Source organism: Mauremys mutica, unplaced genomic scaffold (assembly GCF_020497125.1).
Source record: "Mauremys mutica isolate MM-2020 ecotype Southern unplaced genomic scaffold, ASM2049712v1 000516F_np12_subseq_1:120448_obj, whole genome shotgun sequence".
Taxonomy (NCBI): domain Eukaryota; kingdom Metazoa; phylum Chordata; order Testudines; family Geoemydidae; genus Mauremys; species Mauremys mutica.
Genome location: NW_025422988.1, coordinates 1 through 71262, shown reverse-complemented (window position 1 = coordinate 71262; position 71262 = coordinate 1). Strand labels below are relative to the sequence as shown.

The 71262-nt window shown below is 50.7% G+C and overlaps 3 non-coding genes across 3 annotated transcripts; 1 reads left to right on the top strand and 2 right to left on the bottom strand.

Annotated features, from left to right (window-relative positions):
• The first annotated feature begins 38393 nt into the window (after positions 1 to 38393).
• Positions 38394 to 38466, top strand: TRNAV-AAC. The gene has a single exon. It is a non-coding gene; the product is annotated as a tRNA-Val (tRNA).
• A 425-nt stretch (positions 38467 to 38891) lies between these two features.
• TRNAG-UCC lies at positions 38892 to 38963 on the bottom strand. Its single transcript has one exon. It is a non-coding gene; the product is annotated as a tRNA-Gly (tRNA).
• A 14132-nt stretch (positions 38964 to 53095) lies between these two features.
• Positions 53096 to 53177, bottom strand: TRNAS-GCU. The gene has a single exon. It is a non-coding gene; the product is annotated as a tRNA-Ser (tRNA).
• Positions 53178 to 71262: the final 18085 nt, after the last annotated feature.

Genomic DNA, 71262 nt, shown 5'->3' with positions numbered 1-71262 from the left:
AAAAGACTCCCCAGAACTGCTCATGAGGGACACGTGCCTTCCCTTTGCTTCCCCATCAGAAAGTCAGAAAGCCTGAGCAGCTGGCCCTGGGCAATTTGAAAGGACCCGGGGGCTCCTGCCACCACTACCGGCAGCACAGCAGGACTAAAGTGGATTCCTGCCCACCCTTGCTCCGCATGGCGCACCACTCCCAGAAGCATCTGGCACATCCCTGCAGCCCCCGTGGGGTGTGTCTCTCGCACGCTGCCCCCACCCCAAGTGCCAACTCTGCCATTGGAACTGCGGCAATGGGAGCTGCAGGGTGGTGCCAGTGGGCAGTGGTGCCAGGAGACCCACGCCCCCCGGGCCTCCTCCATGTAGGAGTTGCTGCCAGATGGGGGTGTGGGTCACTTTCGGGAGCTGCCCAAGATAGGTGCCACACCCCAACCCTCTGCCACAGCCCAGATCCCACACCCCGCCCACACCCAAACTCCCTCCCAGAGCCCACCACTGCCCCCCTGCCCCCCAACTCCCTGCCCCAGCCCAGAGCCCACATCCAAACTCCCTCCCAGGGTCCACCCCCTGCCTGCCCTGCACCCCAACCCCCTGCCCAGCCCAGAGCCTGCACCTCATGTACCCAAACTCCCTCCCACAGCGCTTTGGGGGCAGGGGCGAGGAAGGACGGGCAAGACTTGGACCAGTTCTGGCCATCACCAAAAGTTATATAAACCTGGTGACGCTGAGCTGGAGCCCCAGTCACTGCACATCTCTCTCCTTACACAGGGGGACTCTGTGGGGCAGGGCGCTGCTGGGAGTTTATTACTTCCTTTAATGGCTGTGGAAGGGGGAACAGGGAGAGAATTTGCCCCTCTGGTCTCTGCGGAACACGTGCAGGCAGCGGGATTATCTCCAGGGCTGTAACAAAACACAAGCTAGCAGAGCGGGGGAAGGGATTTCCTGCAGGATGGATTCCCAGTGCAGCTCCCAAGCTGTGCTCTGGCGAGCTGTGCCCAGGGGATTTAGACGCTTTAGAGGCAGGTGATTGACACGTGCTGGGTCCCATCTCCAGCGCTGACCTGACACGTGCTCGCTGCATTCTCAGCCGGGGGCGCCTGAGTCTGATGGTTCAGCAGCACCAGCCCCGCCCCCGCTTTTCCCCTGGGGAGCCCCGGCCCCCTCCTGCCCCCTCCGGGCTGAGGCGGGTCCCCGCGTGTCCCACCCCCCTGCGTGGGGCCCGGGGGCGGGGCCAGGCCCGGGGAGGAGCCGCCCCTTCCTCCCCCCCCCCCCGGGCCCCCGCCCCTTTGTGCGGCAGCGGGGCCATGGCCGGGACCGGGAGCGCGGCGCGGGGCAGCGCGGTGGGGCCGGGGACACGCGTGGGGCGGACACGCTCCTGCCGGGGCGGGCCCGGCTGCTTGGTTCGCCCCCTGCCCGGGGGGGTCCCCGAGCTCCGCGCGGCCGGAGCGGGGCTGCCCGGGACGACGGAGCCCGGGAGCGGCTGGGCCGGGAGCTGCAGGAGGGGCCGGAGCGCGGCTCGGCTGCAGAGCTCGGAGCCCAGGCTGGGCCCGGGGTGGGGATCTGGGGTGTCAGAGCCTGGCTGGGGATGGGGCTGTGGGGGAGCTGGGAGTTTGGGGTGGGCTGGGGGGAGCGGATGGGGGCTGTGGGGGAGCTGGGAATGCGCTGGGGGGGGTCAGGGCCGGGGGGCAGTGGCTGGGGATGGGGGCTGTGGGGGAGCTGGGAGTTTGGGGTGCGCTGTGGGGGGTCAGGGCCCGGGGGGCAGCGGCTGTGGAGGGGGCTGTGGGGGAGCTGGGAGTTTGGGGTGTGCTGGGGGGGGTCAGGACCGGGGGGGCAGCGGCTGGGGATGAGGCTGTGGGGGAGCTGGGAGTTTGGGGTCTGCTGGGGGGGGTCAGGACCGGGGGGGCAGCGTCTGGGGATGGGGCTGTGGGGGAGCTGGGAGTTTGGGGTGTGCTGGGGCGGGTCAGGACCGGGGGGGCAGCGGCTGGGGATGGGGCTGTGGGGGAGCTGGGAGTTTGGAGTGCACTGGGGGGGTCAGGGCTGGGGGATGTTTGGGGGGCTCCATGTTCAGATCTGGCCCTGCGGGAGCTTTGGGGGCTGGCGCTGGGGAAAGTGGGGGACTGTCTGAAGTTGGCTGCTTGGGATGTGGGTGAGGCCCCGGGGAGCTGGGGGTTGGGCTGCACCCCTGTCACTGCAGCCTGGGGCCCTGCGTTTCCTCTGGAAAAGCTGCTCCCTGTTTCACCAGCTCCTCTCAGTCTGAGTCCCAGGGACCCTGCACAGGCGTCTGCAGGGCAGGACGGGCCCTGAAATCTGGCAGCTGGGAGGTTTGCAGCAGTTTCTAACCCTCCCTCCCCTGCTTCTTCCAGGAGGCCCCACAAAAGCATCTGGCCCCTCTGGGAAAAGAGAGAGAAGCAGCCAAAGCCGAGGAGGAGCGGCAGAGCGAGGAGCTGCTGGTAGGTGCCCAGAGCCCCCCGCCACTTAGGTTTGCCTGGCATAAGAATGACCTGGTGAGTGCAGGGCCCACCCTGCCAGCCTCAGCCAGGGACCCATCCCCGCTGGAGCCCAGGGAGCCTGCAGGGTCAGACACGGGGGTAACATGATGCCCTTAGGATGCAGGAGGCTGCTGGGCAGGAGAGGGTCAGTCTGTGTTAGCCCGGAGCCCCTGCCCACAGGCTGCCTGGATGTCACAGTGACCAGGGATCCTTTCTAGCTCCTGGGAGGATGGGGAGGAAGGAGATGAAATGTGGGCTGCAGAGATGGAGGATTTGGCTCCGTGCACGTTGATGAGGTTTTGGGGAGAAGTGTCCCTCCTGTAGGTGATGTACAGCTCACTCCGGTCCTGATCCCTCCTCCCTTCCCGGGATAAATGAACTTCCCATCCCCCACCACCAGAGATCTTGTGTTCTGGTAAATAACTCTGCCACCCGCTCCCAGGTGCATTTATGATTTTCCCCTGTTATGGAGCAGATGAATTTCAATGTTGATAAATGCAAAATAGGGCACATTGGAAAAGATAATATCAAAAGCACATAAAATGATGAGGTCTAAATTAGCTGTTACCGCTCAAGAAAGAGATTTTGGAGTCACTGTGGATAGTTCTGTGGAAACATCCACTGAATCTGCAGCAGCAGTCAAAAAAGCAAACAGAATGTGAGGAATCATTAGGAAAGGGATAGACAGTAAAACAGAAATTATCCTATTGCCTCTATATAAATCCATGGTATGTCCACATCTTGAATACTGTGTACAGATCTGGTCGCCCCATCTCAAAAAAGATATATTGGAATTGGAAAAGGTTCAGAGAAGGTCAGCAAAAATGATGAAGGATATGGAACAGCTTCTGCATGAGGCGAGATTAATAAGACTGAGGCTATGGCTACACACTGCAGCTTTTAGCCACACGACTGTGCCGCTACAGCTGTTCTGCTGCCAGGCGCGCAGTGTAGCTGCTCTTTGTTGGCAGGAGAGAAGTCCCAGTGTAGACAAAGCCTGAGACTGTTCACCTTGGAGAAGAGACGACTAAGGGGGGATATGGTAGAGGTCTATAAAATCATGACTTGTGTGGCGAAAGTAAATAAGGAAGTGTTATTTCCTCCTCATAACACAAGAACTAGGGGTCATCCACTGAAATGAATAGGCAGCAGGTTTAAAACAAACAAAAGGAAGTATTTCTTCACCCAACACACAGTCAACCTGTGGAACCCCTTGCCAGGGGATGCTGTGAAGGCCAAGACACTAACAGGGTTCTAAAAAGAACTAGAGAAGTGCATGGAGGACAGGTCCCTTAGGGGCTATTAGCCAGGATGAGCGGGATGGTGTCCCTAGCCTCTGTTTGCCAGAAGCTGGGAATGGGCGACAGGGGATGGGTCACTTGATGATTCTCTGTTCTGTTCATTCCCTCTGAGGCACCTGGCATTGGCCACTGTCAGAAGACAGGATACCGGGCTAGATGGGCCTTTGGTCTGATCCAGTCTGGCCATTCTTATGTTCTATGTTCCCCTGTTACTGAGCCGCCCTCTCCCTGATGCAGAAACAGACGGCAGCCGAGAGGCAGAAGATCGTCTGGGAGTGGCAGGAGCTGCGAGGGTTTCTGGAGGAGCAGGAGCAGCGGCTGCTGTCCCGGCTGGAGGAGCTAGAGAGAGCCATTGTCCAGAGAAGGGATGAGGGCGTCTGCAGCCTGTCCTGGCAGATTTCCCTGCTCAGCGAGAGGGGAGGAGAGAAGGGGCAGCAGCCGCTGAGCGAACCCCTGCAGGTCAGGCTGTCATTGCAATGATCATACGCAGCGTTTCTCTAGGCGCTTCTGAGCCCTAGACCCCAAAGCTCTTTACAGAGTGGGGTCAGGGGCATTATCCCTATGGGACAAATGGGGAAAGTGAGGCAGAGGGAGGGGCAGAGTGAGTCTGGCAGCAGCGCCAGGGATGGGCCCTGGGAGTCCTGGATGCTGCAGCCCCAAGACCTTCTCTCCTGGAAATGTCTCCAAGTGCATTTGCACTTGGAGGGTGAAATCCCCTCCCCCACCATGCTGAGGTCCCGAGCCAGGCCCAAGGCCCCTGTCACTGCAGGTTAATGGGTTTAGTGGGACCAGGGGCCTTCTGGGTCTCTCAGCCCTGGGGGGAATTTGATTCTCAATGCAGAGAAATATCTTCTGCCTGTAAAGTGCCCGGGGAGAAGATTTCCACAGTGGGACCTGCCCACAGGGTTTGCTGGGGCTGCGTAGGGGAAAGTCCCTGGTAGGGGGGCAGCAGCTCTGGGAATGTAAACCTGAAATTCCCCTACTGCCCGAGGCCTCAATGGTGACCCCTGCAGAGCAGGAGGCCTCCCCACCCAGGGACACTCCCCCTGACGGCCTCCTCTTTCTCTCCTTTGTAGGGTGCTGGGAGCACTGGGGGCAGGTAGGTTCTGGGCTTCATTTCGCTCCCCCTTATGGGCCGCTAGGTTTGATAACTGCACTGAATAGGAAGCTGCCCCCTGCCCTGGGAGCGTGTGATTCTGTCTCCACTAGTGGCTGACTCGGGTAGGAGACGAGCCGGTTACTGTCTGGTCGCTCATGAGGTCACAGCAGGGCTGCTAGACCCAGGGCCGATGGGACAGACCAGGCCTGTCTCCTGGACTGACGTGGCCGCGTCACGTACTCAGAGGGCGCAGAATCTCAGCTTTTGCATTTGTTAAAGTGAGTTGCCGGCCCTCAGCACCTCCCCAGTGTAAACGGAGACAGTGTTGCCTTGCTGGGGCTGCCAGCAGCCTGAAGCCGTAGCTCTGAGAGCGTGAACTCTCCTGTCCCCTGTTAATGTCATTGGGGTGTCAGCTGAAATGGCAGGAGTGTTTCCTGGCTGATCACTCTAGCAGGTGGAACGGGGAGAGGGCGGGAGTGAAGCCTTTGTGGGGTGGGAATAGGGGGTTGCCGTAGAGAGGGAAGAACAGAGGAGAGACACAAGGACAAGGAAGCGAGAGAGAAATGGAGAAAGGAGGGTGGGAAAGGCAGGGAAACACAGGGAAGAACCAGCAGGGCCCTACAGGGGTGTCCAGGAGGGGGCTGTTTTCCTCCTGAGTGACACTGAGTGTGACAGACAAAGACTTGGCAAAATACTAAGAACTAAAATTGTATTTCCCATACGAAGGGCAGATTCCCCCCTTGTTCTTCGTACGTGGGTGTCCCATGGAGAGCAGTGGGTGTTCTGCTGTGACTGGAGCAGGGCAAAGAGTCCTAACCCGATGCCCTGGCCACTGGCCATAACGGACAGGGCAGTGTGGCCCTCTCTGCCAAATGAGCTGGATGCCCCAGGGTTACTGCTTCAGCTGAAGGGTTCGGGGGTTTTGGCATTAAAGGGCCCACGTTCATTCCCTGCTGGAGCCCTGGGCTCTGTCTGTGGCCACTGTCAGCATGTAGGACCTGCCCACTCTTTGGTCTGTGTCTCCTCCCTTTCCACACGATCCCCGTGCTGGTGCCCCTTGTTCCTGCCGTAAACCAGCGTAGGGGGCGGCTCTGCCCCCCACAGAACCAGAGCGTCCCTGAGAAAGCCCCTGAACAATGTCTCCGTTCCTTGCTCTAGTGTCTCCCCACTTCCCGTCTCTCTGGGGAGCACAGGGCTGAGGTGACTCACCCTGACATTGACTATCTCAGGCTACAAAGCTCAGATCCAGGTTTTGTGAAGTTTGGGGGTTGCTGGGCTCAGGGTCTCTGGCTCAGGCCTATTTCTCACCCCTTCTTTCCCCAGCAGGGAGGACGGGACATTTCGGAAGCCAGAGCCGTCGTTTGCGGAGCTGGAGAAGAGAGACAGCGATTTCTCTCTGCAAAGTGCCGTGCTGCAGGAGGTGCTGCTGGGATTCAAAGGTGAGTTGGAGTCTGGGGGTGGCGTCTCCTCTGGTTAGAGCGACCCGCGCCCTGGGGAGGAGTCGGGGACTCTAGTGATGTCACTGATCCTGGGCTCCATCTCACAGCCCAGCTCAGCGAGTCGCCCTTCCCCATGGAGCAGCCCTGTGGGTCTGGCTCTGTCTGCAGCGGCTGCGTTATCGGCCTCTGATCTCTGTCACCATCTCGTAGTTAACAGCAGTTCCATTAATAAGCAATGGGGGTTTCTCCATGAATGTGAGGGCCTGAATTCTCACCTCTCCTATCTTCTCCTTCCCCTAGAGACGCTGCAACGCGAGCTGGGGAGCGACACAGGTACGTGTCTGTCTCTGACTGGCCAAGGGGAGGTTTCAGCCCAATAACCATGTTAACGACAGGGGATTGCAACCTCCAGCAGCTGGAGGCTGTTTAACAATGGGAAGCGATGTTACTTTGTTCTTGCACCACTATATTTTCAACTGACTTGTCTCTTAAATATTTTAGCTCAGGGATCTAAGCAACCTTTGGCACGCGGCTCACCAGGGTAAGCACCCTGGCAGGCCGGGCTGGTTTGTTCACCTGCGATGTTGGCAGGTTTGGCCGATCGCAGCTCCCACGAGCCACAGTTTGTCACTCCAGGCCAATGGAGGCGGTGGGAAGTGGCAGGCAGCACATCCTTCAGCCTGCGCTGCTTCCTGCATCCCCCATTGGCCTGCGACGGCAGACCGCGGCCAGTGGGAGCTGCAATCAGCCGACCCGTGGACGTGGCAGGTAAAGAAACTGGCCCAGCCCACCAGGGTATGTGGATTGGAGTTTCTCCAAGGTCCTTTAAGTGTTTCTTGATTGGGCACTTGATTTGCAAATTCCTTTCTGAAGAAGCTGATCTAATGCTTTACTAAGGCTACTTCAGAATCAGAACACATTGATGTACAAAACGTAGCCAATATTCATAACTTTGACTGTAAAAATGATACACCCACACAGGTAGTATCATCATCATCAGCAAATTATAACCTTTTCATAGGCACCTTACACGACAACCGTTGTGCAACATTTGCTGCAAATATATGTGGTTGCACCAATGAACTATACAGTCACAGGTTATATTAATAACATCACAGCCAGGGCTGGTGTTAGGGGGTAGCAAACAGGGCAACTTCCTGGGGCCCCAGACCCCCACAAAGCTACTTTGCTTCAGCCCTGGGTGGTGGGGCTCAGGGGCCCAGACTTCAGGCCCATGCGCTGGGACTTCAGCTTTCTGCCCTGGGCCTCAGCGAGTCTAATGCCAGCCTTGCTTGGCAGCCCCCTGAAAGCTGCTCACGGCCCCGCAGGGGGCCCCAGACCCCTGGTTGAGAACCCCTGCCTTACCCCACGAGTCACAGCAACGTTCAGGTTACTGCCAGGCCCAAAGGACCAGTCACTTCCTTGGGTCAGCTGACTCTTAGATCTCCCAACAAAGACAACACTTGTAGCCAGTCCTGTCACAACCTGTATTAAGATTTATTTGAAAGGAAATGAGAGTTGTTTACAAAGTTAAAGCAGTGTGACAAAGCTCTGTCCTTGTCTCCATGGGCCCTGCATTTCCTGGTGGATTTCGCTAGCCTCAGAGGCTCACTGTGACCCTCCACGTAGCACTTCTCTCTAGGGACAAGGGTCACAGCCCACTGAGCCATTTTCATCGTAAGCCAGCGAGGGAGGGGAGGCAAAGCTCCCCTCCCTTGCACAGTCTCTGTTGTCTCCCAGTCTCAGTGATTAATCAGGGCAGCAAAGGGGGAGCCCAGGACCCCCCTCTACTCTAGGCTCCAGCCCAGGGACCCTAATAGTATCAGCTGTGGTATCTGACCTTTTAGAAACAGGACACATACAATTCCCTGTTCTACTTCACCACAGCAGCCCCACTTCCTCAGGCTCCACTTCACCCTTACCTCAGGGCTTCCTTCCTTGTGCCTGATCTGGTGTGTACTGCTCAGTCGCTCCCACAGCTCCTGTTCTGCACACCCACCTGCCTAACTGGGAGCTCTTTAACTAGTTTCAGCCAGCCCCTGATTGGCTTCAGGGGTCCCAATCAACCTAGCTGTCTCCAGGGCTTTCTGGAAGGATGTTAATTGGCCCCAGGTGTCTTGATTAACCTGGAGCAACTGTCCTTTGGTTACCATGGTAACAGGGATTTGTTTAGCCTGGGGCTAACATACCTGTTTCTCACTACTTTCCTATAGCCAGCTGGCCTTGCCCTGTCACAGCAGCTAATCATCCAGATGCAGACAAGTTACAGTCTTAAATTTCAAAAGGTGATAGAAGCTTCTATAATAAGCAAGCTCTGCATATTCTTTAGGACTAACCCCGGCTAAGCAGCTGGGAATCTCGTGCTTATGCCTAGAAACTTTGCCCCCCAGAGTCCAGGCAGCATACAGATTATCAGTTCCTTCTGTGTGGGGTTTTTCATCCCCTTCCTGCCATGTGCTCTGAGCTGCAAAGTCAGCTAATGGGAAGTCAAGAGCACAACAACAGCCTTGTGTCTTCTTTAACATCCCATAATAGTCTCTCTGGTGTGGATGGACCTTTCCTGCCAGGCAGGGTGTAATGCATTCGGCTGTCAATCAGCACTTCGACTAGGTAAAGTCTCTCTCCTGTCTGGTGATTTACAGAGCCACAGAGGCTCACAATGCAACTAGTCAGATATTAACCCAGGCAGCAACTCAGTAAAGCATTCAATAAAGTCTAAACATGTTCTTATAATCCTAATACCTGTTTTAACAATACTAACACAGGTGAGTCAGACCAATTCCACTGTGTGTTTGTCCCTGTTCAATTAAGACATAGAGGCTTGTGTAAGAGCTAACACCTCGTCTGCCAGTGTCACAGGCAGGCTGGGCAGGGATGGTGTCTCTAGCCTCTGTTTGCCAGAAGCTGGGAATGGGTGACGGGATGGATCGCTTGATGGTTACCTGTTCTGTTCATTCCCTCTGATGCACCTGGCATTGGCCACTGAGCTAGATGGACCATTGCTCTGATGCAGTGGGCAGCTCTTATGTTCTTATGTTCACAGTCTGCATGAGGAGTATCTACTCATTTGGACTCACTGGGGAGCCATAGAAAGAAACAAGATGTGCTGTGGCAAGAAGGCCCAGTCTCAGAGCCCCCGGGGTCACGCTTGCCAAAGGCTAAAACTAGGCCCTGCTGATGAAAGGGGCACTGCCAGGAGAGACTGTATAAAGGCTGGAGCATCAAACTGTTACCGAAATATTGGGTCCATCTAGCTGAGAGCCAATAACAGCCTGACAGGGATAAGGAAAGATTGCTTTATTCTGCAGAAGAAAGGAGAGCCCTGTAAATAGATACAGAAGACTCTGTCTGACACAAGTTTTACAGATCCTTTATACACATTCAGACAAAGACCAAGTCGTGTTAACGCTTCATTGGTGGTTGCCAGACCCCGTGAAACCGTTATCTGGTCATTGAAAACTGGCTTGGAGCAAGATTTCTCTGCTTTGAGGCAGAAGAGAAAAGAGAGTTCAGAAGTTTAGGTTACTGTGTACGTGAGGCTTCTGCTTCCCCCTACTGGCCGCTTGTAAGCTATTAAGAGGGGCCCCCAGTAACTTTCACAAACCACTTTGTAAACCTGAGAGAGCTGCCTTGGGGACAGTGACAGGGAGAATCCCCAGAGTGACTCCTTTGATTCTGTTCTTCACTGGCCTTTGGTTCTTAGAATCATAGAACTGGAAGGGACCTCGAGAGAACATGACTTATGAGGAGAGGCTGAGGGAACTGGGATTGTTTAGTCTGCAGAAGAGAAGAATGAGGGGGGATTTGATAGCTGCTTTCAACTACCTGAAAGGGGGTTCCAAAGAGGATGGATCTAGACTGTTCTCAGTGGTAGAAGATGATAGAACAAGGAGTAATGGTCTCAAGTTGCAGAGGGGGAGGTTTAGGTTGGATATTAGGAAAAACTTTTTCACTAGTAGGGTGGTGAGAACTGGAATGGGTTACCTAGGGAGGTAGTGGAATCTCCTTCCTTAGAGGTTTTTAAGGTCAGGCTTGACAAAGCCCTGGCTGAGATGATTTAGTTGGGTTTGGTCCTGCTTTGAGCAGGGGGTTGGACTAGATGACCTCCTGAGGTCCCTTCCAACCCTGAGATTCTATGATTCTATGATTCTAGGTCATCTATGCCAGTCCCCTGCACTCAAGGCAGGACTCTGTCTAAATAATACTATCTCTGACAGGTGTTTGTCTAACCCGCTCTTTAAAATCCCCAATGATGGAGATTCCACAGCCTCCCTAGGCAATTTATTCCAGTGCTTAACCACTCTGACAGTTAGGGAGTTGTTTTTCCTAATCTCATCCTAAACCGCCCTTGCTGCCATTTAAGTCCATTGCTTCTTGTCCTATCCTCAGAGGTTAAGAAGAACAATTTTTCTCCGGCATCTTTGTAACAACCTTTTATGTACTTGAAAACTGTGATCATCCCCTCTGAGTCTTACCCAGTTTTTTTCAATCTTCCCTCATAGGTCATGTTTTCTAGATCTTTAATCATTTTTAAAAGCAACAAAGAATCCTGTGGCACCTTATAGACTAACAGACGTTTTGCAGCATGAGCTTTCGTGGGTGAATACCCACTTCTTCAGATGCAAGTGGTGGAAATTTCCAGGGGCAGGTTTATATATGCAAGCAAGAAGCAAGCTAGAGATAACGAGGTTAGATCAATCAGGGAGGATGGGGCCCTGTTCTAGCAGTTGAGGTGTGAAAACCAAGGGAGGAGAAACTGGTTCTGTAATTGGTGCTGCAGGGCCTGAGCTGGACCGGGTCGGAGCCACTCGGCTGGGACCAGCCCGAGCCTGGGGTGCTTGGCCGGGACCCGGCTGGGACGCTCGGCCGGGGCCAGGGGGAACTATTAACTAAGGTTTGTAACCTGTCCTTTAAATCGGCTTCGGTAGCCAGTGACTGGAAGTTAGCTAATGTAATGCCAATATTTAAAAAGGGCTCTAGGGGTGATCCCGGCAACATCGGTACCGGGCAAATTAGTCGAAACAATAGTTGAGAATAAAATTGTCAGACACATAGAAAAACAAACTGTTGAGCAATAGTCAATATGGTTTCTGTAAAGGTAAATCGTGTCTTACTAATCTCTTAGAGTTCTTTGAAGGGGTCAACAAACATGTGGACAAGGGGGATCCAGTGGACATAGTGTACTTAGATTTCCAGAAAGCCTTTGACAAGGTCCCTCACCAAAGGCTCTTACGTAAATTAAGCTGTCATGGCATAAAAGGGAAGGTCCTTTCATGGACTGAGAACTGGTTAAAAGACAGGGAACAAAGGGTAGGAATTAATGGTAAATTCTCAGAATGGAGAGGGGTAACTAGTGGTGTTCCCCAAGGGTCAGTTCTCGGACCAATCCTATTCAATTTATTCAGAAATGATCTGGAGAAAGGGGTTAACAGTGAGGTGGCAAAGTTTGCAGGTGATACTAAACTGCTCAAGATAGTTAAGACCAAAGCAGATTGTGTAGAACTTCAAAAAGATCTCACAAAACTAAGTGATTGGGCAACAAAATGGCAAATGAAATTTAAAGTGGATAAATGTAAAGTAATGCACATCGGAAAAAATAACCCCAACTATACATACAATATGATGGGGACTAATTTAGCTACAATGAGTCAGGAAAAAGATCTTGGAGTCATTGTGGATAGTTCTCTGAAGATGTCCACTCAGTGTGCAGAGGCGGTCAAAAAAGCAAACAGGATGTTAGGAATCATTAAAAAGGGGATAGTGAATAAGACTGAGAGTATATTATTGCCCTTATATAAATCCATGGTACGCCCACATCTCGAATACTGTGTACAGATGTGGTCTCCTCACCTCAAAAAAGATATTCTAGCACTATAAAAGGTTTAGAAAAGGGCAACTAAAATGATTAGGGGGTTGGAGAGGGTCCCATATGAGGAAAGATTAAAGAGGCTAGGTCTCTTCAGCTTGGAAAAGAGAAGACTAAGGGGGGATATGATAGAGGTATATAAGATCATGAGTGATGTTGAGAAAGTGGATAAGGAAAAGATATTTACTTATTCCCGTAATACAAGAACTAGGGGTTACCAAATGAAATTAATAGGCAGCAGGTTTAAAACAAATAAAAGGAAGTAGTTCTTCACGCAGCGCACAGTCAACTTGTGGAACTCCTTGCCTGAGGAGGTTGTGAAGGCTAGGACTATAACAATGTTTAAAAGGGAACTGGATAAAATGGCTAAGTCCATAAATGGCTATTAGCTAGGATGGGTAAGGAATGGTGTCCCTAGCCTCCGTTTGTCAGAGGATGGAGATGGATGGCAGGAGAGAGATCACTTGATCATTGCCTGTTAGGTTCACTCCCTCTGGGGCACCTGGCATTGGCCACTGTCGGTAGAGAGATACTGGGCTGGATGGACCTTTGGTCTGACCCGGTACGGCCGTTCTTATGTTCTAGCCGCTCAGGTGGAACCGGACTGGGCTGCGGGCGCCGTCCCCCCCCCCCCCCAGCCCGGCTTACCTGCCAGCTGCTTGTTTCAGGCTTCCCGCAAACATTTGATTCGTGGAAAGCAGGGGAGGGGGAGGAGAAGGAGGGTGGAGCGTTCAGAGGAGAGGGGGAGGTGAGCTGGGGCCGGGGGCCAGGTGGACAGCTGCCCGAGTCTTTGTTAAATTTAAAAGCTTTTTTAGAGCCGGTTGTCCTGGAACAACCGGTTCTAAAAAGGCTTCTAAATTTAACAACCGGTTCATGCAAACCGGCTGGAGCTCACCACTGGTGGGAGCTGCTAGAGGTGGTGGGAGGCAGGAAATATCTTGGGTGGAGAAAGGGAGGGGACAGGATGTGACAAACCTGCTGAGACTTGTGTACTCTAGGGTGCGATGGGTTGTCACCCCGGGGTGCAGTCTGGGGGGCTTCTGGGAACCGCTGTGCCCTCCAACCCTCAAGCTGGGCTGGCCCTTCTCACGCTGCTTTGCTGGAGATTCAGCCAGCCTCTCCAGGGCCTGTTATCACCCAGCACGACAGCAGGTGGCGCCATGGAGCCAGCTAAGCTACCTGAGTGCTTTACCTCAGCCACTCAAGGAGAGAGAGAAGACAACAGCCAATTTCCCAGCGATAAGTGTTAGCATAAAGAAATCCACTCGACCATGGTTCCCTATTTAAAATCCCAGTTTTTAATCTATTTAATGTATGCCGTGTGTATTTTGTACATTCTAGTCAAAATATTGTGCTGAACCAACTCATATGCCTACGTATATTACATCAGTACTATTAGCTGCAACCAAAACTTTTGATCTCATCCAGTAAGGATATCCAGTTATTTTGATAGGATCTATTGTGTCTACACCTTTTTAATGGGTACTAATTATATTACCCTCCTTTCTTTATTAATGAAATCCAGTATCGGCTGCTCCATTCTCTTGCCCAGTATCGATTTCAGACTGACACACTTGTCATTAGCTGCGTCATCTCTTTTATAGTTTTTAAATATTGGCACAGCATTAGCTTTATTCCAGTCTTCTGGAATTTCCCAAGTGTTCCAAGTCTTAATTAAAATCAACATTAACAGTCCACCACGTTGCTCCAGCAGGTCTTTCAAAACTCTAGTTATCTGGACCCACTGATTTAAACACATGTAACTTGAATAGCTGCTGTTTAACGTCCTCGTGAATTACTTTTGGAATGGAAAGACTGTCAGCATCAACATCTTATGATCTGAGTTACATCATCTGTTTTTCTCCAAATCCAGGAGAGAAATATTTATTGAACACTTTTACCTCTTCTGCATTATTTTGATGATTCTGCCATTTCCATCTAGTAATTTACCACTATCATTGTTAGGATTAATTTTGTACTTAATATACTTTTTAAAAACTTCCTTCTTATTTTCATAAATTGGTCATTGATTTCTGATAGCTTCCCTTACCAATTTTCTACAATTCTGACTTTCTAACTTCTATTCTTTACTATTGACTTCCCCTTTCTTCCATATATTTTATTTGGAGAGTGTTGGGATTCCTACCAGTGAGCCACCAGCAGGGTCCAGAGACAGCCCCATCTCCTATATCAAGTCCTGGCTAGTAGGTATGTGATAAATGTTATGATCCTGCCTCCGTCTGTCAGCTGGGAGACACAAAGGTTCTCTCTTTCCACCCTCTGATGCCTCCTGGCTGCTCTAGGCAAGGTGAGGTGGGACTCTGTTAACATGTGCCTCCCGGAGCTTCCATTTCCCTGGTGCTGCTGTTCCGTGAATAGTGGGGTTGTGAGTGGGGCAGCAGGTACTGAATGTTGGATTCTTGCTCTTTCAGGGGCCGGTGACCTTCGAGGATGTGGCTGTGTATTTCACCAGGGAAGAGGGGGCTCTGCTGGACCCCACTCAGAGAGCCCTCTACAGGGATGTCATGCAGGAGAACTATGAGACGGTGACCTCGCTGGGTAAGGAGTCCTGTCCCCTGGGTTATTTAAAAGCTGTTGGGTCTCTAAAGAACCTGAGCAGTAATAACTTTATTCATCATCCAAGTTTGACAAGTTTCTTTGCCCCCCTTTCTTTCCTTATCTCCCATAGACTAGCAGGCAGCAGGGAGGAAGGAGGTAATGAGAGATGAGGAGGGAACAGAAGAAGCTCCCAAGGTGCCGGGAGGTGGTGCCAGCTGCCAGTAATGGGAAGAAGGAGAGGGGAGCGTGGAGGAAGGCACCCAGGAAGTGGGCTGGGTGGGTCAATGGGAGGGAGGAGAGGTTTGGGGATCTAGAGCTGTGGGGGATCCCAGACCTTTAACCCTGAATCCCTACCCAAACCTCAGGTAAATCCCAGACTTCAGCATAACCACTCTCACAAAGCCTCAGCTTAATATAAGGCCCTGAACTGTAGCAAGCTTAGGCTACGTTTACTAAATCGAATCACTAAATCGACCACGGCTGGATCGATCTCAGAGCGTCAATCCTGGCTGTAGTGTCGACCTGCCCTGAATAACCCATTTCTTTATGTTCACCTCCTTGCCCCTCCACGCATGTTCCAAGCTAATAAGCAATTCTCTGATCATGACATCTTACCTCTAGCGAGTATAAAATTGCCCACAAGACGTGAGACTAGGTCATAGATCGTAAACTCAGCTCGGGTCAAGAAGAGTGAGAGTTTGGAGAGAGTCTTGTCCCCCCTCTCCCCATCTGCAGCAGCCACAAGCTGTCTTCCCTCCCGGCTCCTTGGATCTCTGAGCCTGTCCCTCCTGAGGCTGCGTGGCCCAGTTCTTGTTTCTGACCTTCTCCTTTTCCAGAAGAATGAGAGGCTGTTGCTCCTGAATGTTAGTGTTTAATTCCCCAGCCTTCTCCTCACACTGGGGGAGTTTAATTTTCCCTCCCATTACACCTGAGTCACTAGATTTCCTAATTCCCCACAATGTGCTTTTGCGATGTCACAGTTCTGGGGTAGCGAAGCCTCCATGGTCTGCTCACGGAATGGCCCCTCAGGTATCAGGCCTCCAGCCAGCCCCTCTCTATGGGCAGGGACCCACATGCCTCTCCTTTTTGACCAGTGTGTGAGGACTGCAGCTTGTCCTCCACTGTGTTCGCTGGACTAACGTCCAGTTCCTGTGCTTTGCTTTCTCTCCAGGGGCTGTGAGCAGTGTGTCTGAGATAGAGGTGGGACTTTTGGTGATACTTGTATGATGCCAATGCACACCTCAGTTTCCTGCTGTCATTGGTATTGCTATGATTCTAAAGAGCGGGAGACGTGAGGTGTTTTGTCACGTAGCTGTCATGGGGTGATATGAATGGGTCATTAAGGACTGGCTGGGAGTAACCTACATCAATGGAATACCCGACAGAGACAAGGGAATGACTGTCACCCAGGGCCGCCCAGAGGATTCAGGGGGCCTGGGGTCTTCGGCGGCGTGTCCCCCTTATCCGCTCTGACACCGCAGAGCATTTTCCCCGTGTCCTCCTTACCAGCTCTGATGCCGCAGAGCATTTACCCTGTGTCCCTGTTCCCTGTTCCTGTTCCCCCTCCTGTTTGACTAAGTTTATATAGTAACATTGTCAGCTATACCTTTGCTTAACCAATCATTGTACTGAAATGTAATTAACCAATCCTAACACATTGAAACATAATTCTCTAACCAATTGTATCCCACTACCCTAATTAACTTACACCTAGCAAAATTAATTATACAGCAGACAAAACCAGTTAGAGAACCAGACTGATTAACATTCTAAAAGTGGTGGCCATAAAGATAAAACAATACAGAAATGAGGGTTTCACAACCACAAGCATTGATAAGGGATTTCTTGCCCGACAGGCTGCTGTCAAACTAGGTTTTCTTTAACCATTTTAAGATCTGTTTCTTTATCTGGTGCTGATGGGCACTATCAGGACAGGATCATCCTCCTAACAGCCCAGTAGCACCTTATTTCAGTGTGACGGGTTTGGGATGTGAGGATGTGACCCTTTGCTTCCCAGCTTATGGCTGCCCCTGCTGCTTAGCCAAAGGCCTTAGCCTAAGAACAAGGCCTCAGACGATCCTAGTGCGAGAAGGCCCAGACACAGGCAGACTGTGATTTTGATTCTTTGTTTTTATACCCCTGTGTAGCAGGGTGGTCCCTTGCTCCTGCCCTGAAGGATTAAAAACAGCCTGGGAGGGGGCTGTGGCTGGAGAAAGCAGCCTTTAGGCTGGGCTGATTGGGGGAAGTGGCTGCAGCTGGGGCCATGCCCCAGACAGACTCAGCTGGCCCTATAAAGGCAGAGAAGCCAGGGGCAGACAAGAGTCTCCCTCTGGCTGTAGAGGAAGAAGGGCCTGGCTGCAGGGAGCTAGACACAGGGTACCTGAGTGGAGCAGGGATGGGGAAAGGCAGAGAAGCTGGGGAGCTCCTGCCTGGAAAGCCCCAGGCTGCGGCCTAGCACAAAGCCAACAGGTACTGGGGGGTTGCAGAGGCAGGCTAGGGGTAGGCAAAGGCAGCAGGTCCAAACCCCTTTGCCTATAGTGAGTGGCTGACACTGCAGTCTGCCCCAGTGAACGGGGGCTAGATGGAGACTAGGCAGTAACTGATGCAAAGTGGGGATAGTGGTTTGGGGGTTCCCCAGGGAGGGGAGACCCAGATTGGTGGGGTACTGCCAGTGGGTAGCACCCCAAATAAAGGGGCACCGGGTCCAGGGAGGGGCAGGGGGGCCAGAGGACAGGTGGATCACCGGCCTGCAGAAAGCGCTCCAGAGCTGGAATGAGCTAATTCCCAGGAGTCACCAGCAGAAGGCACCGCAGGGGTGAGTCCGCTCATCTACACCCTGTAACCAGCTACGTGATAAAAATACACCTAACAGTGGGTTCTACCCCTTCCCCCATTCTGTGTCTGTCTTGTATATTTAGATTGTAAATTCTTCAGGGCATGGGCCATCTACTATTCTCTGTTTGTGCTTTGCCTAGCACAATGGGGACCCACTGTTAGTTGGTCCTTAGGCACTAAGGTAATTCATATGATTTATTATTATAACTCTCCTGCCACTTGGAGCCAAGGAAGCTGGCCTTGGGATGTTACTGCTTAAAAATGAGCTGGGGGTTAAAACCATGGACTATTCTTTGTGACAAGTATCCCACAAATTCCACTGACCTCCCATGTTTTCTTTGCCTGGAGTAGGGTTTCCAATTTCCAAACCTGATGTGATCTCGCAGCTGGAACAAGGAGAAGAGCCATGGGTCCCAGACCTCCAGGGCTCTGAGAAAGAAGTGCTTCCAAGAGCTGCCTGCACAGGTGAAGAATTGGTTAAACCAACTCAAAAATTGTGCGGGAATGCAGGAAACATTTGGGATGCCCTACAAAAACCCTGTGAGCTCTTCAAGTTCAGGATTGTTCCCTGCAGATGTGGAATCATTATGGCAGATGTCACTCATGGCTTCCCTCCTATTCTGACTGACAACTGGCAGCAGGTTGCTCCCTGATCTCGCTTTCCTCTGAGTGTTCTCATGAGATGCAGACCAAAACTGATCCCTTCCTCTCTCCTCTGGGGAAGGCTTTGGGGAAAATGAGCTCCTGATAGGATTGATCTCTCCCACACATATTTTGGATTGTTCATCTCTTTTTCCATTCCTCTCTCTGAAATTTTCTTTCTTTCTGGCGCAGGTAGTGACCTATGCCTGGATTCTCTGTGTCTCCCATCAGGTGATGGGATGGTGAGTGAGAATGAGGAGGAGACACTCCAGCAGGAAGATGCTGAGCAAGGAGAACCACATGGAACTTTATCAGGAAGACCCAAAGGGAATGTTTCCAGGAGTTATGCACTCCCAGAAAAACCAAAAGCCTGTGAGACTCAGCAGAGGCCAGAGGAAAACTTTAGTAGCCACTCAGACCTTATAACAAGTGACAGAATCAACTTGGAAGAGACACACTACATGTGCCATGAGTGCGGGAAAAGCTTCAATCAGAGCTCTGCCCTTATCACACATAGGAAAATCCACATGGGTAAGAAAGCTTATGAATGTTCTGAGTGTGGGAAATGCTTCATTTATCATTCAGCCCTCATCTTACATCAGAGAATCCACACAGGAGAGAGGCCCTACACGTGCTCTGAGTGCGGGAAAAGCTTCAGTCAGAACTCGGACCTTATCAGACATCAGAGAATCCACACAGGAGAGACGCCCTACACATGCTCTGAGTGCAGGAAAAGCTTCAGTCAGAGCTCAAGCCTTATTAGACATCAGAAAATCCACATAAGAGAGAACTGTAATAAATCCCTTGACTAGGGCTGGGCAAAATAAAAAAAAAAATCACATTTCCTAATTCCCACATTGTGATTTTTGCACCATCTTCACTGTGGTCTCTCAGCTCCCCCAGATGAGTTACCTGCTTCTGCCTTTTGCAGCTCACCCTTCTTTGGGGTCTGTCCTGTGATCTTTTCTATCAACTCCTTTCCTTTTGAGCCAGGAATGTTCATCAGCTCCTGGAGGTTTGATCCCAACAAGGTACACTGAGGCAAAAAGTATCTGTGCCTTCCATCCACTAGGGCTGTACATGGCGTCGGCTGCTCAAGTTAATGATCTTGGTGTAAAAAGACAATTAGAGTTGTTGTGCAGATGCAGCCCAGGTGCAGGGGTTGCCATTAGCTTTCCCCTTGACCTGACCTAAACTCCATCACTTTCCCTAGTCTAAACAAACCCTGAGCATCATGGTTATACTGTTCCCCCATTTCACAGCAATTGTTAGTCATCGAGTTACCCCTTTGGAAATAAATTGTTTCATTCCCAGTTGCTCTGATTTTGCTTCAGGTTGTGCTGCAGAGCAGATATTTTTGCTACTATTTTCCTCACTTAAAATATATTGAACTATAAGAAAGAGCAGGAACAGGGCAGGGATAGGGGAAAATGTCATTTCACCTGCTGTAACAACAGACGTAGTTAAGGTAAGTCAGAGGGATTCCCTTATTCCCCATCACCATTCCAATCCCCCTGTTGTTCAATTGGTTAGGTCAGTATTTTTTCTAAAGGGCTGGGAAGAGGATTCCCTAGTAAATGATTTGGAACTAAGCAAAATACCCATGTATTTCACGACCAAAGCAGTTGTGGCCCAGGCCCTGCAGGAGGTCGCTCCCGAAGAGATCTCCCTCCTAATCAGGTGCATGTTGCCTATTATTTGGGAAATACAATTCCTATTGAGGTAGAGATGGAAAAATGGAAGTGACATTTCTGTTCAGCTCACCCCGGGAGGTGCTGCAAATGTGTAGAAAATGAAATCCATGTTGAACGTGCTATAGCTGCAGAAATATCCTATTTTTAATAGAGACCTGACATTTGCTGTCTTACAGGGATTCTAAGCTGCACCTGAATTTAGTCCCTAATTTAAATCTGTGCCTCCAGATTAAAGAAATAAAAGGGCATAGTTGGAGGAGTTGTACCTCACTGTCGTTACTGATCTGTTGTGCAGTTGGTGAAGAATTCTATGCCAGAGAAGTGTGAAATTACCCCACGTAAGGTCAAAGATTTGACAAGAACTCGGGTAGAAATTGCAGATACTAGTGGTTGATTTTCACCCCAGAGATGGAAGCTATGGTGACCTGTGGCCCAGGTAAACTATTTTTAGAACCTGCTCCCTAATTAACTGGCACACTCATAAAGGACGCCATTATTAAATTGGGAACAACCATCTTTTACCATTTGGCTCCAAAGTTAGATGAAGCACAGAGAGAAACAGCTGATTCCTTCAGAGCCATTCCATGCCTACGGGTCCCAATCTGGCTGCCTTGTTGGACAAGAAGCACTTCCATGCTGGGCAAATGATGGTAGCCAATGGGGGAATGTATCAGATTCCAAGTTCAGACTGCAGGATACATGAATGCTGAGTCCCGAGGCTGTGATTTGGTGTCTTAGTTTTGCTAAGGAACTAGAGTGGGAGAATAGGTGAGAGCAATAGCATTTATGGGACTAGAGACCCTGTATAGACTGTAACAATTTTATTAGTAGTATTTCAAATGGAATTTATTTTGATAAATTTTAAAATAAATCTTCTGTTAGGAGAAAAATTACTTGAGACAAGACATGTAACCTTTATCCAGTTAGAGGGTAACAGCCACAGAGTTTCCCAGGTCTCTTGTTTGCAAAGCAAAGATGTCACATCAGGCAGGAGATGTCAAAATCTAAAGTGGTGATGGGTGTGTGATAGGAGCTTTTCTGGGTTGTTTTTTTTTATTTTTCATTTTTATTTATTTAATTAATTAATTTTTGTTTTGTTTTTGCAACCAGTTATTTTTATAGGTGGTGAGGCCGCTTTTCCTTTTGAGCACAATTGTTTCACCCTCAGGCCTGGCTCTGGAAACCTCCTCAGTGCTGGCCTTGTGTTTCTTTCATGTTTAATATGTTAGGGTTCACACATCCACACTACATGCTGTTCACAGCAACAGATACTTTGAGAAACCTTCTGGGCTAAGTGGGCCTTTTCCAAACGGACATTGGCCCAAAGTCTGCCTCAATTCAGCTGGATTGGGACATGTCTGTATCACAGGAGTGGTTCACACCTGATTTGCCCAGAGACCTTGGGGGAGATGTGGTGAGATAGGATAAGTAGGAATCAACAACAATGAAGTTAAAGGCAATGGTGAAAAACCCTCATCTTGCAGGTCAACAAGCCTGTTCTGTTCATTCCCTCTGACGCATCTGGCACTGGTCACTCTCAGGCAGCACACTGGGCTAGATGGACCATTGGTCTGACCCAGTTTGACCAGTCTTGGGTTCTTAGTTAAGCCATCTACGGCCTTGTCTACACTGGCAGGTTTCTGTACAGTAAACCAGATTTCTGCGGTGTAACTCCTGAGGTGTGCACACTGCCAAGCCACTTAGTGCACAGAAACTGCACAGTTGCAGCGCTGTAAAAATCCACCCTGACAAGAGGCGTACAGCTTCTGCGCCGGGGCTACAGCCGCGGTACCAGTGTAGACACCCTGCTCGATTACAGCGCTGCAACTGGCCTCAGGTAGGTGTCCCACAATCCCTGCTCTCTCCTTTCTGGTCAGCGGTTTGAACTGCACAGCGCTCAGGTGACCAACCGTGAACCCCACCCTTTAAATTCCTTGGGAATTTTGAATATCCCACTTCCCACAGAGACTGATTATGTTTACAGACCCCTCCTGAAATTAGAGCAGGATATTATAAAGCTTTATCTCATAGTACAGAAACACAATTCAAACCTGTCGGCACAGAGGAGAAAGCACTCCTTCAGTTCACATTTATTGCTACTGATCTCACTGACAAACTTCCTTTTCTCGGGGCTGCTCCCAGCACTTTAGGGAGTTTTTCCTCTTCTCCCGTCCAGCTGTGGTTACGGGACTGCAGCAGCTCCCCGGATGGCCAGCTTAGCTCTTTCGCTTACATCAGGCCTGCACAACACGCGGCCCAGGTGGGCTCACTGTGTGGCCCGTGGGAGGTGAGTAGGCAAGTGGCAGGTGAGGGAGCGGGGCTGAAGAGGCGGGTGGGCAGTGGCAGGGGCTGAGGAGGCGAGTGGGCGGGCAGTGGTGGGGGGGCAGGTGAGCCGGTGGTGGGGGAGGGGGGGCTGAGGAGGCGAGCGGGGGGGCAGTTGTGGGGGCTGAGGAGGCAAGTGGGCGGGCAGTGGCGGGGGGGCAGGTGAGCCGGCGGCGGGGGGGGCTGAGTCGGCGAGGCGGGAGGGTGGGGAGCTGAGGAGGCGAGCGGGTGGGCAGTGGCGGGGGCTGAGGAGGCGAGTGGGCGGGCAGTGGCGGGGGGGCAGGTGAGCCGGCGGCGGGGGGGGCTGAGTCGGCGAGGCGGGAGGGTGGGGAGCTGAGGAGGCGAGCGGGTGGGCAGTGGCGGGGGCTGAGGAGGCGAGTGGGCGGGCAGTGGCAGGGGGGCAGGTGAGGCGGGGGAGGGGGGGCTGAGTTGGCGAGCTGGAAGGGTGGGGAGCTGAGGAGGCGAGTGGGCGGGCAGTGGCGGGGGCTGAGGAGGCGAGTGGGCGGGCAGTGGCGGGGGGGCAGGTGAGGCAGGGGGAGGGGGGGCTGAGTTGGCGAGCTGGAAGGGTGGGGAGCTGAGGAGGCGAGTGGGCGGGCAGTGGCGGGGGCTGAGTTGGCGAGCCGGGAGGGTGGGGTGCTGAGGAGGCGAGTGGGCGGGCAGTGGCGGGGGCTAAGGAGGCGAGCCAGGGGGGTGGGGGGCTGAGGAGGCAAGTGGGGGGGGCAGTGGCGGGGGCTGAAGAGGCGAGCCGGGCGAGTGGGGGGGCAGTGGCGGGGGCTGAAGAGGCGAGCCGGGCCAGTGGGGGGGGCAGTGGCGGGGGCTGACGGGGCGAGCCGGGCAAGTGGGGGGGTGAGGAGGCGGGTGGGTGGGCAGTGGCGGGGGCTGAGGAGGCGAGCCGGGAGGGTGGGGAGCTGAGGAGGCGAGTGGGGGGGCAGTGGTGGGGGCTGAGGAGGCGAGCCGGGAGGGTGGGGGGCTGAGGAGGCGAGTGGGGAGGCAGTGGCGGGGGCTGAGGAGGCGAGCCGGGAGGGTGGGGAGCTGAGGAGGCGAGTGGGGGGGCAGTGGCGGGGGCTAAGGATGCGAGCCAGGGGGGTGGGGGGCTGAGGAGGCAAGTGGGGGGGGCAGTGGCGGGGGCTGAAGAGGCGAGCCGGGCGAGTGGGGGGGCAGTGGCGGGGGCTGAAGAGGCAAGCCGGGCGAGTGGGGGGGCAGTGGCGGGGGCTGAAGAGGCGAGCCGGGCGAGTGGGGGGGTGAGGAGGCGGGTGGGTGGGCAGTGGCGGGGGCTGAGGAGGTGAGCCGGGAGGGTGGGGAGCTGAGGAGGCGAGTGGGCGGGCAGTGGCGGGGGCTGAGGAGGCGAGCCGGGAGTGGGGGAGTGAGGAGGCGAACGAGGAGTCAGTGGCTGACCTGTTCTGCTGATCTGGTCTGGCTCCCAGCCCCTCTCCAAGGGGTGCAGTTGTCTGGAGGTGCTGCCTTCCTCGGTCCCACCTCATTCATGCAACAGGGCAACTGATTACCAAGTGGGGGGAAGATCTTATTCTACTTCTAGCAAAAAGACATTTTTCTTTTACCTTAATTATACTACCTATAACTTATTACCAAGGTTCAATGTTTTGGTGGGGCAGCGCTGGGGAAGGAGGGTTTGTTTCCGTGGAGCAGGATTTGCTGGGGGGGGGGGGAGTATTTCAAGGGGGCTGGGCGGCGCTGGGGTGGTGTGTTTTGGGGGGGCCTTGGTGGTGCTGAGGGGGGTCAGCAGGGCTGGGGGGGTTCGGCCCTCAGCTGTTTTCTTTGGAGTAATATGGCCCTCGCCACTTTACGATTTGTGCAGGCCTGACTTACATCCTTCACTGCTTTGGATGAAGCTGCGTTTGCCACCAGTTTAATCCATAGCTGAGACCTCAGGTACCAGCAGCTAGTTACAAAGGCTCAATTCCCATTGCCAGCAGTGGGAGGTTATCCTGGGCTGTCAGAGCTGCAGGATTTTTTTAAACTTCTCTCCCTGCTCAAGCCTTTAATCATTCCTGTGGCTCTTCTCTGAACCCTCTGCAATTTACCAGGGAAAGCAGCCAACCCATGAACCAACCAAACCAAACCAGGCTGGTCTGACGGATGTAACAGTCTATTGCCTTCCAAGGTTGAATACAAATCAGCTCATTCTATTCACCCAAGAGTTCCACTTTAAGGACTTTTTGTTTTCTAGTTCCAGTCAAATCCTGTGCAACAGCATCATTGTTAACTCACCACTTGGTCACTTCACATTCACAGGTTCCCAAAGTTGGCAGGTCCAAGTCTTTCCTCCCACATGCTCTCACTGGGGGAAGCCTCCTCGGCTTCAGCATCTCCTCAGACCAACCTTGGACCTTTCAGCATCCCTGTTCCACCCCAAGACCTTCCAGTCATGAGTCCATCTGAATAGGACACCTGGGAAAGCCTTACACCCCCGCCCCCGAAGGGGAGTCCTGCACCCCCAACTTCCACAGTCACCAGTGACTCTCAGCCAGCGCTGTACAACAGAAGGTTCGTTAGGGGTCTGGAAACCAGCCTGGGAAAGTTCTGTGTTCGCACAGGAAGCAGGAAGATTCAGCAACGTCCATCTTGGGCAGACCCCGAACTCAGAGCCTGGGCTCTCCCCTCGAATCGCAACCCAGCAGACTCCTTGCTCCCAACAGCCCAACTCAGCCAGGCCCTTTGCCCCTCGTCTGTCCTTTGTCCTGTTTCCCTGGCAACCTGCTCACCTGGCCTCCAGCTCGTTCTTTGTTCTCCGACTCCTCCCAGCCAGCTGGCCTCTTGCAGCAGGTGCGCCCCGGCCATCGGTTGCTAGGAGACAGAATTTGTGGCCATTGTCTGGGCCCAGGCAGCCAGACAGCAGCCACACCTGCCCTTTGGGGGTCTCTGCCAAGATTTAACCCCCTTGTCCCACCACCGAGATCAGTGGTCCCAACACACTTCAGGGTCATGTCCCCCCTTACCTTTTTCCATGTCCCCCATGGTCCACGGCTGGGAATGGCGCCACTGCTACAGACAAAGGGACGCAGACAGGGGTGAGAGGACAGGCAGGAGCCAGAGCTGGGGGTGCCAGTGACAGCTTGCGAGGGGGCAGGTGCTGGCTTGAGTGACTGGGATGTAGGAAAACCCAGTCTGTGCCTCCGGCCAAGTCCACTGGTTGTCTCCTGCGTTGTGACATCCAGGTTTAAATCTTCCCAGCATGTGCTGCGGCTCGTGTATTAAGCCCTCCTGGTTAGCCTGGTCATTGCCAAAGTAGCTCAGTTGGGATTGCATTAGATTGAAGATCTGAAGGTTTCTGGTTTGATACCAGGCTTTAGCACCCCCTTCACCCTGGGCGTGTCGTGCTGGCCTTTCTTCTGGGTGTGCAGCTGTGCCTTGAACTCACCAGTTTTCCTAATTTCAGAGGCAACACTTGCAGAGGGCGTGTGTGGGGTCCTGTGCCCCACCTGGGTTAGCTATCGCCTGCTACATCATGTGGTGCTGCCAGGCTCCCTCCCTGCACAGCAGCTGCTGGAGGGGAGAGTGGAGAGGGGCTGCCTTTGCTGCTTCCTCTCCCTGCACTGTTCACAGCTGGGAGGGGCTGTTGATCATAAGGGGGTGGGGCTGAACCTTGACATTGTGCCCCCTCCCTTCAGGAGACACCAGTCGTCTGTACCTGATTTCCAGCTCCTCAGTCAGAGGAAAAAGTGGTTTTCTGCACCTGAGCTGCCAGCTCTTCCTTTCTTTCTCATGAAGGGGAGGAAAAAAGAATCTCTTTTTCAAACCCCAGTCCTACCGTTGACCAAGGTCTGACTTTCTAAGTTCCTGCTACAGTGGAGGATTTAGAGTTAGTGGGGCCCTGTGCGCATAAAGTCCATGCAACAATCCCCCTTCCTCCGATCCCTGGTATGTCTCCAGTAGCTGCTGTCCCCTGGTTGCAGGGAAGGAAGTTTCCACCCATCCAGGAGACCCCAGCCTGGGACTAAAGTCAGCTTCGGGCTTCTCTCGCCCTTCTTGGAATCAAGTTCATGTTTTTACCAAGAGTTAAAGCAGCCTGAACCCCCAGAGTCTGGATCAATGTCACAAGTTCCCAGTGTCTCCGTGGAAGAGAATTTGTTAAATCCCAGATGAGTGGAGTTAAATCAGTTCTCAGCCTGAGTCCTTAGATCTTAATCCTGAGGATATTGTCCCACCATGAAGCCATTTCCCACCTCTCTTTCATACAGAAGCACAATTTTCTTTGTACAGACACAGGAACAGCAAGATCTTTCTCTGTCCCTTGTGCAAAGCAGGGGGCCAAATTCCATGGAAACAATAGACAAGCAGGGGGCTCTGGGCACATCCAGCCCTGGCAGTGAGATGTTCCCTCCCCTCTTTCTTTATGCTGCTGTTGTTATTTCATGGATTGTCTGGGCTGGGGGAAAAGCTGAGTTCACTCCAGGTGGAGGGGAAAAGAACCCTGAAAATCTCAGGGTCACAGGGAAAACCCAACCCCTGCTACTGGGGTCACTGAGGTGCTGGGGAGTTGAGTAGGAAAGTGACTGTCTGAATTGTCAAGGTGGGGAATGAATAACAAATTACAAGATCCACATCATTAACCACCGACACAGGCTAATCCTGCTGCAGCTAAAAAGGAAATCGGGTGTGATTCTTTGCTGTGCAGCCATGGAAACAGTGACCCAATTGCACTGCAGTGAATGTGCTGGGGAAAGCTGGACTTTACAGGCAGGTGAAAATAGTGGATCCTAGAAATACCTGGACTCCCCCACACTGTGTCTGCCACCAGAGTTGGGTGTTGAGCTGCTCACAGAGTCCCCCACCACCATTACTTTCTAGCAGGGGATTGCAGCACCCCCCACCCACCCAGAGGTGAAAGTAAGCTGGTCTGGTCTGGTACGGCGTACCGGCAAGAGCCAGTACGCCGTGCTGGACCACACCGGCTTCCACGGCGGGGATTGAAAGGGCTCTGGGCTGCCCACGGCCAGGGCTCTGGCAGCCGGGCTGGGGCCAGGATTGAAAGGGCTCAGAGCTCCCCATGATTTCGGGCAGCCCAGAGTCCTTTGAATCCCGGCCACGGCTCTGGCGGCTGGGCCGGGGGCCAGGATTTAAAGGGCTCAGGCTCCCCTCAGTGGCAGCAGACCATTAATGCAGAGAAGCAGCAAAATTCATCAAACACAGAACTGGTTCTCACTTATTTCCTTGGTCTTAAAAGAGACCAACAAGGACCTGAGTCTCCTCCCTGTCAATAACCCCCTGCTGAGCCAATCAGGGTAGAGACTGAGGACGGGAGGCTGAGGGTTCTCACCAGAGAGCCCAAAGGATGGTCCAGGTCACTGGTGGGGATCACTGCCCGAGCACTATTTCAGCCCCACATTTTTGGGTGGACCTCCCACAGTGGGAGCTGCAGAGCAGTGCTCCACAACAAACACACACACACACCCTCCTGGTGTTGGGAGGGGAACAGGAGAAAGGGCAAAAGAAGCAAGAGAAGAAGAGAAAAGAGGGAGGGAGGAAAAAGTGAAACAAAAAGGACAAACCCTAATGTCCCCAGTGATTCTAAGGGACAAAATCCCAGGTGTGGAATAAAGTTCTGCCTCCTTAAGCTCCTGTTTTCCATGCCTAGAATTCAGCTGTCACCACATGGATCAGACTGAACAGGTTTCAAACCTCCAGGAGGCTCTTACCTTCTAAACAGGGACGGCTGTTTTCTAGTAAAATCACCGAAAGGGAAGGAGAAAACTCGAAAGGGGTTCCTCCTGGCGCTCACGTCCGTGAACCTGAATACTCTCTCAGTCCTCAGAGAGAGACCTGGAGAAGGAGACTTGCTGCAGCAAAGCTACAGGGGTCTCTGAGGTTTCCCTGGCCCCTCGCCCCTGTCCTGCCTGGCTGATGTCAGCATCTCTCTGTGAGGTCACCACCTCCCCACCACCTTGGACCAATAGGCTGAGGTCCTGCAAAAGGCCTTTGTGATGTCACTGCCACACCCCTCCCTTGCTGTGCCAATGTCCTGCCCCTGGCCAGGCACTTTGCAGGTTTGAGCTACTCCCTGTGGATCACCCCACTCACGGAGCGTTCGTTCTAGGCAGCAAGCCGGCTAGACAGGGAAACATCACACGCTGCTCCCAATGCTACACTCAGTTTTTCAGAAATTAGTCGACTTTATGGCCAGAAGTGACCATTAGAGCATCTAATCTGACCCCCTGCATATCTCAGGCCTCCTGTATGACACTGTGACGATGCGGTTCTGGCGGGACCCAACTGAGAGTGCCAAATCAGGACCAATTCCTCAAACAGGGCAGTCACATCCCTAGGCTGGGGTTTTTCTACCTCTAAGGCAAACCAAACCAGCCAGACAAAAAGGACTTCGGTCTCACCCCACTGGCTAACCACAAGTCACACAAGCAATTTCCTTAGACACTCCAGTCTCCCAGTATCACCACCAGTGCACTCGTCCTGGGGATGAATGGTTATGAAAACCAACACTCCAATAAAAGAAAACGGTTCTCTCGATCCCAAAGGACCAAGCCCCAGACCCAGGTCAATATATACATCAGATCTTACCCACAAATCACGCTGTTGCCAATCCTTTAGAATCTAAAATCTAAAGGTTTATTTACAAAGGGAAAAAGGTAGAGATGAGAGCTAGAATTGGTTAAATGGAATCAATTCCATACAGTAATGGCAAAGTTCTTAGTTCAGGCTTGCAGCAGCGATGGAGTAAACTGCAGGTTCAAATCAAGTCTCTGGAGTACATCCCCCACTGGGATGGGTCCTCAGTCCTTTGTGCAGAGCTTCAGCTTGTAGCAAAGTCCCTCCAGAGGTAAGAAGCAGGGTTGAAGACCAGATGGAGATGATGCATCAGCCTTATATAGGCTTTTCCAGGTGTAAGAACCTCTTTGTAAGAACTGTGGAAAATTACAGCAAACTGGAGTCTGGAGTCACATGGGCCAGTCCCTGCATACCTTTCTGAGTCACAAGGTGTGTCTGCCTTCTCTCCATTGGTCAATTGTGTAGCTGATGGTCCGTAATGGGCCGTCAAGCAGGCTAAGCAGAGCTAACACCAGCTCGTCTGGGAGGCTTCCCCCCGAAGCACAGCACCAACTTGAAATACAGACAGCATAGAGCCAACATTTATAACTTCAACTAAAAATGATACAGACACACAGACAGCATAATTATAACCAGCAACCCATAATCTGGTTTTAGACACCTTAGATGACCCCCTTTATCTAAGATTTGGTGCCACTACAGGACCTTGGTTGCAACCCATGTTCTATATGGTCCCGATTTATATCAATAACATCACAGACACAAGAGCTACTTTTGGGCAAACACATTCCAGAAAGGCATCTAGTCTTCATTAAATGACATGAAGAGATGGCGAATCCACCACTTTCCTTGGAAGCTTGTTCTTGTGGTGAATTATCCTCGGTGTTGAATATTTGTGCCTTAGTTGTAATGTGAATTTGTCTCTTTTCACCTTCCAGCCATTGGGTCTTGTTATTCCTTTCTCTGCTATTTTAAAGAGTCCTTTAATACCCAATATTTTCTCTCCATTAAGGCACTTCAAGACTTCAATGAAGTCACCTTTCAATCTTCTTTTGATAAGCTAAACAGGTTGAGCTCTTTCAATAGCTCACTAGAAGGCATTTTTCTCCAGCCCTCAGGACATTTGGTGGCTCTTTGCTGCCCCAGCTCCAGTTTCACAACATCTTTTTCAAACAGGGACACCAAAACTGGAGGCTATTCCAGTATCAGTCTCACTGATGCCGTGTCACCTCCTGTGACGTTATTGACATAATCTGTAACCGTATAGATCACCGTTGTGACCGCTGTTCTATTTGTAGCCAATATTGTAGAAAAGTTGTCGCGTAAAGGGTCTATGGAGAGGTTCTGATTGGCTGATTATAATTATACTATTTCTAGATGTGTATCATTTTGATATTTGACGTTATGAATTCCTGCCCATTTCCCCACTGGCTGGAGCATGGCTAGAGTGTGTCTGTGGTTAATGATGTTGCTGTAGATTGTTCGTTTCCTGCCTTGGCAATTCAGATAGTGCCTTTTCCCAACATATCTCCAGCACATCATTAGTTCCAATAACAGGGGCAGCTTTTCTCTGGGGCACTGTGATTTTTTGGGGAGATGGTGGCTCCTTTCTTTCCTCACCCTGGAGTAAACTCAGCTTTTTATTCCATGGTTCATGTTTTATGGAATAACAACATCAGCATGAAGAAAGAGGAGAGGGAATATCTCACTGCCAGGGCTGAAGGTGGCCACGTCTCCTCTGTTTGACTGTTACCATTGCAGGAGAGAAGGTGTCAGTGGAATCGAATGCCCTGGCTCAGACAAGAGACACAGGGAGGTTTTGCTGTTCATGGATCCATGCCCCTGGTGGTGCCCAAGGCGGAAGGGACCCATATCGGATTAGAACAGGACACATTCTCAAGCAGCATGTTTCTTACTCTGCCCATCTGTCAGATTTGATGATTATCAATGGAAATATTTTGCCATGGGGTCGTGTGTTTACGCAGACATTGACATTTACCAACAAACACGTAATTCTCCCAGTCCTGCCTAGCCTGCCGGGGGGGAGTGTAGAAGGACAGAGTCACTCTGCCCAGAGCCCATGCCAGGCCTGGGCTCTCCATGCTGCCCACTTCCCACAACGCTGGGATCCTTCCCTGACCTCCCCCCAGACCTCTGCCCCCCACCCCCACTGCTGGGCTCCCCTCCCCACACTGTCCAACTCCCCTGCTTCCAGGATCCCTCCCCACTGCCCTCCTCCCCTCTGAGCAAAAACTCGACATTATTCCAGGGCCTCCCACAGGATTCAGGGGGCCTGGGGCAAAGCAATTTCGGGGGCCCCTTCCAGACAAAAAAATTGCAAACCTGTAGAATACTGGATTCCTGTGGGCAGCGGCGTAGCCAGGGTCTCACATGAGGGGAAGTGAACACATAAAAAAAGGCACCACCCAACATATCAAATTACTAATTACATCCACTTCCTCCCACTTCCTGCCCCCTTCAGAATCCCCAACACCCCCCCACTCCTTGTCCCCTGACTGCCCCCTCCTGGGACCCCAGTCCCTAACTGCCCCCCTAGAACCCTACCTGTCCCCTGACTGCCCCGACCCTTATCCACACCTCTGCCCCCAGACAGACTGGCAGGACTCCCACACCTATCCAACCCCTCCCCGCCCCCTGACAGGACCCCCAATATACACCAAGACACATCCCGTAATCCAAAGTGGGGGGGGCGAGGGACCACGCACCGCTCCTGCCATTGAGGGTACCTGAGTAGCTGCTTCTGCCCTAGCACCTGGCTCTAGTGTGTAGCCAGAAGCCCTGGCGAGCAGGCGGAGGGATCCTGCTAGCAAAGGGAGCGTTTGATTTTAGAGTCTGATCCCAACAGACCCAGCAGAGAACACAACAATAGCTCTGCCTCTGCCATCCCAGCACAGGGCCCATGAACAAGAGAGGCAGAGACGTGCTCAATACAGTGCATGGGGTGCGGAGGGAGCACAGACCAGGGACGGGGCATGGAGAAAAACCACAGAGAGGGAGAGAAGGAGAAAGTGAGGAAGGAGGAGAAGCCAGGACTGTGTCTCTGGAGGGAAGGCGCGTTCGGATGCAGCATGTTAATGAGCCCCTTGCAAACACAAGGGAAAGAAGCAGGGAAGGGATTGCAGAGGACAAGCCGGGCTACTCACTCAGTCTCCCCTGTGGGGCCCTGTGGCATTGGGTAGCAGGGCCCAGGAAATGAAAATCTCTTAACCACACAGAATTGTTAACTGCTCCCAAATCCTTTTGTGCCACGGCCGCAAGCTTAGAAGAGCTTAAGCTGTGAGCTGCATGGACGGCCTCAAGAAATCTCTCTTGTGCGGAGCCTCAAGCAGATTTGCATTGTGTGACCCCGATGAAAAGCCCAGCAGAGAAAGCTTGCAACTGTCCCAGCTCTTTCAGCCGCGTTTAGGGCCTTTAAATCACTCAGGCTGCATCTTCCAAATAAAATGCATTAACAATACAGCTCAGGCAAGTGAGCCAGGGGCCGTGCAGGCTGCCTGGACCAGCTGATAGCACTTCCCGCTGAAGGCTGCTTTTCTAGTCTTGTGTTTTGCTGTTGGACAGAGGCCCAGACTTCCTCCCATCTAACCGCCCTGCTCCCTGACTGTCCCAGCCCCCAGAAAGTCCCCCCCCGAACCATCCAACCCTCCCCTCGCTCCCTAACTGCCCCCCAGGACTCCTCTTACCACCCGGCAGCTCGAGCCACTGGCTGCCTCTGGAGCCAAAGTTAAACACGTGCCAGCACACAGCCCCTCCCCCGCAGCGTGCTGAGGCAGCATGTGTGTGTGTGTGTGCAAGGGGGGGTCTGGCTGCTGGAGGCCCAATGGGAGCAGCTCAATCAGGCCCCGGCGGCCAATCAGCAGTGCCGCACTCTGTAGGGGGGCGGGGGGGGGGGATTCCAGATCTTTCCACCTTATTCCAAATTCCTACTAAGGCGCCACTTTGGGGGAATGTGCTCAGTGGGGGAGCGGCAGCCCCCCTGCTCCCCCCCAGCTACGCTCCTGCTTGTGGGGGCCCCTGCAAGACCCAGGGCCTGGGGCAAATTGCCCCCCTTGCCCCCCCTCTGGGCGGCCCTGCTAGCAGCTCTTCTGGGAGCGCAGGGGAGGAATGACTCCCCCTTCTCTAGCTTCTCCCCGTGGGGCTCTGCGGAGCAGGGAGGGTTGTGTGATAAATTCCATCCAACTCCCCCTTTGATCCAAGCCGAGGGGCGTCTCAGCCTCCACGATCCCCTTGGCAGGGCCAAACAAGGGATGTTTTCCACTGCCCAGGAGACCCAGCCAGGGACTCAAGGCAGCCCCAGACTTTCCCTTTCTCCCTTCTGGGAAATCAAGTTCAAGTTTTACAAGGAGCTAAAGAATCCTCAACCCTGCATCTGAATTAATGTCAATTTCTCACTGTCTGTCAGAAACAAATGTCATTTCAATCCCAGGTGAGTCCACTTCAGTCATTCCTCAGCCCGATTCCTTCACCCTCCTGCCTTAGCTTAGGGCATTGCGCCACCCTGTGGGCGTTTCATTTCCCTTCTCAGTTTCACACAGAGACACAATTTCCTTTGCATGGATCCATGAACAGCAAAACCTCCCTGTGTCTCTTGTCTGAGCCAGGGCATTCGATTGTATTGACACCGTCTCTCCTGCAATGGCAACGGTCAAACAGAGGGGACGTGGCCACCTTCAGCCCTGGCAGTGAGATATTCCCTCTCTTCTTTCTTCAGGCTGATGTTGTTATTCCATAAAACATGAACCATGGAATAAAAAGCTGAGTTTACTCCAGGGTGAGGAAAGAAAGGAGCCACCAACTCCCCAAAAAATCTCAGTGCCCCAGAGAAAAGCTGCCCCTGTTATTGGAACTAAGGATGTGCTGGAGATATGTTGGGAAAAGGGACTGTCTGAATTGCCAAGGCAGGAAACGAACAATCTACAGCAACATCATTAACCACAGACACACTCTAGCCATGCTCCAGCCAGTGGGGAAATGGGCAGGAATTCATAACGTCAACTATAAAAATGATACACATCTAGAAATAGCATAATTATAATCAGCCAATCAGAACCTCTCCATAGACCCCTTACGCGACAACCTTTCTACAATATTGGCTACAAATAGAACAGTGGTCGCAACGGTGATCTATACAGTACAGATTATGTCAATAACGTCACAGGAGGTGACACGGCATCAGTGAGACTGATACTGGAATAGCCTCCAGTTTTGGTGTCCTCGTTTGAAAAAGATGTTGTGAAATTGGAGCTGGGGCAGCAAAGAGCCACCAAATGTTCTGAGGGCTGGAGAAAAATGCCTTCTAGTGAGCTACTGAAAGAGCTCAACCTGTTTAGCTTATCAAAAGAAGATTGAAAGGTGACTTCATTGAAGAGCCTTAATGGAGAGAAAAGATTGGGTATTAAAGGACTCTTTAAAATAGCAGAGAAAGGAATAACAAGATCCAATGGCTGGAAGGTGAAAAGAGACAATTTCATATTACAACTAAGGCACAAATATTCAACAGTCAGGATGATTCACCACAGGAACAAGCTACCAAGGAAAGTGATGGATTCTCCATCTCTTGATGTCATTTCATGAAGACTAGATGCCTTTCTGGAATGTGTTTGCCCCCAAAATAGCTCTTGTGTCATACAGGAGACCTGTGATATGCAGGGGGTCAGATTAGATGCTCTAATGGTCTCTTCTGGCCATAAAGTCGACTCATTTCTGAAAAACTGAGTGTAGCATTGGGAGCAGCATCTGATGTTTCCCTGTCTAGCCGGCTTGCTGCCTAGAACGAACGCTTCTTGAGTGGGGTGATCCACAGGGAGTAGCTCAAACCTCCAAAGTGCCTGGGCAGGGGCAGGACATTGACACAGCAAGGGAGGGGTGTGGCAGTGACATCACAAAGGCCTTTTCAGGACCTCAGACTATTGGTCCAAGGCGGTGGGGAGGTGGTGACCTCACAGAGAGATGCTGACATCAGCCAGGCAGGACAGGGACGAGGGGCCAGGGAAACCTCAGAGACCCCTGGTGGCTTTGCTGCAGCAAGTCTCCTTCTCCAGGTCTCTCTCTGAGGACTGAGAGAGTATTGCGGTTCACGGATGTGAGCGCCAGGAGGAACCTCTTTTGAGTTTTCTCCTTCCCTTTTAGTGATTTTACTAGAAAACAGCCGTCCCTGTTTAGGTGGTAAGAGCCTCCTTGAGATGTGAAACCTGTTCAGTCTGATCCATCTGGTGACAGGCCACTTCCCCTCTCTGTACCTCAGGCTCCTCCCCATCTGCCCAATGGGAACAGGGACAGTTCTCAAACTCTGGGCAGTCGTGAGCCTGAGTGAGATAAGGGGCGATAAAGCCCTCTGTGAAGGAGAAAGGGGAGTTTCACGGTGTTTAGCACCAAGGAATTCTAAAGTTTGCTAAAATGTCTAGTCTGTGGAAACAAGAAATGGTCGGGGCCAAACTTTTTAACCACTGCCTTTTCTAAAGCCCATTCAGGGATGTGAGTCCCTGTCTTTTAGGTACCTGGGGTTCTTTGCCAGCAGGAGAGAAGAGGTTCCTGCCTCCATTTTTGTGGCCTTAACAAACCAGGTGTTGTGCCCCAGTTCTCGTCTGAGATCCCTGAAAAAGAACATCTTCCCATCCATGAACAAGACAGGACCTATCTTTGAAAGGGGAACAAAGAGACCCCTGGAACTTACAGACTAGGTAGCCTCACTTCCATAGCTGGAGAGATACTGCAATACATTCTTAAACAGTTTGTCAGCAGCACCTACAGGAGAATTTGGTTCTTAGGACGAGTGAGCATGGATTTGTCAAGAACAAATCATCCCAAACCCAGCCTCTTTCCTTCTTTGGCAGGGTTCCGGGCCTAGTGGAGGTGGGTAAACAGTAGATGGGATCTATCTTGGGAATACTAAGGCTTTTGACACAGTCCCGCAGGACATTCTCACAAGCAAACGAGGGAAATGCGGTCTAGATGCAATCAGTGTCATGTGGGTGCAGAGCTCATTGAAAGCCCAGACTCCAAGGGCCCTTCTCCATGGTTGGCTGCCCAACGGAGAGGGGGCAGCTAGTGGGTCCGGCAGGGATCAGTCCGGGGTCCGGTACTATTCAATAGTTTCATGAATGATTTGGAAAATGGAGTGGAGATCATGCTTCTAAAATGTGCAACTGACACCAAGCACTTTGGAGCTCAGGACTGGAATTCAAAACACCCTTAACGAATTGAAGACTTGGTCTTCTTGAGCCAAACCCCATGGCTGGGCCCCTCTCTATAGACTGGGCTGAAGTGAAACCCCAGAGCCAGACACTCCTCCCCCTGGGCAGTGCGCTCCGACCTTGAATGGTCAGATGCTGCTTAGCTCTGTCAGAGCAGCTTTGGCTGGGGGATTCTCCCAGCACTTTCCAATAGCGGGAAGGTACGAAATCCGCATTTGCCTGCTGGGGGCGGAGCCCTAGAGGGGGAAGCAACTTGCCCAAAGTCCCACCGGAAAAGGAAAACAACCAGCAGTGGAACCAATAGGGGTGTCAGGATCCCGGAGGCGCTGTCACCCCCACACTAGGGCGGTGTTATGCACCCCCTGCGGCTGGCTGAGTTTCTCCGTCCCTTGGCAATAAGACAGCCTAGAACCCCAACCAGGGTTATTCTATCTGCTACCCAAGATCCATAAACCTGGAAATCCTGGATGCCCCATCATCTCAGGCACTGGCACCCTGACAGCAGGATTGTCTGGCTGTGTAGACGCTCCATCATCATTCCACACAAAGATGGACTACAAGCCGTCAGGAACAGTATCCCCGATAATGTCACAGCTGAACTTTGTGACTTTGTCCTCACCCATAACTATTTCACATTTGGGGACAATGTGTACCTTCAAGTCAGCGGCACTGCTATGGGTACTCACATGGCCCCACAATATGCCAACATTTTTATGGCTGACTTAGAACAACGCTTCCTCAGCTCTCGTCCCCTAATGCCCCTACTCTACTTGTGCTACACTGATGACATCTTCATCATCTGGTCCCATGGAAAAGAAAACCCTTGAGGAATTCCACCATGATTTCAACAATTTCCATCCCACCTACAACCTCTGCCTGGACCAATCCACACAAGAGATCCACTTCCTGGACACTACTGTGCTAATAAGCGATGGTCACATAAACACCACCCTATACCGGAAACATACTGAACGCTATACTTACCTACATCTCCAGCTTTCACCCAGACCACATCACACAATCCATTGTCTACAGCCAAGCTCTAAGATACAACCGCATTTGCTCCAACCCCTCAGACAGAGACAAACACCTACAAGATCTCTATCAAGCATTCTTACAACTACAGTACCCACCAGCTGAAGTGAAGAAGCAGATTGACAGAGCCAGAAGAGTACCCAGAAGTCACCTACTACAGGACAGGCCCAACAAAGAAAGTAACAGAACCCCACTAGCCGTCACCTTCAGCCCCCAACTAAAACCTCTCCAGTGCATCATCAAGGATCTACAACCCATCCTGAAGGACAATCCCTCACTCTCACAGATCTTGGGAGACAGGTCAGTCCTTGCTTACTGACAGCCACCCAACCTGAAGCAAATACTTACCAGCAACCACACAACAAAAACACTAACCCAGGAACCTATCCTTGCAACAAAGCCCATTGCCAACTCTCTCCCCATATCTGTTCAGGGGACACCATCATAGGACCTAATCACATCAGCCATGCCATCAGGGGCTCATTCACCTGCACATCTACCAATGTGATATGTGCCATCATGTGCCAGTAATGCCTCTCTGCCATTTACATTGGCCAAACCAGAGAGTCTCTACATAAAAGAATAAATGGACACAAATCAGACATCAAGAATTATAACATTCAAACACAGCCAGAGAACACTTCAATCTCCCTGGTCACTCGATTACAGACCTAAAAGTCGCAATATTACAACAAAAAACCTTCAACAACAGACTCCCACGAGAGATGCTGAATTGGAATTAATTTGCAAACTGGACACCATTAAATTAGGCTTGAATAAAGACTGGGAGTGGGTGGGTCATTACACAAAGTAAAACTATTTCCCCATGTTTATTTGTCCCCCTACTGTTACTCACACCTTCTTGTCAACTGTGGGAAATGGGCCATCCTGATTATCACTACAAGTTTTTTTCTCCTGCTGATAATAGCTCACCTTAACTGCTCACTCTCATTATAGTGCGGATGGCAACACCCATTTTTTCATGTTCTCTGTGTATATATATATCTTCCTGCTGTATTTTCCACTGTATGCATCTGTTTAAGTGGATTTTAGCCCACGGAAGCTTATGCTCAAATAGGTTTGTTAGTCTCTAAGGTGCCACAAGTACTCCTCATTATTTTTGCAGATAAATTCATGGAGGTGAAGTCCATTAATGGCTATTAGGCAGCCTGGGTAAGGAATGGTATCCCTAGCCTCTGTTTGTCAGAGGGTGGAGATGGATGGCAGGAGAGAGATCACTTGATCATTACCTGTTAGGTTCAGTCCCTCTGGGGCACCTGGCATTGGCCACTGTTGGCAGACAGGATATGGAGTTGGATGGACCTTTGGTCTGACCCAGTCTGGCCGTTCTTATGAAGGGAGGGGCAGAACCTTGCAACAGAGTTTCTGTAGTGTAGTGGTTATCACGTTTGCCTAACACGCAAAAGGTCCCTGGTTCAAAATCAGGCAGAAACATGATGGCTTAATTTTTCCCAGCTCCTAGTGGCCTGTCCCTGCTGTTGTAGGAGCAGCAGTGATTTCTATGCTCAATAGGTCTGTTATACTTCCCCCATTCCCATTTTTGTCTCCTCTCCCTCTCTGAATGCCTGTGAAGTGGCTTTCCCCCTCCCCTTCCCTCCTGATGATCACACTGGTCCCTTCTGACCTTAAAGGCTCTGAGTCTAAAAGGGAGAGGGAAGTAAAGGAATTTAAAAAAAAATAAATAAACCAAGCATTGTAATACCAGGACGACTCCAACTGCTTATTATATAGTCCTGCCCCTTTCTTCCTTCACTGGGTGTTTAATGACCTGGTGGGATTTGGGACACTGATTCTCTCAATAAACGGAAACAATGTGACTGAAATTAAACCAATTCCCAGTGGAGGAATCATCACATCATTGCATTGGCTGGGAATTGAACCCAGATCAACTGCTTGGACGGCAGCTATGCTCACCACTATACCACCAATGCATCTGGTGAAAGTCTCTGATTTTTCACACTTGGTGATTGGTCACCTTACTTCTCAGCATGAGGCGAATGTCTCTGTGGTCTCTGCCATTCATGGTGGGGAGTTTCCCCACTGATAACAGTTCTTGCTGGGTTGGGGAGGGGAGAGAGAAGAGGTGTTTATTCTGTTTCATTCCTCTCCATTTTCTGTTCCTCCCCATCCCTTCCAGGGTCCTCCCTTCCATTTCAGACTGTGCAGTGACACCCTCCCCGCACCCAGGACTCTCGAGCCTCTGGAGCAGCACGATCCCATGAGATCCTCAGTGACCAAGGGTCTTTTCCAACTTCCAGGAGACCCAGCTTGAATCTAAAGGAAGCTCTGTTCCTTCCTGGGGATCCTCTCTCCCTTCATGGAGATCAAGAGCATGAAGCCTCTGCCTTGCCTCCTGGCTCTGAATTAATGTCCCATTTCCCACTATGTGCTCGAAAGAAACAAATGTTTCTAACTCAGGTGAGCGGCGTTAATTCAGCTGGAATCCTTCACCCACATTCCTTAGGAGATACAGACTCTCTGTGACACAGACTGACTGGGGTTCATCTCTGCATGTCCACAGTGGGGAAGGAAAGACACTGAGGGGGAAGGAAGAAGATGGACAGAAGGAGTCAAATGGGGCTAGACCAGAATAGGACATTTTCTGCCTGTTAAAACGTACTAGACTCTAATTGCTTAAAACAAAACAAAAACCCACCAGCTTCTGTTTGAACCATCAGCTTTTCACAGAGCAGCCAAAGTGGTGAAGCACAGACACACATAACCACCTACAGCCCAAGTTTGTCTAAGAAGCACCTATAGTGGCTCATGCAGGGGGAAATACAGCTGTGGGTGTCAGTTCAGGCCTCACCCAGAGCATTGGTTTTCATTAGCCACGGAGCTTCCCCCACTTGCTTTGCCCAATTCACATGGAAAGTGCCATAGGAGGGTGATGAGAGTAAATTCTAAACTCTGAAATGCGGAGGTGGCCCAGAGATTGGAATAAGCGGTTTGAAGAGAAAAAGCTCTAAGAGTATAAAACCAGACAGTCTCCAGGGGCAGGTTCGGTACAACGCCTCAACAGGGAGCCATTTGGGGGGGTTCACTCCCTCTGTTAAATGTCCTGAGAGGTATTTGAAGGTGAAGATAACACCATGGCTAACAGCTGACTGGCATGTCCTGGGTTAAAGAAAAGGACCTGGGTTAATAGTCTGAAGATTTGCGTTACCGTCACTGTCTGACTCCCCTTCAGTGTGGAGCAGGTGTGTGCGTTGCTGGGTGGAACACACAGACTCCTGGAGAGCAGGGGCAGCTGTTTCCATGGCAGAGAGCCTGACACTTAGGAGACTTTCTACACTTGCTGTTTTGAAGCAATTCAGTAAAATAACAGTGGAGCTACAATGTCTGGTCCAAAATTTCAGCTGCCCCTGGTGCAAAAACGCTATTTTAGGATCTACATCGGAGGCTCCTGGCACTAGGACACCTGACCAGAGAGCTCAGTGGGGGCATAACAGCTGCTGACTCTGAGGGTCCCGGGCTAAATCCACTTGCAGGGGGAAGTGTTTTGATTTATTTGATGGATAATGAGCACCAGCTACCAGGGGAGAAGCCCTGAGAGTCGCTGCCACTCCAGCTGCTGCTAGGGCAGGGGGAAGCCCCAGGGGACCAGCTGCTGCTCTGGCCACCCCAGAAGTGCTGCCAGAGGCCACCAAGCTGTGGCTGCTCCTGCTGCCCCCGGGACCACTGGTCAAGTGGTCCCCGGGCCAGCCGCATTGACCGCTGCTTGGGCGGACCCTGGAGCCAGTTGATTGAGTGGCCCTGGAGTCAGCCACTGTGGCCACTGCAGAAGTCACAGAGGTTGCAGGAAGTCACAGAATCCATCACTTCCACCACCTCCACAGACACGGAGACAAACCCCTCCCTGCTGTGACTGCAGTTCCTGGAAGGAAAGAGAAGAACAGAAAGTGACGAGAGAAAGAAAAAGAGAGATTCCCTGTCACCTTTCTCCCTGCTGCCTCCCCCCTTGTATTCTGTAACCCCATTTTATTGGGTTCCCTGTGCTGGTGCCATGGGGGTGACACTAGAGTTCTGGGGATTTGGGGGGCTCTTCATTTCTCAAAATTTCACACAAATTTGTCTTTGGGCTGAAATTTCTCCTGTTAGGCCTCTCAGTCAGAGCTGTACCCCACCCTGTTTGCGGGGGGAGGGGGAAGAGGAGAGATGTAAATTGCAGAGCAGGCAGAGAAGTCGCCCATAAAGGGTCATATTGATCAGGTGCCTGGTTCTGACCGGGGTCCCACGTCCTCTGACACAGGCTCATGTGCAGAACATGGGAGCTCTGGCTTGTCCTAAATGCTGTAGAGTGTGAGTTCCTGGGAAAGAGCAGGGGAGAGGGAGCAAGAGGAGAAAGGCAGAGACATTGGAGACGAGGAATTGGGGGGAGAAGAAGGAGAGAACAGAGAGACAATAAATGATTGAAGCAGAACAGGTGTCCCAACTCCATCTTGCTCATCACAGGTGTTCAGAGAGACAGGTAGTTTTCCAGTGTCAAGTCTGAACTTTGATTCTAACAATTTGAGTTCAAATATCAAGGGGATCTCCACATACCTGATCTCTTCCCTCTCCCCTTTTTTAGTATTAATTTTTATTTTGACGTGTTTGGCTTAACCGTGATCGTCTCTTTCCCCACCTGTATTGCAATTTGGGGTTTATGTTTATTTTGCCTCCCTGTCGTTCATGTCATTATAATTATAACAGCAAAGGAATCTGCAGGAGCAAAAACTGACTCAAAACTTCATTTCCCCATTATGCCGGAACATCCTACAAACAGCTCACGCAGCTGGAATCATAACACACAAGGCCAGGGGATGGGAGATGCAGGTTTCCAAGTGTTCTGTCTTTCTCAGATGACACATTCCAGCCCCTTGTGTGCCTCCATCCTGTATGACCTGCTGGACTTTGACACATTTATTGTTTCATTCTATTGATAATGTGATTGTAACACAATGTGACTGAAATTAAACCACTTCCAGATGAGGAAACAACAGAAGAGAAAAGCCATTATTGCATTGGCTGGGAATCAAACCCAGCTAAATTGCTTGGAAGACACCTATGCACACCACTATACCACCAATGCATCTGGCAGGAGTAGCTTTCCTGCAGGCTCTGTGTGCTGGCAAAGGGGGTGACACATGACCACAGAGTTAGTGAGCAGGGTGGATGGGCTGGAAGCTGCCTGACAGCTGGGAGAAGAGTTACCATCCCAGAGTGACTGAAAGGGGGCAATGGTGAAAACAGATCTCATTGGGAGCTGGCCCCACCCCTGCCCCGCCCCTAGGAGAGGGGAACTGAAGCTCAACTTCAATCACAGAAAAATCTTCCCTGAGAAGGAATGGGACAGCTTGTTTTAAAGACCAGGTTTGTGTTTGTTCCTGCTACATACGGAGGGGCTGGGTAGTGCTGATTCCAGCCCCCGGACTCTGGGAGGATAAGGAACAAATTCAGGCTGCCAGTGACCTGCAGGAGGGAGATGATCTTTTGACAGTGACGGACGCCTCGTCCTAAAGGCCTTTGTCTGCCACCTTCCAGTGACTGTTTGGCACAGAAATGCAGCCCCCACTCCTGTGTCTCTCCTGGAGAAATAATGTTTCTGTGCAAAACACCAAAGCTTTTAACAGAAAGGAAGAAAAGGAAATGGCCACATGATGGGATTAGGACATAAGGAATGAAACACAAGATCCTTCTCCCACGTGCATTGACTTTTAACCTTGTTTGTGGTGGTGGTGTTGTATCCATGTTGGTCCCAGGGGTCCTCTGGGGCGCCGGGCATTGGCCACTTTCGGGAGAGTGGGCTAAATGAACTGGTCTGACTCAGTGTGGCTGTTCTAATGTTCTAACTGCTGGTTATGGAAGAGACGACCTTCCAGGCTACACAGAACTGAAGAAGTGTGTGGGGTTAGCTCCACAGCTTGTCTCTTTCACCAACAGAGGTTGGTCCTCTTACCCTCACCACCTTGTCTCTCTTGGACTCTGAAAAGTGCTTTCTCTCCACTCCCCTTGGAGAGACGTTAAGTTTCTCTTTGGGCAACTATCAGGCTGAAGCAATTGTATTGACTGTGACACTAGAATTGAAGATTTAATATTATAAATGAATGAGTCTAAACCTGAGGTTCTGGTTTTCACATTGGTTTTTCTAACTCAGTTCCCAATTCTCTTCTAGAAAGGCCTCCAGGACGCCTGCCCAGCCCAGCAAAAGTGGCAAGGAGAAAGCCCACAATGCTGCTCTTTCAGGTACTTGAAGGCTGCTATCAAATCCCCCCTCACTCAGTCAGTCCCCAGGCTGTAGCAGTGCATAGGATTCTTCCATCCTAAGTGCAGGACTCTGCAATTCTCCTTGTTGAACCTCCTCAGATTTCTTTTGGCCCAACCCTCCAATTTGTCTAGGTCACTCTGGACCCAAACCCTGTCCTCCAGCGCTTGGATTCTTTACATGCTTTCACAGAGCAAAGAGCACATGTTCCATGATTTCATAGGGCAGAGTTTTGTGCTATCGGGAGCTTTCCCTGTGTGAATTTGACAGGTGGATCAACATAGAGACACATTGTGACCCTTCTCAGGGTGCTGAGGACTGTGAGTCTCCTTGTTGCCACCTGCCACAAGGAAGAGGGAGTTTTCCATTTGGCAGCTGGATGTTAGTGACCAAACTCACCAGCCTGCTGGAACTCAAGCACCCTCCTCTGAGCTACAGCAGCCACCTTAACCCTTGAGTTCCTTCAATGTGTCCCCCTCTGGGGTCCAGCCCGGATCACCAGATACTCGGTGAAATCCCAGATCCTCTCTTCCCCAAGTATCCCAGGTTACTAGTTTTACTGTGGACCATTGCTACTGTATCTCACACAGCACCTGAGTACAGTTATCGAACAAGCAAAAAGTTTATTCAACAATGGATAGAGATTTAAACAAACAAACGTGAGTGATGGAAACCAACTGTTACCACTAAACAAAGGCAGAAAATGATAGAATAGAAAGGCCAGCACAAAAAACAGAGAGAGGAACAATAAGATACTAAAAGGACAATGGTTGGAACTCTCCATTTCTCTCCGTCTTTGGATTGATGGCCACTAGAGCTGTAGCTACAGTTGAGGAACCAGGGTAAATTAAATCTAAGGTTTGAGCTGCTAGACGGCATTCATAGGGCCTCTCTCCTCCGTGGATTGTTTGATGCCTAATAAGGTGCGAACTGCGATTGAAGGTTTTCCCGCACTCAGTGCATTCATAGGGTATGTCTACACTACCAGATTAGTTCAATTTAACTTAATTCGAATTTGTGGAATCGACCTTACAAAGTCGAATTTGTGTGTCCACACTAAGGACTCTAATTCGACTTTGTGAGTTCACACTAACGGGGCAAGCGTCGACATTGGAAGCGGTGCACTGTGGGAAGCTATCCCACAGTTCCCGCAGTCCCCGCTGCCCATTTGATTTCTGGGATTTCCCCACAATGCATGCTGGGGGGAAAAATGTGTTGAGGGTGGTCTTGGGTAACTGTCATCATTCAACGTGCTTTCGGATGTCTCAAGGGGAGATGGAGGAGCTTACTGACTCGCTCGGATCTCAGCGAAACCAATATCCCCATTGTTATTGCAGATAGCTATGTGCTCCACAATCTCTGTGAGAGCAAGGGGGAGACCTTTATGGCGGGATGGGAGGTTGAGGCAAAGAGCCCAGCGGGAAGCGCTGTGCATCCGGGAGGCTTTGAAAGCTAGGTTCCTCAGGGAGCAGGGTAACCTGTGACTGTTCAGTTTCTTTACAGGGAAGCTGAACTTGCCCCTGCTTCAGTTACTGTTGACTTTCTTCTGCGGTTACATACCCCGTTCACCACGTTTCCCCCCTTCCAACACACGTTTAAAAATAAAGTTAATGGAACATTGTTAATTAACAACGTATTCTTTATTAATGAATTCGCGTTAAAGGGTTGAAACAGGGACGCAGACTGTGGTGGGTAGGGTGTGCAGTGATGTTAACACCGCTTCTACACTCGAGGAATGATAGGCTCCTCCTCCTAGAGCGGTCTGCAGTGCCGGACTGGTTGTTTCAACGGAGCCTGCCATCCCTCCTTTTCAGGACTCTGTGTGCGGGGGCTATGTGACCTTGTGGCGGGGGAGGACGGTTACAGATTCCCCTGCTGCGTGGCTCTGTGGTCGGGGACAAGGACCGCTGCATAAGTTCTGTAACCGCCCTCCCATGCCACAAAGTCACGTACCCCCCACCCACACAGAACATGGAAAACACCTCCCAGACCGACCAGGGTGCCTACTGACTGCACTGTGTGTGTGACCTGCTGTTGATCCTGCCCCTGTGTCTGTACCCTGGTAAAGGTGACTGTCCTATGCAATTAACAACCCCCCCCCACCCCGCTTCACAGACAGTCTTCTGTAGAAAAACTTGACGGAAATAGTAATTAACAGCAAACTACTTTTAATAATCAACTACACAGTTAGGGGATGAAACTGGGATTGGGGCTTCAATGAGCCAGGAAGGGAAGGACTTCTCAACATTTAGGGAACGAGAGCCTTCTTGTATTTGTGCACTCTGCAGGGGTGCAGTGACAGTTTTCACGGCCCCTGTCGCCCCTCCTTCTTGTTACTTTGGGTGAGGGGGGTTTGGGACTTTGTGGCGGGGGAGGGCGGTTGCAGATACAGTGCAGGGGGGCTCTGTCCTCCTGCCTGCGGTCCTGCAGAACATCCACAAGGCGCCGGAGCATGTCAAATTTTCCCTGGGCATTTTCTGTGTGACTGGTCAGAACATCCAAGCTCGGACTGCTGTCCAGAGTGTCAACAGAGTGGTGCACTGTGGGATAGCTCCCGGAGCTACTAAGGTTGATTTCCGTCCACACATAGCCTAATTCGACATAGCCATGTCGAATTTAGCGCTACTCCCCTCGTCGGGGAGGAGTACAGAATTCGAACTAAAGAGCCCTCTAGGTTGAACTAATTAGCTTCCTGGTGTGGACGGGAGCATGTTTAAGTCGAATTAACGCTGCTAAATTCGACATAAACTCCTAGTGTAGACCAGGCCATAGGGCCTGTCCCCTGTGTGGATTCTCTGATGTCTAGAAAGGTCTGATCTTTGAGTGAAGCTTTTCCCACACTCACGGCTTGTATTTTTTCTCTTTCGCCTGAGGATATCCTGCTGTGTTGTGGTTTCCATGAGGACCTTCTGAGTTCCCCAACAGAAAATAAATTTATCCACTTTCTCCCCTGGCTGGTTTCCTTGATCTGTTTCTGGTCTGTGCTGAATCTTCCAGGATTTTCCCTGCTCAGGACTCCTGTACACGTTCCTTTTCAATCTTTGAGATAATGCTCTGTTTTTACCCGCTGGCTCAACATTTTCAGGCTGAGAATTCTGCTCCTCTTTCTCACATGCCATTGCATCACCTGCTATGACAGAGACAGAAACCTCAAACAGGGATGGAAAGGGGAAAACCAAACAAAAACAAGTGCTGAAGACAGGTCAAATAAAAATCAGGAGCTGAACTCCCCCAAACTCTTCCCCCAAATAGGAGAGAGGAGGGGGATGAATTCAGCCTTCACATCCCATCCAAATACGCAGGGGGAAGGGAGGAAGCTACTGCCTGGTGTCTGCTAGGATCTATAGGAAGCCATGAACTATATTTACCCAGAGGATATGACCCCTGCTAGGGACAATAATGAACCGAGAGACCTCCCCAAGGGCTTTGTTGGGCATCCCAGATGTTTCCTTCAGGCACTTACAGATTCTGAGGTGGTTTAATGTTTCCTCACCTGTGCAGGGAGATCTCAGGATCTCTCTTTCCTCTGAACCCTGGAGGTCTGGGACCCATGGCTCTTCCCCTTGTTCCAGCTGGGAGATCACATCACATTGGAAAACTAGAAACCCTACTCAGATGAAAGAAAACAAAGGAGTTCAGTTGATTTCATAAGACTTGGTCATAAAAAAACATTCTATTAATTTAACTTCAGTGCTCAGTGTGACCTGGTGGCCCAGGGGCAGTTCTCACTGAAAATGCCAAAGTTAGGGCAGGCTGAAAAAGGGAGAGCAGATGCTCCCAAAATTGCTGGTTAACACTGAAGTTAAACTCACCGACCAGTCACCAACTGTGCTTCTGATCCCCCACATGGGTTATCGAGCAGCTGAAAAAAGAAATCACACAGCCCCCTTTATTGCATCCCAGTTCTCTGACTCCTAATCAGCAGTGAGGTCCAGTACAGTGAGAGGTTATTTAAAAACTCTGCTCACATAAACAAAGTGTTCCTCTGACCCCAAAGGGTCAGTCACATCACCAGGTCAGTATAGGTTTGGATATTACCCAAAATTCCATCATAGAATCATAGACTCTCAGGGTTGGAAGGGACCTCAGGAGGTATCTAGTCCAACCCCCTGCTCAAAGCAGGACCAAACCCAACTAAATAATCTCAGCCAGGGCTTTGTCAAGCCTGACCTTAAAAACCTCTAAGGAAGGAGATTCCACCACCTCCCTAGGTAATCCATTCCAGTTCTTCACTACCCTACTAGTGAAAAAGTTTTTCCTAATGTCCAACCTAAACCTCCCCCTCTGCAACTTGAGACCATTACTCCTTGTTCTGTCATCTTCTACCACTGAGAACAGTCTAGATCCATCCTCTTTGGAACCCCCTTTCAGGTAGTTGAAAGCAGCTATCAAATCCCCCCTCAGTTTTCTCTTCTGCAGGCTAAACAATCTCAGTTCCCTCAGCCTCTCCTCATAAGTCATGTGCTCCAGCCCCCTAATCATTTTTGTTGCCCTCCGCTGGACTCTCTCCAATTTATCCACATCCTTCTTGTAGTGTGGGGCCCAAAACTGGACACAGTGCTCCAAATGAGGCCTCACCAGTGCTGAATAGAGGGGAATGATCACATCCCTCGATCTGCTGGAAATGCCCCTACTTATACAACCCAAAATGCCATTAGCCTTCTTGGCAACAAGGGCACCCTGCTGACTCATATCCAGCTTTTTGTCCACCATAACCCCTAGGTCCTTTTCTGCAGAACTGCTGCCCAGCCATTTGGTCCCTAGTCTGTAGCAGTGCATGGGATTCTTCCGTCCTAAGTGCAGGACTCTGCACTTGTCCTTGTTGAATCTCATCATATTTCTTTTGGCCCAATCCTCTAATTTGTCTAGGTCCCTCTGTATCCTAGCCCTACCCTCCAGCGTATCAACCACTCCTCCCAGTTTAGTGTCATCTGCAAACTTGCTAAGGGTGCAGTCCACACCATCCTCCAGATCGTTAATGAAGATATTGAACAAAACCGGCCCCAGCACTGACCCTTGGGGCACTCCACTTGATACCGGCTGCCAACTAGACATGGAACCATTGATCACTACCCGTTGAGCCCGACCATCTAGCCAGTTTTCTATCCACCTTATCATCCATTCATCCAGCCCATACTTCTTTAACTTGCTGGCAAGAATACTGTGGGAAACTGTATCAAAAGCTTTGCTAAAGTCCAGAAATAGCACATCCACTGCTTTCCCCTCATCCACAGAGCTGGTTATCTCATCGAAAAAGGCAATTAGGTTAGTCAGGCATGACTTGCCCTTGGTGAATCCATGCTGACTGTTCCTGATCACTTTCCCCTCCTTTAAGTGGTTCAGAATTGATTCCTTGAGGACCTGTTCCATGATTTTTCCAGGGACTGAGGTGAGACTGACTGGCCTGTAGTTCCCTGGATCTTCCTTCTTCCCTTTTTTAAAGATGGGCACTACATTAGCTTTTTTCCAGTCATCCGGGACCTCCCCCGATCACCATGATTTTTCAAAGATAATGGCCAATGGGAAACATATTTATATAAGTTTCCATTCCCAGTCACAAATCTAGCATTCTGGAGCAAAGTGACTAAAATATAGTCCAACAAACAAATGGTTATTTAACATGCCCCTCACTTTTCCCTCCACCGCACTCCACTCACCGGTGTTGTCCTTGGTCAGTGGAGACTCAGACTTCACTTTCACGTGAGTACACCTCCTAGGTGGGGGACAAAAAGGCACAGTTCGCTCTGGCCATGGCTGTTCATTGTGCCACCGTTCACTCCACCGCTCTGTTGCCAATGGCCCTGCACAGTCACCTTCTGCTGTCACCTACCACTGTGACCTCTGCGAGTTGGTCTCTTGAGGTTCCACCAGCTCTCAGTGATTTCAGCTGAGCTCTCAGTGTGGGAACCTCACTGCTAAAGCAATCTGGGCTGTCTCTTACACAAAAACACTGTACCCACAGGAACACTGTCCCCACAACAGGACTAAGCACTTAGACCTGATTGTCAGTGATTTCAGCTGCAGTGGTCACTTAACAGAACAAAAGACTATCTATGGAGCCTAATCAGCTCTGTCTTTAAACAGTGGAGAGGGACAGGTCCCCACCCTCTCTCTTGATGCCTTCAAATCATCACAGGCTAAGTACAGTTCTACTGCCCTTTACTCATACAATAAGAACAACATTTCATCCCCTCTTCCCCCTACATTCAAGTGGTTTGTAACCCAACCCCAGCCAAAATCTATCACTTGGACAACACAGCTCTGTTTGCTGGATACCTAGGTAGATTAGGTGTGAATGTAAATATAATCTGGCCCTGAAGCCTTAGCCCCCAGCTCATCACTAGCTGTCAGGGAGAGCTCATTTAGACTTTGCTTACAAATCATCATTTGAAATTATTTGGTTGGCCAACATCACCGAAATGAATGCACTGACATCATAAAAAACAGCTGTATAAGGAAGCAAGGAAGCTAGTCTATGTTCATACTTTTCAAATCTATTATACTTTTTCAGATACACATAATTTATCATACACTGTATAAGCTTTTAAAGTGTGTATTAATGTTTCAGTTTAAATTCCGATTTCCAAACAGTCACTAAATGGGTATGTAACTAGCTCACAAAACTGGGGGGGGGGTGGTGGGAAAATTCAGGGGGGGTGTAGGGAAAAGACTGGACAGGCTAGAACACTGACCTATCAGCTCTTAACTCCCAAACTTTCATCAACTCTATTATCAGTGCCTGTAAGTGTAATTTAAACCAGACTGGACTGGACCAAAGGTCCATCTAGTTCTCTGTTTTGTCCTCTGACAGTAGCCAATACCAGGTGCTCCAAGAGTGAATCAACAAGGCACTACTGGGAGTTGAACACAGGATCTCCTGCTTAAACAAGACAGGGTTTGTTATTAGCCAGCTAAGCCATTTATCAGACAGGGTGCCTGCCTGTGTGCCTCAAACACGATTGTCTGCCCACACATGACTCCCTGCCATCCCCTACCAGGGGCCGACACAGCTTTCCATGTGTTTGGATTTTGCAAAGCAGAGGAGCAGGTGATGGTTTTCCTTGCTATAGCTGTGATGTGTGTGTGATTCTTTGGCCAGGTCATGCACTATACAAAGTTATGTCTAGATTCATTTATTTTTGATTGCCCTCAGAAGTTGTGTGAAAAAACACACAATGCTCCCGTGGTGTCGGCACCCCTTGCCTGTCCGTCAGATGCTTGAGTCCCAACCCACACAGCCCCTCCTATTTTACCCCAGAGCCCATCAATTCCCAACCTCGACGAGATTGCCTAGAGACCTGTTTGCAGCATAAAACTTAAGTGACGGCGACAAATTGTCGCAAGTGTAGACCTGCTGCTGTTCATATATATCACCATAAGTGGCCGCCTCCAGTATTCCTACAATGCCTGCGGTGAACTTGCCTGCCCTGCATTCGCCTGCTGCAGTGGCTGGGCCTTTCCCCTTTCATAGCTCCAGAAAAGTTCTGACACGCTGCAGACCGCTATTCTACACCGGGATTAGCGTTTGATATATACCTAGCATTGCTTGGGGGGGAGGGGGGGGGTTTTACTTTTTTTTATACACCTCTAAAGTTATTGTAGTTACAATGACCGAGACATCTAGTTCAAATTTAGGTTACCATTTTAGTTTATTTTCCCGCTTTATATATGTGGGAATTGTTAGCGATTGAAGAGTCGGACTCTGTTGCAAAAAAAAAAAAAAAATAATCCCCCAGCACACACCTCATCAACACCTTGGGAGTTACGGTTAAACAAACCTTTCTCACCCCCGCTGCTGCCTTTACTGCTTTACAGAATCCAAACACGAGCAAAGTTGGTCTGGGCCCGTTGGGGATTGGGCAAGCAGAGAGTCACTCATAGGTCGTGGGCAGCCACAATCGCTCTCATAATAAGTAACAAGCAGGTTGTTACTCCATGTGCTAATATGGTTTAAACCCCCTGTTTTTGTAAACAGGAGATTTTCTCCTCGGGTGGTTATCATTAAATAACTCCCAGTGGTAACTTCGGGAGTGGCTTTTGGTCGGCACCTGTGTATTGGCATTACTCTGTCTAGAAGGTGAAGACACAAGAAGGATACTACGAACACAGATTCAGAGCTCAATGGAATTGGTCCTCTTCGCTCTCAAAGCCCAGTGGTGAGGTTCTTTTCTTGAATGGTTGTTGAATTAACTATTCAACAGGCTCACCTGACAATAGAAGATTACTGAAAGTTTGGGGGATCCCCCGCGTTCGTTAGAGCTGAGTTAGGCTCACCTGTGCGCTTTCCCCCAGTCCCCCCCTCAATCTCACAGGTTCTCAACCACTTTCCACTCGCTAAACTCCCTCCCACCCTTCTGGGCTCCTGGAGCAGGGGACTGAGCCTGAGCCCAGACATGGACACTACATCTTTACTCCAGACCAAGCCGCGTGATTCCTGATTAATCCAACACGGGCCAGCCGAGAGTGTTTCATTGCACTGGAGATGTAGCCTAATGTTACGTCTACACTGTGATTAACACACCCAGGGCACCTGTCCCAAAGCCCGGGTCAGCTGACTCAGGGTTATGGAGCTGGGGCTGCAAGACTATAAAATTACAGTGCAGACAAATGGGCTTGAGCCCAACCTCTTGAGGCCCCATGAGGGGCGAGGGTTTCTGAACCCAGGCTTCAGTGTGAACACAAATATCTGCACCACAGTTTTTTTAGCCCCTCAGCTTTACGTCCAGGAGCCCAAGTCAGATGACCCAGGCCAGCCCTGCTGCCATCTTTATCCCAGGAGAGATGGACTCTAAGAGTACGTCTCCACTGCAATGTAAGCCCCAGGTGTGGCACGCTGTGCTCAAAAGCAGCACCTGGAAGCCCCATATTCACCACTCTCATATAATGATGCCATGGTTTTGTACAAAAGTCTGCCTGGTGAAGTATCATTTCAAAAGTCTTGATCTGTTGAACATTAATATCGTGTTGGCTTGTGTGTGCTCGCATTGGTTGGGAAGTTATGAAGTTTTTGCTCTGTGTGCATTACTGATATATGTTATGAGGTTGGGAAATGCCCCCCACCAGCCTTTCAGGTGCGACAAGGGAGGCGCCAGACTCGCTGCTGGCCCATTGAAGGGATCCACACTCCAAAGGACTATCCCAGGAACCGTGTACCAATGCAGGCTTCTCCAAGATAGCACAGAGACAATGGGACACTGCTTGACTCACATCATAGCAAAGGAGCTTCCTAGCAAGTTGGAAGAAACTATGAAAGAGAGGAAGAGACATCATGACTTGGCCTCTCTCCCCCACAACTCAGCAGCTGGAAACAACACCTGGAGAACAAGGACTGAACTGAACTGATTCAGAAATCAGAAGAGAATAATAACAATAATACTTGCAAACCAAAGTCCCCAAACAGACTTAGTATTGGTTTTTCAGCAGAAAATTTCCAGTTTGGGGAATTTTGTTTTCTCAGTCAGACCTTGCCAAGGGAAGCAGGGAGAAAATGTTTGAGTTGCCTCCTTCAGAAACAGCTTGGCCTAGACACTAGCTCTGGTTCACTGCTCTGGCCTTGCTCTGGTTGAGGGTATTTTAATAATTTGGGCAGGTCCCAGGGTGTTTGGGGGAGATGATGAGGATGTTCCCTTTTGAGATAAAAACTAAGAAATACAGCACTAGAGAATTTTTTTTTAAAGAAATCTGGGATTTAGACATTTTATTTTAAGCAAGGGAGTTTGGGTTTCTGTTTGCAAGAAGCAACATTGTTTGATCTGTCATTGTACCAAAGGGGGACATGGTTGTCTACAAAAGGAGGGGATGATGACTAAACGCATCCGATGAGGATGGGATTCGAACCCATGCGTGCAGAGCACCATGGATTAGCAGTCCATCACCTTAACCACTCAGCCACCTCATCTGAGCTGTTAAGCAAAAGACAGGAATAGAAATCTAAGGCCAGCAGAGCTAGGGACAATAAGGAGTTTTTAAATACTAAGCAGAAGCAGAGGCTGAATGAGCTCCCCCCTCACACCTAGTGAGGAGCTGGGGTAAAGACTTCAGGAACAGACCGTGTTTGCACAGACACACCTACTCTGCCTAGGTATGCAGCATGATGGGGCCACTTTCCCAAAATGACCAGTTTTGGTGGTGTTGGGTTACAAATCACTTTAGGATTGAGTGGAATGAAATGTTATTATCCTTCCTGCATGAGTGAGGGGCAGCAGAACATACCTAGTTGGTCCTGATGGAGGGGTAGGTGGGTGAGCAATAAGCTTTTTATTGGACTTTGTAGAAGTGATTGAGAACATCACCCTAAACCAGTGGTCCCCAAACATTTCACACTGTGCCCTCTTAGCCATGGCTGTGGCCCCGCGGAAGCCGCGGTCAAGAACCGGGGCTGAGAGTGGGGCTGTGGCTTGCTGGGGAGAGGGGTGCAGACAGGGGTAAGGGGGTCCAGGCCTGTTGCGTCTCGGTGCCTCTCAAGCGGGCATGAACAAAGCTCTTCAGTCAGTATGATTGGCAGCTAAGTCCTTTATTTCTCCCCAGCATATTTCATTTATACAATTAATGCAGGCAATCCAGCAATTGCTAATTGGTTAATAAGGTGCAGACAGGCACAGCTGTAACTTCATTGGCTATTTAACATCCTGGCCAACCCTCTAATTCATTATCCTGTTATAGTCTCCCAGCAGATAAGAACTAGCTTCATCCTTGAAACTTGCATGTCAGTTTCTCACACTCTCATGCACAACAATCCCACACTTCCCCCCTCTTCTCTTAAAAAAAAAGGAAGGCACAGCAAAACAATCCCAACACACAATATCAATACAACATACACAAAAGCCAAAACAAATGGCAAATAAAAACACCAGCTATCTAACAAAACCGAAACAATATCTACCGCAGTACCCTGCTCTCACCTATCACATCCCCCCTCCAGGTAATGCAAATGGCCCAAGGGGCCAGGAGGGTTCTGCCAATGTGCAAACACCCACAAAGCAGATTTCCAATAAGGGCTTCCACTGCAGCAACATGGGGCAGCAGGCAGAAGGCCGTTGTATGTATGGCACTCTGCGCCAAAATCAGCCAAGGCCGGGACCCACTTCGCCGGAATCCATCTGGGACCTTGAAAACAATCTCAGCTAGGCCACCTGGCATTTGCCTCGCTCTGGCAGTTCCCTACTTTCTCATAACAACTTTATCTCATCCCTCTGTTCTTGTGACCACGCTGCTGTAATTTTCCACCAAGGCAGCATAGGGAAGATGCAACCGGACATCTCCCCCCTATTCCTAAACACATAAAAAATTAACAATAACCAATTAAGCAAAACAAAACTAAAAGCCATAAATTACTTCCTCAATATATAAGGCTTATCCATAACCATGCAATTCATAACATACAACACCAACAACATCAAACAAAACAAACATAAATACACAAAATCAAACACAGAAATGGTATAAATTCTGCAGGGTTCCCCAATCTCTATTGCACACCAAATCGTGACAAATTTCTATTACCAATCCATCCCCCATGTGTCAGGTGATCAAACTGACACTGAGGGGGGGGGGGGGGGTCCTAGCAGGAAAAACACAACATAAACCACATAAACATTTTAAACAAAATCACAATTCTTTCTGGCCAGAAACACCATATCACAAACAAACATAAAACATAAAACATAAATTCAAACTCCATAATTAATTACATGGTACATTAAATGCTATACAGCTAACACCAATTTTCTTTAATATCTAAAAAACAAAAACAAAACTACCCCTACTGGGCAATTAATCATTACTTAAAATATACCAAAACCCTATATAGCTAGCAGGCAAAACAAAAAAAAATTACTTCATCAAATAAATCATTTACATTAATACAATTGCTCCTAGCTTACTCCTAAAATTCAAAGCTAATCACAGCTTAAAATTTCTTACTATTAGCTTCTAATTTTAAACACTAAAAAAAAACATCACCACTTATATGCCCTTAGCCTAATACAATTACAATTACATAGCACAATATACAATCTTCAACTAATGCAACAAAATATTCATGGCCAAACAATTGCCAACTAATTTCTTGCCTAAATTTATTTACAAACATTTCAAAACACCAAAAACTTTTCTCTAAGCATTTTTACAAAATTCAACCTTTATTCCCTCTGGCAACCATAGAGTTAAACTTTTAGTCTCGCTACGCCCTCAAGAGTTTTTCAGCCAGCTTTCCAAGCCTTATCTGTTGCCTGTCCGCTTGGGCCCGATCCTGTTTTCCCTTCAAATTCTCTATCTATTGCGTGCCTGCCTGGGCCCGATCCATATTTCCTCTCCAAATACGCTGTCTATTATAATATAGGCCACATCTAATATCAAACAGTCTACAACGGCCAATAATCAGCACATAACACAAAATTAACAAAAAATCTAAACAAACTAACAAAAAACACTTTACATAAAAATTCTTAGGGTCACATAAATTCAAAGCCATTCTCCCAAATTACCTAAATTTATGCCTAAATAACACACAACTCCCCCCTTGAGAATACTCAACAAACCCTTTGGCTGAGTTTTCTCAAACCTGAAAAACAAAAAACAATTAAACTCTAAAAAGCTGGGGCAATAATTTCACATTCATCCTCCCCATGAACCCGGCAGGGTTCAATATGTAAAAGCTCTCACCCCCCAACTCAACCGGTTTACATGCTGGGGAGGGGCACTGCAAATATTTACACTTTTACTTAAACAAATGTCAAAATATATTTGTACAACTCCAAATCAAATGGCACTCCTAATATATTTGTAAGGGCAGTGGGCTATCCTGGTGCTCAAAATCACTCCGAATGGCCATCTGCTGGCCATTCAAAACTTCAAGCATACTAGCTCCCACGGCAATGCTTTCTCAGCCTCAATAAAAAAAGGACATATCATTTACAATCCAATTAGGGTGGGCTTATTACATACTAAAGGATTTATCCAAAACACAGGGCACAGCCTGTAAAATAAATCCCAAAATCCAATTAATATCACATTTCTCAGCTGGAGTCCCAAATTTCTTCCTGCCAGTGTACAATTCTTTGTCTCTTCACCAGGATCAGTTCTCAATGTCTTTTTAGTCAGGAATTTCTGGACTTTGGCAATGTCAATACTGTGAGTGTTTTTTCTCCTTTTTCACCACCATTGTGGTTCAGCTTTTACGGGGGGAAATACCCAGAACGTGGGGGCTGCAGCGGACAAGGGAAAAATTAGCCAGCACATTACCTTGTCCTTTATTGCTGCTGTTTAAAAGCACAATGGAACTAAAAAAAAAAATTAGGCCAATCATCAGTAGGAAAAATTCTCCTAATATGAAGGGGTCTTTTGCAATAAAAATCATGGGTCCAAGCAGTCAGTCCTTTTTGTAGCGTTTCTTTACCCATAAGAAAAGAAATCTGACACATTCCGGTAATGCCAGGCCGAGTTTTACAGCTATTCCAGCGGCCTGAGCACAGTCAAGCCCCCCCCTTTCTCTTGGCCGTTCGCCAAGTCTCAGTTGCAAGCAATGTCCTTGGCTGGGCCAAAAAAAAAATTAATAAATGAGCTTTCTTGCCTTGTTAACTCATGCTGTTCCTTTTCCTTCCCTGCTTGGCTTCTTTTAATCTGTAAATCCTGTGTCAGCTATCGCTGCTCATACCGGAGAAGCATAATGATTTTCCCAGCACCTGTCCCAGGCTCAAACCAGCCAGCGTGGGATGCCTTCTCCGGGCTTCTGTAGGTCCGAACGACCTCCGGGGCCCCGGCACAAGCCTCTGCCTGCGCCATGCACTCCAACGTCTTCCCGTCAGGGCTCGCTTCCAGCGGAGCACCTCCTCGTCCTGTGCCCGAAGGCCGGTCAGGAGGAGCCTCCACAACTCCCCCTCTCTTCTTAATAAGTGAATCAGTGCAGCAGGGAAGATCTTTTCCCTTTGTCGGTTCATAATGTGCAAATAAAACTTCTATGTTATCTTTTCTTCAGCTGATACAGCGGTACTCATATCTGAGCTTGGGTACGCCTCTCTTTTCGGACGCTTGCCCCTGAGCTCAGGCGCGGCGTCTCTGTTGGACGCCCGGGGGAGTCTCCGGCACTCTCCCCTGTGGCTCCCAGCCGCTCACCGCGTCTCTGTTGGACGCCCGGGGGCTTCTGTGTTATCTTTGTTCCGCTGATGCAGCGGGTTCCCATATTAGCCGCTCACCTCTGAGCTCAGATGCGCCTCTCCTTTGGACGCCCGGGGGCCGGCCCTTCTCCAGCAACTCCCCGCCGCGGCTCTTCCGCCTGGAACATGGCCACCGAGACTAGGCCACCGACACTTTCAGCATTCGATACGAATCACGTCGGATAGGCCACTCCCCGCCTCTGGGCTCAGGCTCCTGGCCGTTCGCCTCTTGGGCTCAGGCTCCCGACACTATCATGATTCAATACGAATCACGTCGGGGTCACCATTTGTTGCGTCTCGGTGCCTCTCAAGCGGGCATGAACAAAGCTCTTCAGTCAGTATGATTGGCAGCTAAGTCCTTTATTTCTCCCCAGCATATTTCATTTATACAATTAATGCAGGCAATCAAGCAATTGCTAATTGGTTAATAAGGTGCAGACAGGCACAGCTGTAACTTCATTGGCTATTTAACATCCTGGCCAACCCTCTAATTCATTATCCTGTTATTGTCTCCCAGCAGATAAGAACTAGCTTCATCCTTGAAACTTGCATGTCAGTTTCTCACACTCTTATGCACAAACAATCCCACAGAGGCCGAGCTGGGAGCCAGGAGGCCCAGGCTGAGGGTGGGGTTTGGGGAAGAGCTGGGGCAGGAGTGGGGGCTGAGTGCTGCTCCCTCCAATGGGGGCTGGCTCGGACCCTGAGGTGCCCCCATGAATGTTCCTCTGTGTCCCCCTAGGAGTCATGCCCCACATTTTTGGGGACCACTGAACCCTACTCGCTAATCAGGGACTAGTGATGCCAAAGCCCAGGGAAAGGGAGAACAAGTGTGGGGGCTCCAGCACTGGAAACCATGTGAATGGGCTGCCTGAGAGGGGCAATGGCTGGTGGCCCAGGGAGTTAAGGGCAAAAGGGGGCACAGGAGGGGGCAGGAGTTAGGGGTGAAGGAGGTGCAAGGGCTGTGAGTTGCAGGAGCTAGCGGTTAAAGGGGGAGTGGGGATCGTCCAGAGGCAATGGGGAAGTGCCAAAGTACAAGCTTTGCCCAGGGCACCATTTTCACTTAATGCTGGTCTGAGCAAACAACTGGAAATGGACCCTTCAGTGAGACCAGAACCATAGTGTTAGAAAAGCCCCTTTGTTATAGTGGTGGTGGCTGAGGGCTTAGGGAGATGGGTTAGAAAAACAACAGGCGTCTTTCTGTGGAGGTTTTGATTCTTGCCTGGTAGGCAAGGCTGGTGTGTGGTGTCTCCATGGCTGTACTTTCAGTGTCTGATCTGCCACAGGGAGCCAAGTCTAGACATATTCAGAGGCTCTATGCCAGGGTTTCTCAAACTTCCTTTCACTGCAACCCCTTCCTGCCAAAAAAAAAACATCTTACTACATGGCCCTGGAAAGAGGGACCAAGCCCCTCCACCACTGAACAGAGGCAGGGGAGACAAAGCCTGAGCCCTGCCCCAGTTAGGGGAGGGCAAAACCAGAGCTTGAGGGGATTCAGCCCTGGGGGTGGTGGGGCTCAGACATTTGGCTTCAGCCCCAGGCACCTACAAGTCTAATGCCAGCCCTGGCGACCCCATTAAAACAGGGTCACGACCCACTTTAGGGTCCTGACTCACAGTTTGAGAACCACTGCTCTATGCCAATGGGAGAGAGTTTTCCTGTGGGTGTAGTTAATCCACTTCTCAAGAGGTGGCTGCTATGTCAGTGGGAAAAGCTATATCGGTGGGTGTGCAAGCTGTGGTGTTTGCCACATTTAAGAAGTTTAATCAAACCCATTTTTAAAAACAACCCGTGGTCTGGGAATGGCAAAGGACCTCGATGAATCAGGGTTTGTCCTTCAAAGTCCTGGACATCACGATTCCATACGCCTGTTGTCATGGGGGTCTAGCTCAGTGGTAGAGTGCTTAACTGCAGTTCAAACCCCATTGTTCTCTTATAACCTTCTTCCTTTTGTTAAAAAAAAAAAAGGAAAACATTTTCATTTCCATTCTCCATTATGTTCAGGAGCTCCTCTGTACGGGAGTGCTTGATATGAATGTAAACACTCAACATTTTGCTGTCCAAATTGCATTAAAAACCTAGCAAAGCTGTCCATCAGCTGATAATCAGTTCCAATCCTCTAAGTGTCTAGTTTATGTTTTCATCAATTAAACAAAGGTATCATACGAATGTACATTTACAGATCCCTCTTCTCCAGGAGCTATGTTGTGCAGAAGAACAAAGAACCACATCCAGTTGAAGTTCAGGAGTCTGATGATAAATGTTCTGAAGGGCTGGAAAAAATGCCTTCTAGTGAGGCTATTGAACAAGCTCAACCTTTTTAGCTTATCAAAAGAAGATTGAAAGGTGACTTCATTGAAGTGTTGAAGGGCCCTTAATGGAGAGAAAAGGTTGTGTATTAAAGGGCTCTTTAATCTAGCAGAGAAAGGCATAACAAGACCCAGTGGCTGGAAGGTGAAAAGAGACAAATTCATATTACAAATAAGACACAAATATTCAACAGCGAGGATGATTCACCACAGGAACAAGCTACCAAGGAAAGTGGTGGATTCGCCATGTCCTGATGTCATTCAGTGAAGATTAGATGCCTTTCTGGAATGTGTTTGCCCCAAAAGTAGCTCTTGTGTCATACAGGAGGCCTGTGATATGCAGGGGGTCAGATTAGATGCTCTAATGGTCTCTTCTGGCCATAAAGTCGACTAATTTCTGAAAAAATGAGTGTAGCATTGGAGCAGCGTCTGATGTTCTCCTGTATAGCCGGCTTGCTTCCTAGAACGAACGCTCCTTGAGTGGGGTGAGCCACAGGGAGCAGCTCAAACCTCCAAAGTGCCTGGGCAGGGGCAGGACATTAGCACAGCAAGGGAGGGGTGTGGCAGTGACATCACAAAGTCTTTTTGCAGGACCTCAGACTATTGGTCAAAGATGGTGGGGAGGTGGTGACCTCACAGAGAGATGCTGACATCAGCCAGGCAGGACAGGCGTGAGGGGCCAGGGAAACTTCAGAGACCCCTGTGGCTTTGCTTCAGCAAGTCTCCTTCTCCAGGTCTCTCTTTGAGGACTGAGAGAGTATTCGGGTTCACGTACGTGAGCACCAGGAGGAACCTCTTTTGAGTTTTCTCCTCCCGTTTTAGTGATTTTACTAGAAAACAGCCCGTCCCTGTTTAGAAGGTAAGAGCCTCCTCGAGATTTGAAACCTGTTCAGTCTGATCCATCTGGTGACAGTTGAATTCTAGGCATGGAAAACACGAACTTAAGGAGGCAGAATTTTATTCCGCACCTGGGATTTTGTCCCTTAAAATCACTTGGGTCATTAGGGTTTGTCCTTTTTGTTTCGCCTTTTCCTCCATCCATCCCGTCCTCCTTTCTCTTTGTCTCTTGCTTCTTTTGTCCTTTCACCTGTTCCCGCCCAACACCAGGAGTGATGTGTGTGTATGTGTGTGTCTGTATGTGTGTGTTGCGGGGGAGTGCTCGGCAGCTCCCACTGTGGAAGGTCCACCCAAAAATGTGGGGCTGAAATAGTGCTCGGGCAGTGATCCCCACCGGTGATGGGCCATCCTTTGGGCTCTCTGGTGAGAACCCTCAGCCTCCCGCTCCTGTCTCTACCCTGTCTCTACCCTGATTGGCTGAGCAGGGGGTTATTGACAGGTCCCTTGTTGTTCTCTTTTAAGACCAAGGAAATAAGTCAGAACCTGTTATATGTTGACAAATTTTGCTGCATTAATTGTCCCTGAGCAGTTCATGATTCTCTGTAACGTTGCAGTTCTCCCCAAATACTTGCTGAATAATTACTGTGCACTGTTGTTGGTCTGGAGCTCATCTGAGAGCACTTTATTCAGGTCATTTAGTGTTTGAAATTCACGATCTGATGGTTAGTATGAAAATCAGTGCTCTTGGGTCCTATTCCCAACTCTGCCACTGACTGGCTGTGTGACCTAAGACAAATCAATTCTCCTTTCTCAGCCTTGGCTTCTCCCTCTCTTCAAGTAGGGATAATAAATAATGATCTCGCTGCCTACCTAGCTCAAAGGTGTGGGTGGGAGGATGGGGAGTCCATTGGAGAAGTGTCACTAGGAGTATCACGAGGGGTAGCCGTGTTAGTAGGAGCTGTAAAAGCAGACAAAGACTCCTGTGGCACCTGCGACTAAGCAAACAAAAGAACAAACCCCCTGTGCTTTGGGGAGCCAGGTTTGCTTGGTGTGGGAATTCTGTAGTTCAGATGACTTTACGCCTGTGGCATTGGGGATTATTTACCAGTTTCTCTGGCATTGGGGCAGTTTTGTGCTCGACGAGCTGTGATGGCTCAGAGTGAGTTAAGGTTGTTGGTCTTGAAATCCAATAGGGTTCCCCTGCGCAGGTTCGAAATCCTGCTCACAGCGAGGCCTGTGTTTTAGCCAGTCTCTCACCCAGGCAACACCTCTGTACAACCTTCCCTGAGACACTCTCAATTCTCTCCCCACTCCCAAGTAAATCCTGTTCTGCTCCTTTCACTAGAGATCCCTATGGGACACCCCCTCACACTGTGTCCCTGAGGGGTCAGGCAAAATCTCTCAGCACCCCTGAAGCCTCTGCCCAACTCACTCTAGGTGGCCCCATAGATCAGCCATAGCCCATTGGTTCTGCTCCTCTCTCTAGAGTGCCGAAAGGAGCCCGGAGTCAGCGACTCCATGGGAGCTACGGGGCTGGCAGAACCAACCAGAAAAATACTGGGTGCTTCAGCCGCCCATCTGGCAACCAGCTCCCCCCTGCCCCACTACAGGCCCCTTGCTGACAAGGCTCGCTCCTCTTCCCCTTCAGCACCTCCCACTTGCCAGTGACCAGCCCCTGGTTCAGTGGGGTGCAGTGTAGGGATGCCAACTTAAGCCACTTCTTACTCCCCACAGCTTAAGGGCGCCGGGGTTCCTCCGGTTCGGCGGGGGGTGTTGGAGCCCAGCCGTTCGTTTTCCTGTTCGCACATCTCTGCGGTTGTGAAAATCGGGGAGGGGAGGCAGAAAGAAGCCCCACTTCCCTCCCGGAAATGACACCCCAGTGGGGGAAGCCAGCGACAACTAGTAGGTGGGGCGGGCAGGTGCATTGGTGGCAATGACTCTCACCGCCACGGTGTCTAGTCTAGCCCCCTCAGGGTCCAGCTAAACTTTTCCTCCCCGCACCACTGGCCCCCCAGTCCCCTTCCGCCACCAGGTCAACCCAGGCACTAGGGCAAGGAAAACGGGGTTGGAGGCAGCAATGTCAAGCTGAGCAAGGCAGGGAAAAGTGAGTCTTGTCTTCATGGGCCGCTCCCAATGACGTCCGTTTTTGTGTGCACACGGCTTCCAAAAACCTCCTGGAGACATGAGAAGCAACCAGGCCAGAAATGACTAGCACACAACTGCCAAAGATAAAGCCTCAGTTGGGAGAGTGTTAGACTGAAAATCTAATGGTTCCTGGTTTAATGCCCAGTCTTTAGCAGGCCCTTTCATTCCCTGTTTGTACAGTGCGTGGCGTTTCCTTTTTCACGTAGTCTGGGAGCGCAGGGGTGCCTGCACCCAAGGTGTCGTTCTTGGGCTCTGCAATAGGGGGAAAAAAAGATACTGTGGGCTTCTGCCCCTAGTTGGCTGGCTCTTGACCCTTAACAATGAGGGACGCGGAAGCTGTCTCTCCTATGTGAGTTATTGGTGCGACCCAATTGGCCAGGAAGAGAGAATGAGGCTGGGTGGCCCCTCAGGAATGGTGAAGCGAGGAGGCTGCTGGGCAGTGACAGGCAGGAAAAAGGGGTTGGAAAACTCCTCTGTGCTAGCTGAGGACGGCTGGCGTAGAAGTATCCAGAGGAAGGGGCATCGGGGAAGGTGGGATGGGATTTGGGGGCCCGAGGAGGAGATGCTTCATGTTCATTGGCTAGGAGCCAGCTGGTTGCTTGGCCATGGTGGGTGTTCAGGAAGATGCCACATTAACAACTCTAGAGGTAGCTTGATAGGCAGAGGGTGTATTGGTGTTAGGGCCCATCTCTCTGGTCCTCCAGGCAATTGAAGATGGGAGGGGGTTTGGAGTCTTGTTCTTAACATTTTGCGGTGCGAGTACAGAAGGGGCTGGAGCTCCCACCAGGGAGGGCATGACTGGAGGGCTTTTGGGCTCTGCAGCACCTGGTTATGGGCCTATATTAGTGTGTGATGGTCCCCAGTTAAGGTGTAAAAGGAAAGGTCATATGAAGGAACTGGCTCCCTTCCTCTAGACCGCCCAACGGTTTTTGGTGTCGGGTGGGTGGGGGGGGGGGAAGATTTCAATTGTTTCACACTGGCGCTGAGCGATCTGCTGGTCCTGTTTTCCCAACCGTCAGAGGAAACTCTTCTATAGATGAGCACTACCTGGCACAGGTCTTGAGCCGAGGTCGGCCTTTAGAGAAAGATGTTTTCTCCACAGGTGGACCCTAGTGGAGGGGCGGCGGGCATGGTAGCCTACCTTATTCCTCTGAACCCAAGCTCTACACCAGCTGCAGAGGGGATACACCTTTCTGTGGGGAAAGGCCAGGAGTTCGCACTGACGCGGATTTTCATGAAAAGCGAGAGCCAGTCGACAGACCAGTGCAGGGTGGGTGCCAATGGACTGTTCGGATCACGCAGCTCTCCCGTGTGCTCAATGTGGGCCAATTCCCTGACCCAGTGGGCAGAGGATATTGGAAGATGAACATCCAGAGCTTGCTAAGATAAAAGAGCAGGGGGGCGAGGCCTGGCGGTGTTGGCAGAACGGGAAAAGCATCAGGAGGGTCCTTTGGCAACCAGGGAGATTGGTGGGAGTCAGTCAGGGAGGAGTTGGACGGACTTTGTTCCGGCAGTCGGGCAAACACAACAACATGTAAAGAAAACCAATCAGTGCCAACTCCTGCTAGCGTCGCCTGTGGGATTTCCACTACAGACCATCCAGGCAGGGAATCCAGTCAGAGCGTCACCCACGACCGCACCGCTGCAAGAGTTAGCGCCTTGCGTAGGTATCATAACCATAGAATTTTATAAATTCCCGCGCCATCACTTTAGCTCCCCCGCCCCCTCCGCCGTTCGTACCTCATCCCTGTGCTGTCCCCACCCGACCACCCCCAAGCGCCCACACACAGACTACCCCCCCCCCCCCCCCCCCCCCCCCCCCACCCCCCCCCCCCACCCCCCGCGCTGCATGCGACAGCTGCCCGAGTTTCCGCAGGAAGATGATGGCTGCCGAGCGATGGCCGATATGAGCAGGAGGTGGACCCAAGCTGAAGGAGCGAGGAGCAACCTCCCCTGACATTTTTGCAAGCATGCAGAGGAATGGAGACAGAAGCCTACAGGATATGGGGGATGTTGGGGACTCTGGGCAGGATTCCATGGATCTGATAGTGCAGGACGGAACAGTCGACTGGAGGGAGGAGAGAGAGACCCGCTCGAGAGGAAGCCGCCCACTTTGGTTGGGGAAAGCAATTGTGTTTGGAATAAGCTGCAGAGGGCAAACCAGCCATATGTGTCACAGGGGTCGTAGAAAATGAAACAGTAGCAGGGTCCCATGGTGTAATGGGCCCAACTCAGGACTTTGAATCCTGGAAGAATCCTGATGTTCAAATCTCAGTGGGACTTCGTTGCGAATACGTTGCTTTGCCTACAAAGCCTCCCTGGAGCTCAATGTGTTTTGGCTACATTCTTTCGAGGGTCAACTAGCATGTGGCGGTTATTTCCCTCTCTGCTGGGTGACTAGATCCCCACTGGGCAGATAGGTCTTTGGTCTGGATGGTTTCACTGGGCTGGACGGTCTATAGGTTGGGGATGTTCTTAGAATCTTATCTAGTCTGGCTAGAAGAGATCTTCTGGTGGATTGATCTAGCTATCCTTGTTTCTTGCTGCTTCACTCTGATGTCCATAACTTTGGTTCCCTGCAGCCCTGCCATTGCATACACTCATCCTCATTGCCCTTCACATGGCCACGTTGAGAGGAAAGGAGTTCCAGGGCCCAGGCTTCATAGTAAGGGGCAGGCAGGATGGGCAGGAGAAGTTAGTCACCAGGCTGGAGCCCATAACCACCCCCCACAGCTCTCTCTCTCCTGCTGGAGCATCCTGGGGTGTTGATTCCCACCTGTTCCAGGCACCCCTGGGGCCCTGCACTTCGACATAAGCCTCTCCCTGATCTCAGCTGTTAGTGAAGGGATCCTCACTGCGTAGCGCAGAGCCAGACTGGGGCGGAGTCTTCTTGCTTTACGAGAGACATTGTCCCAAAGCCGAGATAAAAAACTGCTCTCTCTTCATTCACACGTCAGGTCTAATGCTTTAGAGCCTGGTTATCTAGTGATTTCAGATCTGTTTGGTCTATAGACAAAAGACTTCATTGAGTCTTAAACCAGCTATCGTTATTACAAGGGGAAGAACAAAAGGGTCAAATGGTGCCTGGAACCCTTAAGAAAAGAAAAATCCACTACCGCGTTCATGGCTACGTGTACAACACTTGTCGTACTAACTGTGGGTGGTTTTCAACCCAATCACTGAGAATGTTTTGGGGGGTCTACTCCTTGCCTGTAATCAACCTAGGGGTTTTGGAGAATCACAATTAACAGGTGCTTCCAGTTGGCACAAATTGGATAGTGTATATATACTGTATAGAGCTGTAGCTTGATGATAAGTGATGCCCCCCTATTGCCTGTGGTTTTGTGAGTTCAATCTTCACCCGGGAGCCACTGGTTTTCATTAGCCAAGTCGGCATCACCCCCTCATTTGGCCTGTGGAATGCTAGAATTCCAGACCTCGGGGACCCTCAGGAGGGGGCTAATAAAAAATGCGCGAGCCCTTCAACTTATTACCTCCTCTCCAGGTCATACTCTACAATCGCATTCTCCCCCCCATCCCCCAACTACCCCCACCCCCCCCCCCCCCCCCCCCCCCCCCCCCCCCCCCCCCCCCCCCCCCCCCCCCCCCCCTCCCCCCCCTCCTCTGCTAGGATTCATCAAGCCAGAGCCTGGAGTCCTGCCATCGTGCGTCTTGTACTATTGACTCAACTACTACTAAGTGGACCAGGGACAAAACACTCAAATCCCGCCTGGTGCGGTGGGAGGGGATCCAGCGGTTTGACTCTTCTCAAATTCTGTCGTTGGTACATTCCTCAGGTCTGGGAATGTCCCACAACAGCATTGAATGGGAAGCTGCCTGACAGAACAGTTACACTGCACAGAGCCTCCTGCGGAGGAAGGGTGGACAATGAGTTACGCATTTTTAGTGAAATCGTCTTGGGAAATGAGTCTTTGCTGACAAGGTTTGTCTCTGCTTCCATATTTCACCTCATTTCAGGTGTTATGTTGAGCGGATCTTTAATATAATTTTTGTGAGGTTAATATCTATCTCCTCAAATTTATTTACTCAGCCCCTTAAATAATTGTGGTCATTTGATTATTGCATCTCTCCTGTGAAAATGCCGTGAATATACAACTGTCGTGTGGGCTTTCTACAGGGGGTCATGATGTTAAAGTTAAGGAATTCATGCTCTCTGTACTCTTGCGTGGGGAGTGTTGCTTTTTTACAGCTGCCTCCAGCGGCCAGGGCTACCACCTGGTGCTGGTTAGCAGCACCCCACTGCTGTCCTTGCCAGGGGCCCCTGCTGAACCTAACTGGGGCGGCTTCTTGCCACTGCCAGAGTGCTGGGGTGATTCTGCATGAGTGGATGGAGAAGCCTCCTGTGGAGCAATGTAGCAGCGACGGTGCTTTCTTTGATGTTCTTGTGGAGTTTTCTAGGAAGGCAGACTGGGGACGTCACTATGTCATCATCTCTGAACTGCACCACTTTTCCAAATTTGGGACGTAGATTCATAGTTTCATAGATCTTAAGTGTTCCAAGAGAAAGGGACCAATTATGATCATCTTAGTCTGATCCTTCTGCACATATGCCAAGGCCACAGAATTCTCACTCACCCACTCCTTTGTAACAAACCTGGTCGCTAACCTATGTCTGAGCTTATATGATAGTCCTCAAATTGTGGCTTAAAGACCTTCAAGGGTGCAGGGAATCCTCCAGCAAGTGACTCCGTCCTGCCGACGCTGACAGAGCGAAAGCGAATGTCCGATTTCGTTGCTGTGATTGAGAACGTATTCTAGGGGAAGGTTTATGGAACGCCCAGATACAATGACCTACTGGAGATGCCCAGACCTCCACCTTTGGGGCGGGCCTTGTAGGAGGAAATTTATAATTGGGAAGATCATTTGTGAAATTAGTCGTCACTGACAAGATTTGTCCATTTGTTCAATATTTCACGCACCTTCATGGTGTTTAGTTAGTGGTATCAGTACAGATTTTTTACTGTATATTAATTAAACACTTAATTTTATTGAATCAAGCCAAATAAATCTTATTAGTGATCACTTATTTTTTTCTTTGGTCTAGCTAAGAATGATGAATTGAATTTTGTGATCTTTCTGCGAAAGTTGGGCGCGATCTGAGACGAGATTAAATGTAGGAAATTCAGTCTCTGTGTTTGTGAGCCTGATGTTTTCTCCTCACAGGTCAGTGCCTGCATTGATAATACCCAGAGGGATCTAAGCGGATGGTGTACTGCTGGGCATTCTGATACTGGCAAAGCCGGATGTCTCACAGGGGTATGACCCTCCCCCACACAAACTCATAGAGTTAACTGGTGCCTTATATCCCGGGTTAGTTGAGTTATGTTAGTTTGCTAAAAGAAAAGGAAGTGAATTGTCTCTGTACATGCAGCCATTTGAGGGATGGGACAATCTCCTCCAGTCACTTGTCTACTCCTAGGGGTTCTCAAACATGCGGCTTTGTCCGCGGGCCGCCTGTCATGCGGCCCGCGGAGCGGAAGCTCTTCCATGCAGCCCTGAGCGGGAGGAGCTCCCCAGGGCCGCCCCAGAGAGGGGGGGCATTAAGGGCGGCAATGTTGACCCCGGCGGCCCAGCTGCTCCGCAGGGGCCCCCAAAAGAAAAGCGGCAGGCTACCCACTCCGCCACCTCTCCCTCGGGAGCCTCGGCGCACTTAGAGCGACGAGTCTACGTCCAGGACGCGCCTGAGCCCATCGCCCCAGATCCTGAGACCGCGTGTGGGAGGGGCCGAGTAGGGGGCTTGGGAGACTCTGGGCTGAGCCGCCTGCGCTCGGCGTGGAGCTCCCTGCCCCGCCCCCTCATCACGCGGCTCTTATTCCCCCCCTCTGCCTTAACCTCCTCCGCCCCCCCTCCTGGCCCCTCTCCTCGCCCGCGCTCCCACCTTCGTCCCCGCCCGTGTCCCCCCCTCCGCGCCCCTCCCCCCTCTTCCACCCTCCCCTCCTCTGCTCGCGGCCTCTCCCCCGCCCCCCGTCCCCGACCGCGCGCGGTGGACGAAGCTCAGGCCTCGCCCGGTAGACTGTGGACGCTTGGGTGGTAGTAAGCGAGGGGAGGGGGGCGGAAAGCGGGAGAAGCCGGGCGGACGGGACGGGGCCTGGGTAACTCTGGGTGGGAAGCTCTAGCTGGGGGGGGACCCGCCCTGGGGCCGTGAGGCCAGGCCGGTGGGGGGGTGGAAGTGGGGGGAGGGTGGAAAGGGCAATGGGAGCGGAACCGCCGGGCGGGCCGGGCTGGGCAGGGCCGGGCAGTGGGGGCGGGAAGGGTAGCGAGACCCGGGAGACCCGCCGACGGCCGGGCCGGGCCCGGCGGGGTGGGGGGAGTCGGAAAGCGCGATAAGCGTGGAGACTCCGCCGGGGCCGTCCGCCAGGGCCGGGCACAGGGCGGGGGTTGTGTGGGGAAGGGTGATGGTGGGGTCGGTTGTTTTGGGGCGAGGGAAAGCCTTGCTGGGAGGGATTGAGCTATGGTCTCATGGTTTTGGGCGGAGGGATTGGGCGGCGTCATGTAGTCAACAGAGTTAATGAGGAGGATGCGTTGGGAGCTCGGGCCGCGGGGTGCGCCTGGGGAGTGGGAAGCTTCGTGGGACCGAGCCGGGAGTGGGGAAATGAGGGACCCGGCCGCCGCCGCTAAGTGCAGCCACCGGTCTTCTGGGCGGTGGGGTGGCCCTTCTGTTCCGGGACCCGCCGCCTAAGTGCCCCGCCGCCATAGCCCACCAAACAGACTAGTTGTGGTGGGCGCCTTAGCACTTTCCAGGAGGGAGGGATGCCTTCTGGGGTAGGAGGAGCGGGGTAGCCCAGCTGGTGTTTGGGGATATTAGTCGCGCGCTTAGCGGAAGTGGAGGTGGAGAAGAGACAGGGCATGAGCGGGGCCAGTGGAAGGTTTTATTGGTAGGGGCCAGGGGCGGAGCATTAGGGGGTCGTGTAACAGTGATGCTGAGTGCCTCAGTCCAATGCACGATAGTCCTCATGCGGCAACCTCGGAGGTCATTTGAGTTTGAGACTGCTATTGAGTCTACTCGAAAGGTGCGTACTGAGCCAGCTGCCACTGTTGGAGCCGCCCCATTTTTAAGTGTAGACAGCAGTTGAAATTAGATTTATCTGCCGAGTTTCGCCCGACTGTGGGATGCTCAGGCACTAAGACTGCACCTAATAATAATAAACAGCTGCCTCAGTGCAGTGCGTAGTTGGCAGGATTTGAAGCATGCGACTGGGAGACGCCCAATGGTTTCTTCTAGCCCATCGCTTTGGACTTAACCACTCAGGGCCACAACTACTTGATATGCATACATTTCTCTGCATGTATGATTTTGTGTCTCCCTGAATGGGCACTTCAAATTGTTTGCTTCAGTCCAGAAAAACTTCCCCAGACCCCACCACTCACGGATGCGCTATAAGTGTAAGTGTGTCCTTGGGTGAAACAGCCTCTATTGAGAATTCGCTGCCCATTTCCCTTCCGGCATGGAGCAGCTGGGGTATGAGAGTGTGTGGTTGGGTTTGTTTCTTTTGTGCTGTTTTCTATTCGAGAGTTGAACGACATGGCTGTAGCTTTGTTGTTCATTCCCCACTTCTGACTATTCTAGACAGTCCTCATTTCCCATTCAAATTCTCCAGCACATCGTTCCAAATAGCCAGGGGGCAGGATTTCTCTGGGGCACTGAGTTGGCGTGCATGGTGCGGTGAAACTCAGCCTTGCGTTCCACCCTTGATGTTTCATGGTTTACTAACAACAGCAGCAGAAAGAAAGAGCTGAGCCTCCAATTATCTCCCTGGCCGCTAGTGGATGCCAGGTGCCACGTCACCTCTGTCTGACCATCGCCATTGCAGGAGAGAAGGGTTCACTTGGAATCAAACGCCCTACGCCGCTGGCTCAGACCAGAGACACAGAGGAGGTTTTGTATGTTTATGGATCTGTGCAAAGGAAATTTTGTCTCTGGTGTGAAACTCTATGAGGTCAGAAATGAAACGTCCACGATGGATGGCCCAATGCTCTATGGATATGTGGAGTGTTGAAGGACTCGGGATGAGACATATGATTTAACAGGGGTTTGTTTCAATTTATTGCCCTGATTAAAATCTATGGCTAAAAGGCAGCCACTGTTGTTAGTACTTGTACCTGTGTAGGGACACCCCAGTGGGTGTCAAGTCCATTGCCTTCACCAGGGGCAGTCGATTATTTTATCAAGGTACAAATTTCTTGGTCAAGGCCTGGACTCCAGAGAAAACAATACACTGCTGATAAGAAGAAGTACATCAAAAGATATTGCAGCCACCATGGGCATAACTATCATGTGTCGTGTTTCACTCTTTATACCTGGCGCCACCTCCTTTCCCTTTGGCCTTGTAGTTGACTAAGGGCAAAGCTGAACATCTCCTCAGATACCAGGGAGTGTTTATGTCCATTCCTGCGAGCTACACAGGGGTTTGATGTTGCTGCTTTCAGTCCTCCGGCTCTGCCGGGATAAGGAACAATTCAGGCTGTCACTGAACTGAAGGAGGAAGATCTTTTGACAGGGAGAGGGACGCCTCCTCTTAAA